A 72089-nucleotide genomic window follows, 5' to 3' on the forward strand; every position below is an offset into this window, starting at 1 on the left:
TGTGCAACTGGGTACTGGACTTCCTGACGGGCCGCCCCCAGGTGGTGAGGGTAGGCAACAACATCTCCTCCCCGCTGATCCTCAACACTGGGGCCCCACAAGGTTGCGTTCTGAGCCCTCTCCTGTACTCCCTGTTCACCCACGACTGCGTGGCCACGCACGCCTCCAACTCAATCATCAAGTTTGCGGACGACACAACAGTGGTAGGCTTGATTACCAACAACGATGAGACGGCCTACAGGGAGGAGGTGAGGGCCCTCGGAGTGTGGTGTCAGGAAAACAACCTCACACTCAACGTCAACAAAACTAAGGAGATGATTGTGGACTTCAGGAAACAGCAGAGGGAACACCCCCCTATCCACATCGATGGAACAGTAGTGGAGAGGGTAGCAAGTTTTAAGTTCCTCGGCATACACATCACAGACAAACTGAATTGGTCCACTCACACAGACAGCATCGTGAAGAAGGCGCAGCAGCGCCTCTTCAACCTCAGGAGGCTGAAGAAATTCGGCTTGTCACCAAAAGCACTCACAAACTTCTACAGATGCACAATCGAGAACATCCTGGCGGGCTGTATCACCGCCTGGTATGGCAACTGCACCGCCCTCAACCGTAAGGCTCTCCAGAGGGTAGTGAGGTCTGCACAACGCATCACCGGGGGCAAACTACCTGCCCTCCAGGACACCTACACCACCCGATGTCACAGGAAGGCCATAAAGATCATCAAGGACATCAACCACCCGAGCCACTGCCTGTTCACCCCGCTATCATCCAGAAGGCGAGGTCAGTACAGGTGCATCAAAGCTGGGACCGAGAGACTGAAAAACAGCTTCTATCTCAAGGCCATCAGACTGTTAAACAGCCACCACTAACACTGAGTGGCTGCTGCCAACACACTGACACTGACTCAACTCCAGCCACTTTAATAATGGGAATTGATGGGAAATGATGTAAATATATCACTAGCCACTTTAAACAATGCTACCTTATATAAATGTTACTTACCCTACATTATTCATCTCATATGCATACGTATATACTGTACTCTATATCATCGACGGTATCCTTATGTAATACATGTATCACTAGCCACTTTATACTATACTATGCCACTTTGTTTACATACTCATCTCATTTGTACATACTGTACCCGATACCATCTACTGTATCTTGCCTATGCTGCTCTGTACCATCACTCATTCATATATCCTTATGTACATATATATATTCTTTATCCCCTTACACTGTGTACAAGACAGTAGTTTTGGAATTGTTAGTTAGATTACTTGTTATTACTGCATTGTCGGAACTAGAAGCACAAGCATTTCGCTACACTCGCATTAACATCTGCTAACCATGTGTATGTGACAAATAAAATTTGATTTGATTTGATTTGTTACTGGTCAAGCACCGTGTTATGCGGTAGAGCGCAAGGTGTCTCCAGTGCGCTATTCTAGCCCGGTGCGCTCTATTCCAACTCCTCGCATTTGCTGGGCTAGAATGGGCATCCAGCCAGGACGTATTGAGCCAGCTCTATGTTCTGGATCTCCAATGCGTCTCCATGGTCCAGTGTATCCTGTGACTCCTCCCGCACTCGCCCTCAGTACCACCAGTGCCAACACCACGCACCAGGCTTCCTGTGCGCCTCCAGAGCCCAGTATGCCCTGTTCCTCCTCCCCGCACTCGCCCTGAGGTGCGTGTCCCCAGCCCGGTTATCACCAGTTCCGGTACCACGCACCAGGCCTCCAGTGCACCTCCAGGGTCCAGTACGCCCTGTTCCTCCTCCCCGCACTCGCCCTGGGGTGCGTGTCACCAGCCTGGTACCACCAGTTCTGGCACCACGCACCAGGCCTCCAGTGCACCTCCAGGGTCCAGTACGCCCTGTTCCTGCTCCTCGCACTCGCCCTGAGGTGCATGTCCCCAGCCCGGTACCACCAGTGCCGGTACCATGCACCAGACCTATAGTGCGCCTCGGCAGTCCAGTACGCCCTGTTCCTGCTCCTCGCACTCACCCTGAGGTGCGTGTCCCCAGCCCGGTACCACCAGTGCCGGCACCAGGCCTACAGTGCGCCTTGGCAGTCCAGAGCGTCTGGCGACAGTACCCAGTCCAGAGCGTCTGGCGACAGTACCCCATCCAGAGCATCTGGCGACAGTACCCCGTCCAGAGCATCCGGCGACAGTACCCAGTCCAGAGCGTCCGGCGACAGTTCACTGACTGGAAACTCCAACGACTGGCCACAGTCCGGAACCTCTAACGACGGGCCACAGTCCGGAACCTCTAACGACGGGCCACAGTCCGGAACCTCCAACGACGGGCCACAGTCCGGGGCCTCCAACGACGGTCCCCAGCCCAGTCCGGGGTCTCCAGCGACGGTCCCCAGTCCGGAACATCCGCCGATGATCCACGCAGCGAGGGTCCCCAGCCCGGGGCCTACGGCAAGGACTCAGTATAAAGAAGGGGGGCGGCGTCCAGAACCAGAGCCGCCACCGAGGTTAGATGCCCACCCAGATTCGTTTTGTTATTTTGTTAGTTTAAGTGTTCTTTGTTTAATTAAAAGAATAATGTATTTTTTTCACGCTGCGCCTTGGTCTCCTCCATACAACGAACGTGACACCCATGGTGTTTATACTTGCATACTATTGTTTGTACAGATGAATGTGGTACCTTCAGGCGTTTGGAAATTGCTCCCAAGGATGAACCAGACTTGTGGAGGTCTCCAACTTTTCTTCTGAGGTCTTGATTTTCCCATGATGTGAAGCAGAGATGCACTGAGTTTGAAGGTAGGCCTTGAAATGCATCCACAGGCACACCTCCAATTGACTCAAATGGTGTCAATTAGCCTATCAGAAGCTTCTAAAGCCATGACATCATTTTCTGACATTTTCCAAGCTGTTTAAAGGCATAGTCAACTTAGTGTATGTAAACTTCTGACCCACTGAAATTGTGATACAGTGAATTATAAGTGAAATAATCTGTCTGTAAACAATTGTTGGAAAAAGTACTTGTGTCATGCACAAAGTAGATGTCCTATCCGACTTTCCAAAACTATAGTTTGTTAACAAGAAATTTGTGGAGTGGTTGAAACACTTAGGTTGGAGTCATTAAAACTTGTTTATGTAAACTTCCGACTGTATGCTGTTGACTGAACATTATACATGACAGCTACCACAGCAAGTGAAATCACTGCAACACTTATTAAAGAGCTGCAGTCAGTTTGAGAATGAGTGGCTAGTAATAAGCTAGAACTAAATATTTTAAAAACTGAAAGCTGTCATGGAAATTACCGCAGGGACACCTGAAGTCAATCTGAAATGAATCATTCTTTATTAACAGCAAGCTGGAGAGGTCACAGTCAAACTTAGATAAATAAAGTTCTGGTCTGAAGTGAGCTCTACCGGTGCAGTCTTGTTAGTTATCTTATATACTGCTTACACAAACAAGCTACATAAGGTTGGTTCCTGCATGTGACTGGCACCGTCTCCTATCTTAACTTATAGAACTTATTCTGGGCATTCTGCCAAGATATCTCCCCCTCATATCTCTATCCAGCATCTTCAGTAACCAATGATTGTGTGAGACAAGATGTAACATTCAAGGCTGTCCCTCCAGACCATATATTTCCCCTCCACATTACCAACTTTTATTACTTCTATGATAATAATTGTTAAAAATGTAATGAGATAGACACTTTCAAACCTTTCATTCTGTGTTATACAATCAAATTAGTATAGTAATAATATAATCATAATAAAGGTTATACCTTTATACACACATACAGTACACAGAATGTTAATAACACAATTAGGCCAACTAAGCAAAAGACACACGCTGCAGCCCATTTGGCAATTTGGGATCCCCAACTTCCAAACAGGGATTCCAACCAAGTTGCAAGCGACCACTCTGGTTGTGGAGAATTATTCTTAGCAACAGTGGCTATGTCTTTGGCGAGATTAGTCATATTAGAAGAGTGATCTGGGACAAAAGTACAACATTCGTCGCCAATGATTGCACGAGTGCACATACATAATTGCAATAATTTGCACATAAATCATTCCATCTAACCCATAACACATTAACTGCCCCACTTATACAGTTATAAACATACTAAAAACTTGCTCAAATCAGTTACAAAACACATGTCCGTTTCCACAATCCCTCATCTGGAACAATAATCTCTCACGTGTTCCACCCCACCTAGAAACCATATTGACTTTCACAGGAAGGTAGAGAACACATTTTATAACAGTTTCACACCAACCTTGATAAGAATGAGATTGGGGCAAGGTTAGCCAAGCTACAATCTAGTGGCTCTCCTCACATTTTGGGGGCATCACTCTTGTCTCTAGAAGCCTCACCTTTCCAAATTAGAACTATTGATAATTTATCCAACCCAAATTTAGAATGACATTTCTTAGTGCTTCACGTTGGTTCTATCACTCAAATTGAAGACCCTCAACTTAGCACACACCGACACTGGCAGAATGTACATTTATATAGACATACAGTGCCTTGCGAAAGTATTCGGCCCCCTTGAACTTTGCGACCTTTTGCCACATTTCAGGCTTCAAACATAAAGATATAAAACTGTATTTTTTTGTGAAGAATCAACAACAAGTGGGACACAATCATGAAGTGGAACGACATTTATTGGATATTTCAAACTTTTTTAACAAATCATAAACTGAAAAATTGGGCGTGCAAAATTATTCAGCCCCTTTACTTTCAGTGCAGCAAACTCTCTCCAGAAGTTCAGTGAGGATCTCTGAATGATCTAATGTTGACCTAAATGACTAATGATGATAAATACAATCCTCCAGCCTTTATGGAAGAGTGGCAAGAAGAAAGCCATTTCTTAAAGATATCCATAAAAAGTGTCGTTTAAAGTTTGCCACAAGCCACCTGGGAGACACACCAAACATGTGGAAGAAGGTGCTCTGGTCAGATGAAACCAAAATTGAACTTTTGGCAACAATGCAAAACGTTATCTTTGGCGTAAAAGCAACACAGCTGAACACACCATCCCCACTGTCAAACATGGTGGTGGCAGCATCATGGTTTGGGCCTGCTTTTCTTCAGCAGGGACAGGGAAGATGGTTAAAATTGATGGGAAGATGAATGGAGCCAAATACAGGACCATTCTGGAAGAAAACCTGATGGAGTCTGCAAAAGACCTGAGACTGGGACGGAGATTTGTCTTCCAACAAGACAATGATCCAAAACATAAAGCAAAATGTACAATGGAATGGTTCAAAAATAAACATATCCAGGTGTTAGAATGGCCAAGTCAAAGTCCAGACCTGAATCCAATCGAGAATCTGTGGAAAGAACTGAAAACTGCTGTTCACAAATGCTCTCCATCCAACCTCACTGAGCTCGAGCTGTTTTGCAAGGAGGAATGGGAAGAAATGTCAGTCTCTCGATGTGCAAAACTGATAGAGACATACCCCAAGCGACTTACAGCTGTAATCGCAGCAAAAGGTGGCGCTACAAAGTATTAACTTAAGGGGGCTGGATAATTTTGCACGCCCAATTTTTCAGTTTTTGATTTGTTAAAAAGGTTTGAAATATCCAATAAATGTCGTTCCACTTCATGATTGTGTCCCACTTGTTGTTGATTCTTCACAAAAAAAATACAGTTTTATATCTTTATGTTTGAAGCCTGAAATGTGGCAAAAGGTCGCAAAGTTCAAGGGTTGCCGAATACTTTCGCAAGGCACTGTATGTTCCGGGATTCATCCAATGGCATTGAGAGGTATACCACCTCAGTCACCGGCTTCATCAATAAGTGCATTGACGGTGTCGTCCCCACAGTGACCGCACGTACAAATCTCAACCAGAATCCATGAATTACAGGGAACATCCGCACCGAGCTAAGGGTAGGAGCTGCCACTTTCAAGGAGCGGGACACTAATCCGGACTCTTATTAGAAATCCTGCAATGCACTCAGACGAACCATAATACAGGCAAAGATTTTAATACAGGACTAAAATTGAATCGTACTACACTGGCTCCGATGCTAGTCGGATGTGGCAGGGCTTGCAAACTATTACGGACTACCAAGGGAAACCCAGCCTCTGCCCAGTGACGCAAGCTTATCAGATGAGCTAAATGCCTTTTTATGCTCGCTTCGAGGCAAGCAACACTGAAGCATGCATGAGAGCACCAGCTGTTCCGGATGAATGTGTGATCAAGCTCTCCGTAGCCGATGTGAGCAAGACCTTCAAACAGGTCAACATTAACAAGGCTGCGGGGCCAGATGGATTACCAGGACATGCACTCAGAGCAGGCATGGACCAACTTGTATGTGTCCTCATTGACATTTTCAACCTTTCCCTGAGTCTGTAATACCTACATGTTTCAAGCAGACCACCATAGTCTCTGTGCCAAAGAAAGTGAAGGTAACTTGCCTAAATGACTACCGCCCCGTAGCACTCACCTCAGTAGCCATGAAGTGCTTTGAAAAACTGGTCATGGCTAGCATCAACACCGTCATCCCGTAAACCCTAGACCCACTCCAATTCACATACCACCCCAACATATCCCCAGATTATGCAATCTCAATCACACTCCACACTGCCCTTTCCCACCTGGACAAAAGGAACACCTATGTGAGAATGCTGTTCATTGACTACAGCTCAGCGTTCACACCATAGTGCCCTCAAAGCTCGTCACTAAGCTAAGGATCCTGGGACTAATCCTGGACTTTCTGACGGGCCGCCCCCAGTGGGTAAGGGTAGGCACCCTCAATGTGAGCAATACAAAGGAGCTGATCGTGGACTACAGGAAAAGGAGGGCCGAACAGGCCCCCATTAAAATTGACGGGGCTGGCCTCCCGGGTGGCGCAGTGGTTAAGGGCGCTGTACTGCAGCGCCAGCTGTGCCATCAGAGTCCCTGGGTTCGCGCCCAGGCTCTGTCGTAACCGGCCGCGACCGAGAGGTCCGTGGGGCGACGCACAATTGGCCTAGCGTCGTCCGGGTTAGGGAGGGATTGGTCGGTAGGGATCTCCTTGTCTCATCGCGCACCAGCGACTCCTGTGGCGGGCCGGGCGCAGTGCGCGCTAGCCAAGGTTGCCAGGTGGACGGTGTAGCCTCCGACACATTGGTGCGGCTGGCTTCCAGGGTTGGATGCGCGCTGTGTTAAGAAGCAGTACGGCTGGTTGGGTTGTGTATCGGAGGACGCATGACATTCAGCCTTCGTCTCTCCCGAGCCCGTACGGGAGTTGTAGCAATGAGACAAGATAGTAGCTACTACAACAATTGGATACCACAAAATTGGGGAGAAAAAGGGGTAAAATTCAAAAAAATTAAAAATACATTTGACGGGGCTGTAGTGGAACGGGTTGAGTTTCAAGTTCCTTGGTGTCCACATCACCTACAAACTATCATAATCCAAACACACCAAGACAGTCGTGAAGAGGGCAAGACAACAACTTTCCCCCCTCAGGAGACTATTTACATTGACACATCCCCTATTTGTTTTTACACTGCTACAACTCGCTGTTTATTTTCTATGCATGGTCACTTTACCCCTACCTACATGTACAAATTACCCCAACTAACCTGTATATAGCCTCGTTATTATTATTTTATTGTGTGGCTTGTTATTTATTTTTTTACTTTGGTTTATTTAGTAAATATTTTCTTAACTCTATTTCTTGAACTGCATTTTTGGTAAAGGGCTTGTAAGTAAGCGTTTCAGAGTAAGGTGTTGTATTCAGCGCATGTGACAAATAAAATAGGATTTGGACTTACCTCCAATGAACTCTCACATCCCAGCCAGCTTAGCCAGTTACATGCCAACTGCTCCTGCTGTGGTTTGGCACCTGGTCTTACCAGCTGAGACCCTCTCCTAGATCGGTGAGCCAACTGCCTCTGTTCAAGCCTTAAACTGCCGGGCCACAGCTCAGCCTCACCCAAGGCCGCCCCACACCCCTCGTCGCCAACCCATCACCATTGACATCCTGTCTTCCTGCATCCAGATGCTGAGACTAGGTTACGTCTCCATCGCAGTCTCTCTGCTGGTGTTCTTTCGCTCCCTGTGATGTTACGAGTTTACGTTTTCATCTTCTAACTACATCGTTTCTGATCATCTCTGCATGTCAGACACATCACCATCCTAGACAAAGATACCTTCAAACACCATAAACTGATCAGTTTGGAAGAACCACACCAGTCTACATGTTCCCTCTACCATCTACCCTCCGCCCTTACGAACCACTCACCTACTTCCTACAGCTCAGATAATCTCTACATGCTTTTCCATCCAATTCACTATTCATCACCGAATATGGTTCCATTGCCAAGCCAATGGTTCCCATCTGAGACATATACTATCCCTGTACAGCTATCCAGCTAGCCAATTCTCCGGACACTCCTTCCACATCGGAGCTGATTCCATGTCATCTCGACAGGAAATCCCAGCCCACAACATACAACTCTTCAGATACTTGTACTCTGAAGCCTATCATTCCTACATCCGCTTTGACATCAACAGCCCACAACATTCTCACACACTCCGAATCCTATCCCCCCAGCCAAAAGAGCTGAGCCTGGTTCCACAAGATTTTCTTCCTTGCCACCGTCGCTTATGCTTGCTCTCCTGGGGTCTAAGGTTGGGTCACTCCTTTGGCATCTCGTCAGTAAGCCTGTACTACCTCAACTATATCGGCAACCATTCAGCACCTGCTGTCCAGAATAGCTCACTTCCTCTCCAGGGTCCGGCTAACTTGGAGTGCACTTTTTGGGGATTGCCATCACCACAACAGTCTAACTATGACAGCCTGACGATGATGTGTACCTGAGATTCCAAGCCACAGAGTCCACCCCTCCGGAACCTTCATCTGCAGCCCTCTGCTTCATCCGGTCCATTCTCATTCCCCTCAGGAATCCTAATTTGTCATACCCATTCCATTTCCTCAATAAATATAATACAATATTGCACACTCTTGGCATTCTCTCAACCTGCTTCACCTGTAATGCTTTTCCAACTGTCTTGAAGGAGTTCCCACATTATGCTGAGCACTTGTTGGCTGCTTTTCCTTCACTCTGCGGTCCAACTTATCCCAAACCATCTCAATTGGGTTGAGGTCGGGTGATTGTGGAGGCCAGGTTACCTGATGCAGCACTCCATCACTCTCCTTCTTAGTCAAATAGCCCTTACACAGCCTGGAGATGTGTTGTGTCATTGTCCTGTTGAAAAACAAATGTCAAATAGTCCCACTAAGGGCAAACCAGATGGGATGGCGTATGCAGAATGCTGTGGTAGCCAGGCTGGTTTAGTGTGCCTTGAATTCTAGACAATGAACAGGGATTGCAGCATAATAGTCTCAATTAGCTAGCTTCTTTACAACAATTTGATGCAGTCAAGACAGGCACTGCTAGATGTAAGTATCCTTGCACGAGCCAGAATGGCTCATAGGGCAGGAACCTATCTCCTGTTTCTATAGTACGAGGCAGTTTGATGTACAAGTACACCCCCTGGACAGGACACAAGCCTATCAAAGGGCCTTTACCCAAAAATCTATCTCCTTATTGCTGAGAGCCAAGCAGACTCATCAGGTCCCGTTTTGACAGTCTTTGGTACGACTAGGCCAGGGATCGAACTCACTACCTTCCAATCTCAGGGTGGACACACTAGCCAGAAGGCCACTGAGTTGGCACTACTAGGTGGTATGATAGAAAAACTTGTTGCTGCCATAGATTGTCTAACTAGCATGAGTCAGTTTGGCTACTTTCTCTCTCCATGCCACACACAGCCTGTCAGAGCGCAGCGCACAATTCTCTTTCTCGAGTCTCAATTGAAGTAAAAAATATATATCTTTAAAACACATGTATTTCAACTATCCGGATATCCGAAGAAATATCATGATATTATTTGAATACAAAAGTCATTTCAAATACCCATTTCTACGTTCCAGCATCTACGCCCTGTTTCTCCCCCTCTTTCCCTATTTCCTCCCCCTCTTTCTCTCTTCTCCCCTTGTCCCCTTTTCCCCCATTTAACACATTTTCAATCCTCCTCTCTCTATAGCTAGCGCCCTCTCTCTCCCCCCCTCTCTCTCTCTCTCTCTCTCTCTCAATTCTCTCACTCTCTCTCTTTCTCTGGTAAGTCATGTGACTTCTCTGAAGTGGAGACCTATAAACCAGCTGTACTGGGGGCTCAGTCTCCATACTGCTCCCTGATTGGCTCTCAGAGGGTCAGGTGATGTTCTCTCCTCTGCTGGAAACAGACCCTGTGTTTCTCGTCCTGGGAGCAAATGACATCCCACAGTAATGTGTGTGCGTGTGTGTGCGTGCGTGCGTGTGTTAGGGGGAGAGGGAAATGAATGACATCCCTCACAGTAAAGAGGAGGGTGTGGGGGAACAGGCCATTTACCCTTATAGGAAGGTTAATACACACACACACATTCCACAGTGATAAACCAACATACTGGTGGATAAACTAATTTCAGTACCAGTAGTTAGATTGTCTCATTTGATAATGACACTAAACTGAACAAACATATAAACACAACATGTAACGCATTGGTTCCATGTTTCATGAGCTGAAACAAAAGATCCCAGTAATTTTCCACAAGCACAAAAAAACGTATTTCTAGCAAATTTGGTGCACGTATTTGTTTACATCCCTATTAGTGGGCATTTCTTCTTTGCCAAGATAATCCATCCACCTGACAGGTCTGGCATATCAAGAAGCTGATTAAACAGCATGATAATTGCACAGGTGCACCTTGTGCTGGTGACAATAAAAGGCCACTCTAAAATGTGCAGTTTTGTCACAAAACACAATGCCACAGATGTCTCAAGTTTTGAGGAAGCGTGCAATTGGCATGCTGACTGCAGGAATGTCCACCAAAGCTGCTGCCAGAGACAGCTGATGAAATTGAGGAGTATTTCTGTCTGTGTTAAAGCCTTTTTGTGAGGGAAAACTCATTCTGATTGGCTGGGCCTGGCTCCCCAGTGGGTGGGCCTATGCCCTGCGCCCCTATCAAGTCAATTGAAATCCATAGATTAGGGCCTAATGAATTTTTGTCAATTGACTGATTTCCTTATATGAACTGTAACTGGAAATTGTTGCATGTTGCGTTTATATTTTTGTTCACTATATATGGAAATGCTGTACAGTCCTCTACATGTCTGTTGGAGTATACCAAAGCATGCACATGACCAACTGAATATGCTTCCCATTTGGTCTACCTGGATCTGTCTCTTTGTACACCCCTCTCTCTCTCCTCACTCTCTCTATCCCCTCTCTCTCTCCATCCCCCTTCCACTCCCCTCTCCCTCCCTCTCTCTGCTGATGTTGTGCTGTGAGTGATGGAATGTTGCGGACGGTAAGTCCAGATTCCTGGAATCCCTCTCCAACTTTCTCAGAACCGGCTGTAACTGAGAGACTGATTATTGGCAAATCAAACGGCTTTCCCGTAACGGCTTTCCCGTCAGAACTGATCGGCTAACTAAGACTCTTTACTGGAACCCCATAGTGAGGTCCAGATTCATAGTTAAATGGGGGATTCATCCTACCGGCCCCCATATTCCTGGGCATGCCAGCATAGAAACACGGTTGATGTGTTTTGAATTTGGGTTTGAGTCCCTGGTCAGCTGAATAAGGACTATGTTACATACTACAGTATAGGCATGTAAAGGATTCAGCCATGTATTGATATTGTAGGAAGGACACAAGATGTTAGCAGTAGTTGACTTTGGTACCGGCACCTCAAATTTTCTACTGCTTTAGCTCCTGTTCCTCTTATAGAATATTGCTTCAAAAGTATTGAGGAGCTCCTGCACCTAAATATAAACAGTACAGGCACCCAAATGAAGTACCAGCACCTATTTCAGTCCAAGTCAAGCACCGGATGTTAGGGATACATTACTGTATATATCCATGCAGCTGCATGGTGGAATGTGTAAAATGGTAGGGTGTCCAAACCCTCCTCCTGGAGTGCTAACCTCCTGCAGGGTTTTGTTCCAGTCCAGTAGTTGTGAGGGGAAGAGAGAAGTAGAAATTCTTTCAGCTATAGACTATAACCTAGATTCCATCACCATTATCCAGATACTTTAGGGAAATATGAAGTTAGTCACTATTAACCGGCCTGTGTAGAGAGCGTGAGATTGTTTGTGCGTGCCTGCGTGCATGTGTGTGTGTATTCTCGCTTCAGGGTTATTTTGGTGTGTTTTAGGAAGGAAGGCTGATTGTTCTTGTTTGGTAGTCTGTGTGCGTCAGTAGTGCCTGTGTTGCTCATCAGACACACACATTCCTCATCATCGGTTACTGGGAAGAAGACAGGAAATGGAGGAACCGAAACTAGAAAAAAGAGAAGACAGAATGACACATAAATTACACGGGCACAGTGTGTTGTTGTTGTTTCTGCTCTCTCATCTTTCCTCTCTCTCTGTCTCTCTCTCACAAACACAGGCACACATACACACACACAGTCACGTCATAAAAATTCTACTAAATTAAAGCACCTCTTTCCTGGAATCGAGCCCCAGACTAAACATAAGGCGTATAGGGAATGGGAACCTTGTGTGTGTTTGGTTTTACTATCCTTGTGGGGACCAGAAGTCCTCACAAGGATAGTAAAACGAGGAAAATTCTGACAAGTTGGGACATTTAGCTGGTCACCACAAGGAAAAAATATATTTTAGGCTTAGGGGTTAGGTTAATGGTTACAATTAGGGTTAGGGGTTAGGTATGGGAGGTTTAGGGTTAAGGTTAGGGTTAGGGGTTAGGTAAAAAAAATACTTTGAATGGGAATAAATTGTTTGGTCCACATAAGGATAGTAAAACAAACCTAGGCCAGATAGACTGTGTGTACGTGCTTGTGCGCATGTGCGTGCGTGTGAAAGAAAGAGAGGGGGATGTGGGGAGGGTGAAGAAATTCTCCCCCAGGTTGATACCAATGCCAGCAATCCACCCAGATCCTCACGCACACACACACTCTATACACTGTTAATCACAGCTCATCATGAATCTCTCCCACATGGAACCTTTCACCTCTCTGATCTCACATACACAAATTCTCTCTGACCCCCCCCCCCCTCTTTCTCTCTCTCTCTCTCCCAGACCTTCACATACACACACACACACACACACTACGGTACAGTTCAGCTCAGTACAGTACACATTACCATCCCCTCAGGCCGGATGTGTAAAAGCTCACTGCATTCCATTGCTGTTAGGTACACCCCAGAGCAGGCCTATAGCATACTGATATGTGTGTGTGTTTTGTGGGAGGGGTTGCCTGAAACAACTGAATGCATCTGGGAACCCGTCTTTGTTTCTTTGTATCGTGACACTAGGCAAGACCCAAATGCAGACACAGGAGACAGATAGTTAGAGTTTAAGATGTTTAATAAATCCAAAGGGAATAGGCAAGAGAATGGTCATGGACAGGCAAAAGGTCATAACCAGATCAGAGTCCAGGAGATACAGAGTAGCAGGCAGGCTCGAGGTCAGGGCAGGCAGAATGGACAGGCAGCTGGGTAATGAGTCCAGAACAGGCAAGGGTCAAAACCGGGAGGACTAGAAAAAGGAGAAAAGGCAAAGCAGGAAAACGGGAAAAACCGCTGTTGGGCTTGGACATACAAGACGAACTGGCACAGAGAGACAGGAAACACAGGGATAAATACACTGGAGAAAACAAGCGACACCTGGAGGGGGTGGAGACAATAACGAGGACAGGTGAAACAGATCAGGGTGTGACACTTTGACCTTCCTGTTTTGGTGCTAGGGTATGTGTGTGTGCATTATAACCAATTATAACTCTCTCTCCCTCTGAATGTCCCTAATGAGTATTGAATGCAATGCAAGAAAATGAAAACAAGAGTGCATTTACTGTCAGACTGGACCTCACTTACATGCAGCTGTGTGCTTGTTATACATATGAGTTGTGTTATTCTAAATATCCCCTGGGCAACAACACATTTCTTTATATCTCATCTTTGAAGTTAGGGTCCAGAGGTTTAACTAGTCATGTGGTCATTAAAAACTTTTGGTCTCAGGCATAATGCATCAGCTACTGTAGATGAAGGCTGTTGCCATCATCTACAGTAGTGCTCTGGATACTGTTATCATGCAGGCTTCTGGGAATTGCCTAAACCAGTGGGGTCTTTGTATTTGTTGGAACCAGGAAGTGGAGTCCTCCTGATGGGCGCCAGATACTAAACATTACTGTAATAGTGTATTACCCTATTCCCATCAATGTTGCTGACTCTGTCACTCTATTATGTAATCAGGATTCCAAGTATGGTGACTGGGAGGTAGTCAGGTGAAGGTGATCCGTTTGGCATTCCCTTTCTTTATGTAAACATGCCTCTGAAATAGGAAATAACTTGACTGAACAAATACACAGTACCAGTAAAAAGTTTGGGCACATCTAGTCATTCAAGGGTTTTTCTTTATTCTTACTACGTATTTTCTACATTGTAGAATAATAGTGAAGACATCAATACTATGTAATAGCACATATGGAATCATGTAGTAACAAAAAAGTGTGAAACAAATTAAAATAGATTTTAGATTTTAGATTCTTCAAAGTAGCCATCCTTCGCCTTGATGACAGCCACTGCCAAGCTGGAGAAGTGTACTCTTCATTGATCCCGGTTTAAACCGTATCGGGCAGATGTCAGGCAGCGTGTATGGCGTTGTGTGGGCGAGTGTTTTGCTGTTTTGCTGATGTCAACATTGTGAACAGAGTGCCCCATGGTGGCGTTATGGTGTGGGCAGGAGTAAGCTATGGATAACTAACACAATTACATTTTATCGATGGCAATTTGAATCCACAGAGATACAATGGTGAGATCCTAAGTTCCATTGCCGTGCCATACATCCGCCCCCATCACACCTCATGTTTCTGCATGATAATGCACGGCCCAATGTCGCAAGGATCTTCACACAATTCCTGGAACCTGAAAATGTCCCAGTTCTTTTATGGCCTGCATCCTCTCCAGACATGTCACCCATTGAGCATATTCGGGATGCTCTGGATCGATGTGTACGACAGTGTGTTCCAGTTCCCACCAATATCCAGCAACTTCGGGCTAGCCATTGAAGAGGAGTGAGACAACATTCCACAGGCCACAATCAACAGCCTGATCCAATCTATGCGAAGGAAATGTGTCGTGCTGTATGACGCAAATGGTGGTCACATCAGATACTGACTGGTTTTCTGATTCACACCCCTACCTTTTTTTTTAGGTACTATATCTATGACCAACAGACCCATATTAGTATTCCCAGTCGTGAAATCCATATCTTTAGGGCCTAATGAATTGATTTCATTTGACTGATTTCCGTATACAAATTGTTACTCAGTCAAATCTTTCAAATTGTCACATGTTGCGTTTATATTTTGGTTCAGTGTACATACTATGGCAAATACTAGATCTAGAAATAGGGACAAACAAACACAGCGAAACAATGTGACCATGGACCAAGTAGTTGACAAATCATCTAAAGTGAGTTTAGAGACACCACAAAAAGAAATTTGCAATGATAATGAGAAACTGTCTAAGCAGATGAAGAAAATATAAAAGCTAATATGACTGAACTGGACAAACGTTTGAGGGCTGAAAATGGGTTAACTCTGTGTCACGTCCTGACCTTAGTTCCTTTTTTAGGTCTCTGTTTTAGGTTGGTCAGGGCGTGAGTTGGGGTGGGCATTCTATGTTTTTGTTCTATGTTTTGTATTTCTGCTTTTGGCCTGGTATGGTTCCCAATCAGAGGCAGCTGTCAATCGTTGTCTCTGATTGAGAACCATACTTAGCCAGCCTGTTTTCCCACTATGATTTGTGGGTAGTTGTTTTCTGTTTAGTGTGTTGTTTCACCTGACAGGACTGTTTCGTTTCTTTCATTCACTTTGTTATTTTGTTTTGTGTGTTCTAATAAATTAACATGGACACTTACCACGCTGCATATAGGTCCGATCCTTCCTACTCCCCCTCAGACGAAGAGGAGAAGCGTTACACTCTGGAGGAAATCACACAAGAAAAGCCTTAGAAAATACATAATCGAAAATTCTGAGATTTCCATACCCAACTATAACATTTTCCATCAAGATAGAACTGCCAAAGGGGGAGGAGTTGCCGTCTACTGCAGAGATAGCCTGCAAAGTAATGTCATACATTCCAGGTCCATACCCAAACAGTTCGAACTTCTAATTTTTTTAATGAATCTCTCCAGAAATAAGTCTCTCACTGTTGCCGCCTGCTACCGACCCCCCTCAGCTCCCAGCTGTGCCCTGGACATCATTTGTGAATTGATCGCCCCCATCTAGCTTCAGAGTTTGTTCTGTTAGGTGAACTAAACTGGGATATGCTTAACACCCTGGCAGTCCTACAATCTAAGTTAGATGCTCTCAATCTCACACAAATCATCAAGGAATCCACCAGGTACAACCCTAAATCTGTAAACAAGGGCACCCTCATAGACGTTATCCTGACCAACTGGCCCTCCAAATACACCTCCGCTGTCTTCAATCAGGATCTCAGCGATCACTGCCTCATTGTCTGTCTCCGCTACGGGTCCGCAGTCAAACGACCACCCCTCATCACTGTCAAACACTTCTGCAAGCAGGCCTTTCTAATCGACCTGGCCCAGGTATCCTGGAAGGATATTGACCTCATCCCATCAGTTGAGGTTGCCTGGTCATTCTTTAAAAGTAACTTCCTCACCATCTTAGATAAGCATGCTCCGTCAAAAAATGCAGAACTAAGAACAGATATAGCCCTTGGTTCACTCCAAACCTGACTGCCCTCGACCAGCACAAAAACATCCTATGGCGGACTGCAATAGCATCGAATAGTCCCCGCGATGTGCAACTGTTCAGGGAAGTCAGGAACCAATACACGCAGTCAGTCAGGAAAGCAAAGGCCAGCTTTTTCAAGCAGAAATTTGCATCCTGTAGCTCTAACTCCAAAAAGTTCTGGGACACTGTAAAGTCCATGGAGAACAAGAGCACCTCCTCCCAGCTGCCCACTGCACTGAGGCTAGGTAACACCACCGATAAATCCATGATAATCGAAAACTTCAACAAGCATTTCTCAACGGCTGGCCATGCCTTCCTCCTGGCTACTCCAACCTCGGCCAACAGCTCCACCCCCCCCCCCCCCCACCACCCCACCCCCCAGTTTATCACAGTGCCATCCGTTTTGTTACTAAAGCACCTTATACCACCCACCACTGCGACCTGTATGCTCTAGTCGCCTGGCCCTCGCTACATATTCGTTGCCAGACCCACTGGCTCCAGGTCATATACAAGTCCATGCTAGGTAAAGCTCCGCCTTATCTCAGTTCACTGGTCACAATGGCAACACCCACCCGTAGCACACGCTCCAGCAGGTGTATCTCACTGATCATCCCTAAAGCCAACACCTCATTTGGCTGCCTTTCCTTCCAGTTCTCTGCTGCCCGTGACTGGAACAAATTGCAAAAAATTGTTGAAGTTGGAGACTTTTATCTCCCTCACCAACTTTAAACATCTGCTATCTGAGCAGCTAACCGATCGCTGCAGCTGTACATAGTCCATCAGTAAATAGCCCACCCAATTTACCTACCTCATCCCCATACTGTTTTTATTTATTTACTTTTCTGCTCTTTTGCACACAAGTATCTCTACCTGCACATGACCATCTGATAATTTATCACTCCAGTATTAATCTGCTAAATTGGAATTATTCGCCTACCTCCTCATGCCTTTTGCACACAATGTATATAGACTTTATTTTTTTTCTACTGTTATTGACTTGTTTATTGTTTACTCCATGTGTAACTCTGTGTTGTTGTCTGTTCATACTGATATGCTTTATCTTGGCCAGGTCGCAGTTGTAAATGAGAACTTGTTCTCAACTAGCCTACCTTGTTAAATAAAGGTGAAAATAAAAAATAAATAAAACAATTATAAGGCTTATTGAAACATTTTATGGGATGGAGGACTTCAGTTGCCTGTCAAATCTTATTTTCGTAGTTTTCCAAAACATTTCCCCGAAATAAGAATTTCTGGAAAGGGTAATGCCACAACTACTAGGGCAGGATGACTTCACATAGGCTCCTGGTTCACCAAATACTTCTCAGATAGGGTTCAGTGTGTCAAATCGGAGGGCTTGTTGTCCGGACCTCTTGCAGTCTCTATGTGGGTGCCAGAGGGTTCAATTCTCAGGCCGACTCTCTTCTCTGTATACATCAATGATGTCGCTGTTGCTGCTGGTGATTCTCTGATCCACCTCTATGCAGACGACACCATTCTGTATACTTCTGGCACTTCTTTGGACACTGTTAACTAACCTCCAGACAAACTTCAATGCCATACAACTCTCCTTCCGTGGCCTCCAACTGCTCTTAAATGCAAGTAAATCTAAATGCATGCTCTTCAACCAATCGCTGCCCACACCTTCCCGCCCATCCAGCATCACTACTCTGGATGGTCCTGACTTAGAATATGTGGACAACTACAAATACCTAGGTGTCTGGTTAGACTGTAAACTCTCCTTCCAGACTCACATTAAGCATCTCCAATCCAAAATTACATCTAGAAATCGGCTTCCTATTTTGCAACAAAGCATCCTTCACTGATGCTGCCAAACATACCCTCGTAAAACTGACTATCCTACCGATCCTTGACTTCGGTGATGTCATTTACAAAATAGCCCCCAACACTCTACTCAGCAAACTGAATGTAGTCTATCACAGTGCAATCCGTTTTATCACCAAAGCCCCATGTACTACCGTCGCCAAACCCACTGGCTCCAGGTCATCTATAAGTCTTTGCTAGGTAAAGCCCCGCCTTATTTCAGCTCACTGGTCACCATAGCAGCACCCACCCGTAGCATGCGCTCCAGCAGGTATATTGCACTGGTCATCCCCAAAGCCAACACTTCCTTTGGCCGCTTTTCCTTCCAGTTCTCTGCTGCCAATGACTGGATCGAATTGCAAAAATCTCTGAAGCCTCATATCTCCCTCCCTAACTTTAAGCATCAGCTGTATGAGCAGCTTACCGATCACTGCACCTGTACACAGCCAATCTGTAAATAGCACACCCGACTACCTCATCCCTATATTATTACTTACCCTCTTGCTCTTTTGCAACCCAGTATCTCTACTTGCACATTCATCATATGCACATCTATCACTCCAGTATTAATGCTAAATTGTAACTATTTTCACAACTATGGCCTATTTATTGCCTACATCCCTACTCTTCTACATTTGCACACACTACATAGATTTGTATATTTTTCGTTTATTTTCTTTTGTGTTATTGACTGTATGTTTTGTTGGTATAACTCTGTGCTGTTGGTTTTGTCGCACTGCTTTGCTTTATCTTGGCCAGGTCGCAGTTGTAAATGAGAACTTTTTCTCAACTGCTCTACCTGGTTTTAAATAAAGGTGAAATTAAAAATTAAAAAAGATAAACAGCACAGCTTTCAAGACCAGAGAACACCCTATTCAGAAGACGCTAAAACGTAGCAGAAGCATTGCGTAGGCCAAAACTCATGACCGTAAAGGAGATCTGAATGAGTAATAAAAGCAGATATTTCACAAGCTCTTGATGACAAAGGCACCTGCCATTAACTTCAGCAAATCAAACCTGGCAGCATCAACCTGGTCAACACAATCTTCCATCCGTGTGAGTGGGTAACAGTCAGGTTGTCACACTATTAACCTTCCGGTAGTCAGTGCAAAATCTAAGAACCATCTGGCTTGCTCATCAAGAGACACAGGGAGGCCAAACTGGAGAATGATGGTACAGCGATATCATTAACTAGCATGTACTTAATCGCTGAATCCAAGTGACGTAGCTTCTCCAATGAGACAATAAAAACGTTTAATGGGGACAGCGTCCCCTATATCTCTTGACACAATGATGAAAATAATCATGGCCTCTAAACCTTCAAGCTGCATACTGGACCCTATTCCAACTAAACTACTGAAAGAGCTGCCTCCTGTGCTTGGCCCTCCTATGTTGAACATAATAAACGGCTCTCTATCCACCGGATGTGTACCAAACTCACTAAAAGGTGCAGTAATAAAGCCTCTCTTGAAAAAGCCAAACCAAATCAGCATGGCAGATGTGTTGTTGCCTACCCTTACCACCAGGGGGCAGCCCTTCAGAAAGTCCAAGATCCAATTGTAGAGGGTCGGTGTTTAGTCCCAGGGTCCTTAGCTTAGTGATGAGCTTTGAGGGCACTATGGTGTTGAACGCTGAGCAAAAATCAATGAACTGCTGGTTCATGATGGTGTTGATGTGAGCCATGACTAGCACTTCATGGCTACCGACATGAGTGTTACGGGTGATAATCATTTAGGCAGGTTACCTTCGCTTTCTTGGGCACAGAGACAATGGAGGTCTGTTTGAAACATGTAGGTATTACAGACTCGGTCAAGGAGAGGATGAAAATGTCAGTGAAAACACTTGCCAGTTGATGTGAGCATGACTTGAGTACACGTCCTGGTAATCCGTCTGGCCCAGCGGTTTTGTGAAGGTTAACCTGTTTAAAGGTTTTTCTCACATCAGCTATGGCGTGATGAGTCGTTCGGAACAGCTGGTGCTCTCATGCATGCTTCAGTGTTGCTTGCCTCAAAGCGAGCATAAAAAGCATTTAGCTCGTCTGGTAGGCTCGCGTCACTGGGCATCTCGACGCTGGGTTTCCCTTTGTAGTCCGTAATAGTTTGCAAGCCCTGCCACATCCGAAGAGTGTCATAGCCAGTGAAGTAGGATTCAGTCTTAGTCTTGCATTGAAACATTACCTCTTTGATGTTTTGTCTGAGGACATAGCGGGGGTTCTTCTAAATGTCCCGATTATTGTCCTACTCCTTGAAAGCGGCAGCTCTAGCCTTGAGCTCGGTGCAGATGTTGCCAGTGTTCCATAGTTTCTGGTTCAGTTATGTACTTACGGTCACTGTGGGGATGACGTTGTCGATGCACTTATTTTTTTATTATTTTTAAAATGTATTTTACCCCCTTTTCTCCCCAATTTCGTGGAATCCAATTGTTTTTAGTAGCTACTATCTTGTCTCATCGCTACAACTCCCGTACGGGCTCGGGAGAGACGAAGGTTGAAAGCCATGCGTCCTCCGATACACAACCCAACCAAGCCGCACTGCTTCTTAACACAGCGTGCATCCAACCCGGAAGCCAGCCGCACCAATGTGTCGGAGGAAACACCGTAAACCTGGCAACCTTGGTTAGCGCGCAGTGCGCCCGGCACGCCACAGGAGTCGCTGGTGCGCGATGAGACAAGGACATCCCTACCGGCCAAGCCCTCCCTAACCCGGACGACACTAGACCAATTGTGCATCGCCCCACGGACCTCCCGGTCGCGGCCGGTTACAACAGAGCCTGGGCGCAAACCCAGAGTCTCTGATGGCACAGCTGGCGCTGCAGCTGGCGCCCTTAACCACTGTGCCACCCGGGAGGCTGTCGATGCACTTATTGATGAAGCTGGTGACTGTGGTGGTATACTCCTTAATGCCATTGGATGATTCCCGGAACATTTTCCAGTCTGTGCTAGCAAAACAGTCCTGCAGCGTAGCATCCGTGTCATCTGATCACTTCTGTATTGAGCGAGTCACTGGTACTTCCTGCTTTAGTTTTTGCTTGGAATCAGGAATATAGAATTATGGTCAGATTTGCCAAATGGAGGGCGAGGGAGAGCTTTGTATACGTCTCTGTGTGTGGAGTAATGGTGGTCTAGAGTTTCTTTCCCCTCTGGTTGCACATTTGACATGTCGGTCTTCGCGTCGGACTCATTAAAGAAAAAACCTTCCTCCAGTTTGAGGTGAGTAATTGCTGTTCTGATGTCCAGAAGCTCTTTTCCGTCATAAGAGAGTTAGCAGCAACATTATATACAAAATGAGTAACAAACAATGCGAAAAAACGAACAAAATAGCACAGTTGGTTTGGAGCCCATAAAATGGTGGCTATGCCCTCCGTAGGCATTCTAATCTTACCAAGTATAAGTGAACCAGAGATAATGATTATTAATAGAAACATTAGCCCATCAATCATTTACAAAATGGGTAATCTCTTGGTAATGATGGATTCTCAGTGTAATTTTATAGACACTTGCACCCCAAACTTCTAAAGCCTATGTTACATACAGTATGCTCACAGCAGCTCTAAGAAATTATCTTCTCCAGTCACTATGTTTGGCTACAGTCACTTTACTTAAAAAGAAAGATAAGGATACATTGTCGTGCGGATCCTTTCGCCCAGTATCACTCTTGAAAGTGGATTCTAAAATCATTGCTAAGGCATTAGCTTTTCACATAGAAACAGTAATACAAACGTTGATTTGCTCAAACAGGTTTTATATGGAACAGGATGTCTTCAGACAATCTGACTTTTTTCAATATATACCAAGAATGCTCCAAAAGTGCTGACAAAGCATTTGATAGAGGGGATTGGAGACATTTGGTGGCTGTTTAAAAAAATACATGTTTTGGTCCGATATTTATTTCCTGGATTGAGCTATAGTACAAATCCCCCATTGTAAGTAAAAATGTGTTCTTAATCTACTTGCCTGGTTAAATATTTTTTTTAAATCTATATGAACAAATGGACAGATCTCTGAATCATTCAAGTTATCAAGAGAGACTTGGATGCCCTCTGTCTAGCTATTTATTTTCTTTAGCCACAGAACCCCTAGCATCAATAATTGGAACCCATGGCTCAATCCAGGCATAGAGATTGGTGGAGATGAACATGTGACATTTATTTTACTTACCAGGATTCAAAGTGAATTGGGATTTTTTTTTTTACAATGCCCTATTTTAATTATGACTTTTCAAGCTTAAAGTAAATTTAAGTGGAAATAGACACATGAAATACCTGAGTGTTCTGATACCATGCAATCTGGAGGAGGCGTATAAAATCAATTACTTTCCTTTTAATAGATAATATTGAATCCGATGTTCAGAGATGGAGATCTCTCCCTATTTCTAGTTAGGTAGGCTCAACATAATCAAAATTAAAATCTTACCAAGGTTGATGTATTTATTCTTGGCCCTGCCAGTTGAAATTCCATCCAACTTTTAAAATAAAATACAGTGGGGCAAAAAAGTATTTAGTCAGCCACCAATTGTGCAAGTTCTCCCCCTTAAAAAGATGAGAGAGGCCTGTAATTTTCATCATAGGTACACTTCAACTATGACAAAATGAGAAAAGAAATCCAGAAAGTCACATTGTAGGATTTTTAATGAATTTATTTGCAAATTATGGTGGAAAATAAGTATTTGGTCAATAACAAAAGTTGATCTCAATACTTTGTTATGTACCCTTTGTTGGCAATGACAGAGGTCAAACGTTTTCTGTAAGTCTTCACAAGGTTTCCACACACTGTTACTGGTATTTTGGCCCATTCCTCCATGCAGATCTCCTCTAGAGCAGTGATGTTTTGGGGCTGTTGCTGGGCAACACGTACTTTCAACTCCCTCCAAAGATTTTCTATGGGGTTGAGATCTGGAGACTGGCTAGGCCACTCCAGGACCTTGAAATGCTTCTTACGAAGCCACTCCTTCGTTGCCCGGGCGGTGTGTTTGGGATTATTGTCATGCTGAAAGACCCAGCCATTTCATTAAAAATCCTACAATGTGATTTTCTGGATTTTTTTTTCTCATTTTGTCTGTCATAGTTGAAGTGTACATATGATGAAAATTACAGGCCTCTCTCATCTTTTTAAGTGGGAGAACTTGCACAATTGGTGGCTGACTAAATACTTTTTTGCCCCACTGTAAATGGCCTGCTCTCCAACTTGTTTTGGAATGGAAAGACCTCAAGTCAAATTTATTGTTTTACACTTACCCTATGAAGCTGGAGGTCTTGGACTACGTCATATTAAGATATATTAATGGGCTGCACAACTGAACGGAGGAATATCTGAAAGAAACCGATTGCCAAGTTATATCAAGAAGTTGATTGCCAAGTTTTATCAAGGGTTGATTGATGGTTCAGAACCATTAGGAAAAAAATGGGAAATCTAAAGGACATTTTTTTATGAGCATGGCCTTATTCTATTACAGCATATTGAATGACTGTCATTCATATTCCATTCACCTTGCTCAGTAAGTTTAGGCTACTACATGATTCTCATGTTTTCCCTACATCAGTCATGAGGTTTCTTCAAGGGTGTAATCATTAGTCCAACAGTTGCAAACGTTGGACTAAAAAAGTATGTTTATCCCTGTTTTTTTCCATTGTCTTCTGTTTTAGAAGTGTTTTTTCAACAGAATCGGCGGAATGAATACACCCCTGATCACACGTAAACACAGTTCACTTTAATAGCAGCCTTTGATCGGTGTAGAATTCCTTCTCGCATCTACGCGCTCTCCACCTCTCACTTTTTCCCTTCGCTTGTGAACTTCAGTTAGCCATCAAGCTAACAAAGTTATTCCCAGATGAGTTTTGCAATGGAGCCCTCTTTGTCTGGAGAAATAGGAGCTGTAGGAGTTGTATGTACTACACTTTGTTTCGGGACAAACTGGAGTTCCAATATGGAAATTGTTTGCTTGCTGAGGATTATAGGCTTGAGGTGGCATCCTTTTATTTTTATTTTTTTACATTTCACATAGCTGACATCCAAGGATATCTAACCAAATTATGAAAAACAAGCATTGTAATTTTGAAAAGTGAGTTTGGAAGAGGTGAATTTTTTTTTTGTCTATCAACAATGACAAGCCACTGGGGTCTGACAACTTGGATGGAAAATGAATTATAGCAGATGATATTGCCACTCCTATTTGACATATTTTCAAATTAGCCTAATAGAACGTGTGTGCCCCCAGGCCTGAAGGGAAGCAAAAGTAATTCCGCTACCTAGGTATAGTAAAGCCCCCTTAACTGACTCAAATAACTGAGTCTTGTTACCAACCATTAGTACACTTTTGGAAAAAAGGGTGTTTGACCAGATACAATGCTATTTTACAATAAACAAATTGACAACAGCTGTTCAGCACACTTATAGGGTAGGACATTCAACAAGCACAGCATTTACACAAATGACTGATGATTGGCTGGGAGAAATTGATGATAAAAAGATTGTGGGGTCTCTTTTGTTAGACTTCAGTGCAGCTTTTTACATTATCAATCATAATCTGCTGCTGAAAAAACGTATGTTATGGTTTTACACCCCTACTATATTGTGTATAAAGAGTTACATGTCTAACAGAACACAAAGGGTGTTCTTTAATGGAAGCCATCCAACATAATCCAAGTAAAATCAGGAATTCCCCAGGGCAACTGTCTAGGCCCCTTACCTTTTTCAATCTTTGAGTAAAGCCAGTGTGTCTAAGTATGCGGATGATTCAACACTATACACGTCAGCTACTACAGTGACTGAATGTCCAGTCTGACACCTTCAAGTTCAGCGTTGTCATCCAAGACCCTCACCAGAAGAGGGATCCATCGTGAGCTTGATCTACAATCCATTTGGGGATCATGGCTCCAGTGGTTCTGCCAGTGAAGAAGATCCTGCAAGAGCTGTGCAGACTGAACCTAGGCTGTGATGACTTCGTGCCAGATCAGCTTGCTCACGAATGGTTGACCGGATGAAGGTGCTCCATCAATAGAAAGACTTGAGTTGGTCAGTGCTTTAAACCCTCAGGCTTTGGAGAGTCACCGTTCGTTCAGCTGTATCACTTCTCAGATGCAAGTGAAGAAGGCTACGGTACAGTGAGCTACCTGCTGCAACGGAACAGGCACGATGAAGTACATTGTGCCTTCATCATTGTGAAGGCTAGAGTTGCTCTGCTCAAACATTCCATAATTCCCCTTATGGAGCTCACAGCAGCCACCATGGCAGGACGCATGGACAAGATTCTGAAAAGAGAGCTGCAGCTTGAAGATTCCGTTTTGTGTACGGATAGTACAGCCGTAATGAAGAACATCACAAACATGGCTCTGTATGTAGTTTTGAGTAATTGTTTCATGTTTAAGATATCAATTAGATGCCGGTAATGTGGGAGCCAATTTAGGATTGTCAACATTAGTATAAAATACATTTCTTGGTTTACTTCATGTTAAATTGTTTAAGACCAGCGCCAGCTGTGCCACCAGAGACTCTGGGTTCGCGCCCAGGCTCTGTCGTAACCGGCTGCAACCGGGAGGTCCGTGGGGCGACGCACAATTGGCCTAGTGTCGTCCGGGTTAGGGAGGGGTTGGCCGGTAGGGATATCCTTGTCTCATCGCGCACCAGTGACTCCTGTGGTGGGCTGGGTGCAGTGCGCGCTAACCAAGGTTGCCAGGTTTACGGTGTTTCCTCCGACACATTGGTACGGGTGGCTTCCGGGTTGGATGCGCGCTGTGTTAAGAAGCAGTGCGGCTTGGTTGGGTTGTGTATCGGAGGACGCATGACTTTCAACCTTCATCTCTCCCGAGCCCGTACGGGAGTGGTAGCGATGACACAAGATAGTAGCTACTAAACAATTGGATACCACTAAATTGGGGAGAAAAAGGGGAAAAAATAAAAATAAAAAATAAAAAATAAAAAAAATGTTTGAGACGTCTCATTGTTTTTTGTTATGGGATACTGTCTTAAGAGACCATGCAGTGGCTCATGTCCACTCTATTTGGGCTTGTGGGTTAATTTACATTTTAGATCTCTAGTTGTAACAGACACTTTTCAGCTGTTGTCATACGGTTTTCTTACCACATCCTAATTGTTATCTCTGTGGAAATAATTGTGCGTACCTGAAGATACTTACCATTGGTATTGTTACTTACTTGAAGATCTGTGGATACCTGTACACACTGGAAACCTGTGGAATAAAGTAATTTGGTTTTGGAATCTGTGTTTGTTAGAGTGATGCGCGTCTACCATACAGCCTAAAGCTAAGCAATCGCTGCCCCTACATGGCATTTTGTTTTGTGTTACGTTTGTGAAGTAGAAAAACATAAACAAATGGTCAATTATGTAATCTAATCGGTTCATGGAGAAGGGGAGGCAGTATCGGTAAAGGTGTGTGTGAGGGTTTGTTTGTGTGTGTGTGTGCATGCATGCGTGTGGTTGTGAGTTTGGCTAGTTGCATGAGAGCGCTAAAGCAGCTGTACCTTCGAGTTAAAAAACTTGAGGTAGAAACCACAATGTAGAAATGAAACTGTGTAGGTGTGTTTTTTCCTTTATGGTGTGAGAAAGCTGCAAGATGTTCTGTGTAAGTGTGATTGTGTTTATTCATCTGTGTGCATTCTCAGTACAGGAAACCTCATTGTATGTGTTTAAACCATAGCACTTGTTTTCTGATTACACCGTCTAAGTGTGATACTCAAAAAGCAGAGAGACAGAAATGTGTGTATCCAACAGACAAATGAGGCACAAGGAGAATCAGTTAAATTTTGTAAAAATAGTGCTCTTTAATATACATTGTTGAAATATCTTAGAAATATAAATATGTGCAAAGTTCAATCTTTAATTTCTCTTCTGAAATGCTTTTCGTTTTTTGTTGTTCCAGATAGTTGGGCTTGCACTGTCTGCCAGTCTAGTGGCGAGGTTATGAGCAGTCTTTATAAAAGACAAATACTTCTGACACACACATGTAGCTGAGCTGGTGCTACACATTAGGTTGATATGACGATAATAGATGTTAAAAATGACAACCGTTGCGCTTCTACTAACTAGGCTCCTATCAGGAAGACATATTTAGCTAAACACAACATCATCATCATCATCTTCAAATTAAGGATTTGTTGTCTCTGTGGCCCAGTGTGAAAACAATCTTGCCTATTCATCCTCCTCATCCCTCACTCACTCTTACCGCTTCTCCCCCAATCATCCTTGCATGTCCCCCCCTCATCCAGCCTCAGCCATACTCGTCTTCAGCACTCTTCCCTCACCCTTCAACCCCCCCCCCCCCCCCGGACTACTGACTATGTTCGGCTTCAGTTTTTGTTTCTGAATGTGTCCCAAATGGCACCCAATTTCATATACAGTGCACAACTTTTGACCAGGGCTAGTGCACTTTAAAGGGAATAAGGTGGCATTTGGGACACATGTTGTTCCTGCCTGCCAGGAACTAAAATAATATCCACTGTTAGCTTTGGGGTTGAGTGAGGGAGAGATCTATCTATTTATATAAATAAGCGAGCAAGCGGTGTTAGTGTTATCATACATCCGAGTAGATGGATGGAGAGATGGGAAGAAAGACAAAGACACAGAGGCATCTCCATCACATTCTAACAGAAGAGCTACCAAAGTTGCAGTTACAGTGCTGTGAAAAATAATTTGCCCCATTTTGGATTCTCTATTTTTGCATATTTTTTCCAACATCGCTGTGGAGGAATTTAGGCCCACTCTTGCATGGAGAACTGATTTAACTCAGCCACATTTGTGGGTTTTCATGCATAAACTGCTTGTTTCAAGTCCTCCAACAACATCTCAATTTGGATTAGGTCTGGACTTTGAGGCCATTCCAAAACTTAAAATGTGTTGCTTTTTAAACATTTTCATGTAGACATGATTGTGTGTTTTGGATCATTGTCTTGCTGCATGACTCAGCTGCCTCAGGACCTGGACCACTTGCCTTAATAGACAGAACCATGAAGTCGACTCTGTATCGGAGAAATCTACAGGAGAATGTCAGGCCATCCGTCTGTGAGCTGAAGCGCAGCTGGGTCACGCAGCTAGACAATGATGCAAAACAAACAAAGTCTACATGGAAATGTCTAAAAAGAAACAAATTTGAAGCCTTGTCAAAGTACGGACCTATTCCCAATTGAAATGTTGTGACAGGACTTGAAACGAACAGTTCATGCTTGAAAACCCACAAATGTCGCTGACTTAAAAGCAGTTCTGCATGAGTGGGCCAAAATTCCTCCACAGCGACGTGAGAGACGGATCAACAACTACAGGAAGCATTTGGTTGCAGTCATTGTAGCTAAAGATGGCACAACCAGTTATTGAGTGTAAGGGGGCAATTACTTTCACACACAGGGGCATTGGGTTTTGCCTAACTGTGTTTATGAAATAAGTATATAACTGTTATTTGTTCACTCAGGTTCCCTGTATTTAATATTAGGTTTGGGTTGAAGATCTGATAATTCAGTATCAAAAATATGCAAAAGTAGGCCTCCCGGGTGTCGCAGTGGTTAAGGGCCAGCTGTGCCACCAGAGACTCTGAGTACGCGCCCAGGCTCTGTCATAACCGACCGCGACCAGGAGGTCCGTGGGGCGACGCACAATTGGCCTAGCGTCGTCCGGGTTAGGGAGGGCTTGGCCGGTAGGGATATCCTTTTCTCATCACGCACCAGCGACTCCTGTGGCGGGCCGGGCGCAGTGCGCGCTAACCAAGGTTGCCAGGTGCACAGTGTCTCCTCCGACACATTGGTACGGGTGGCTTCCGGATTGGATGCGCTGTATTAAGAAGCAGTGCGGCTTGGTTGGGTTGTGTATCGGAGGACGCATGACTTTCAACCTTCGTCTCTCCCGAGCCCGTACGGGAGTGGTAGCGATGAGACAAGATAGTAGCTACTAAAAAACAATTGGATACCATGAAATTGGGGAGAAAAAAATACAAAAATATGCAAAAGTAGAGAAAATTTGAAATACTTTTTCACAGCACTGTAAGCTGTATGTAAGTGGTGTCTTGTGTATGTTTGTGAGGCTCGTGGCTGTCTTCAGCCATGATCCCCCACACCCTCCTATGAGGCTATGCTAGTTGGCATACAGCAGTGGAAATGTGTACGACACCACAAACACTTTCACTCTGCTTTTGGCCCCTTCGTTTGACACACTGCTGTTCTCCACACACTCTCATTACACCTCTCTCCTTGTCTCTCGCTTCCTTTTCCTCCCTCTCACAGTCCATTGAGCCCATTCTACATGTCAAACAGGAGAAAAAAGGGAGGGAGGAGATGAAAGCCTCTATTGATCAATAGAAGGAGCTATACCTCAGCCACAGCAGCACAACAAACCCCAAACAACCTTCTGGCTATACTCCTAAAGCCACACACGTCACTGTGTGTGGCGTGTCCACGGTCTGCATTATCGACCTATCAATCTTTTTGACTACCCAATCACAGCACCCGCTGGGAGATTGGGTCACTGGCTGAGAGGGCAACGACTTTTAACCTCCCCCCAGTCTCATCTTAACTCCCATTAACAGTCTGTCCAGGAGTGGAGGAGTATCAATGGTTACCTATGTTAGGCTCCCCTTGGTAAGAAAGCAGTGGCATCGATTTGGAACAGCTTACCCTTTCCAAATCCTATCCTCAACCGTTAGAGGGGAAAACCCCAAACCTGAACTGTGTGAGGGTGTGTGTTTTTGTGTGTATGTGTGTGTTAGATAGGGGCATCGTATTCCTCCAAGAAGTTCCTGAGTGTGTGAGGGAGCTGGTGTGTGTCGGGGCTGGCAGAGCTCCCGAGGTGTCCGTTCAGGGTCCTCCTACACAGGTGTTGGAGGGAGGAGAGGGAGGAGGGGAGGGGTCGACGCAGCTCCAACGGAACCTTCTCTCCCCCTGAGTGTATCAGATACACACTCCCAGTCCCCGACCCCACAGTCTCCCCTGCCGCCGCAGCCGTGCCTCCCCCCGCCCTTACCCCAGCCTCCCCTCCCCCTGCTGCTTCTCCACCTCGCCCCATGTAGTGTCCAATCAGTTTGAGCACACAGTCGAAGCGCGGGGGCATGTGTGTGCAGCACGAGTCGGGTTGCAGGTAAAAGCTTCCCCCCTGGCTGTGGATACGGAGGTTCTTGGTCCCGCGGGCCGTCTGGACCGACAGTGTGAAGAAGTAGTGGTGGTCGGATGAGTCTCGAACCAGGAAGGTCCCGGGGGGCTGGGAGCGGAGCAGAGAGCTAGCCTCACGACCCCCCACCGCACCCCAGTAGAACCCACTCTCTTGTAGCTTACGCACCGCACACAGCACCTGGAGCAAGGAGAAGAATAGGTTACTTACTGTATATTATAAACTGGGTGGTTCGAGCTCTGAATGCTGATTGGCTGAAAGCCATGGTATATCAGACTGTATACCACAGGTATACCACGGGACAAAACCTTTCTTTTTACTGCTCTAATTACATTGGTAAGCAATTTATAATAGCAATAAGGCACCTCGGGGGTTTGTGGTATATGGCCAATATACCATGGCTAAGGGCTGTATCCAGGCACTCCACATTGCCTCGTGCATAAGAACAGCCCTAAGCTACGGTATATTGGCCATATACCCCACCCACTCGTGCTTTATTGCTTAAAAATAGTTGATGACAATAACTACGATACATACACTGTCGTATATTCAATCTCTTCCTATCTGCTGTCCCCACTTGCTTCAAGATGTCCACCATTGTTCCTGTACCCAATAAACTAAATTAGTGTCCTGGGCTTCATGGCGGGCTGCCCCCAGTAGGTGAAGGTAGGCAACAACACCACTACGCTGATCCTCAACACGGGGGCTCCACAAGGGTGTGTGCGCAACCCTCACTGCACTCCCGGTTCACCCATGACAGAGTGGCCACGGACGTCTCCAACTCAATCATCAAGTTTGAACACAACAACAGTGGTCGTCCTGATTACCAACAATGTCGAGACAGCCGGCAGAGAGGTGGTGAGGCATCTGGCTGAGTGGTGCCAGAAAATAACCTCTTCCTCAACGTTAAAAAGACAAAGGAGCTGATCGTGGACTTCAGGAGACACCATAGGGAGCACGCTCCCATCCACATTGACAGGTCCACTGTGGAGAAGGTGAAAAGCTTCAAGTTTCCTCAGAGTACACATCACTGACAAACTGAAATGGTCCACCCACACAGACAGTGTGGTGAAGAAGTGCAACAGCCCCTCTTCAACCTCAGGTGGCTGAAGAAATTCATCTTGGCCCCTAAGACCCTCACAAACTTTAACAGATGCACCATTGAGAGCATCCTGTCGAGCTGTATCACTGTCTGGGATGGCAACTGCACAGTCCAGAGGTTGGTGAGGTCTGCCCAATGTTGGCATCACCAGGGGCACACTGCCTGCCCTCTAGGACATCTACAGCATCCGGTGTCACAGGAAGGCCACGAAGATCGTCAAGGACCTCAGCCACTCATTCACCCCGCTACCATCCAGAAGGTGAGGTCAGTATAGGTGCATCAAAGCTGGTACAGAGAGACTGAAAAACAGCTTCTCACTCAAGGCCATCAGATCGCTAAATAGTCACTACTAGCCGGCCTCTGCCCAGTACCCTGCCCTGAACTTTAGTCACTGTCACTAGCCGGCTACCCTCCGGTTTCTCAAACCTGCACCTTAGAGACTGCTGCCCTATAGGCATAGAACACTGGTCACTTTAATAATGTTTACATACAATTTTTTACCCTATAATGTTGTTTAGTCAAGGCCTATCCTATTTAACTATTGCTGTACATATACTATTCTTCAGATATACTACATACTCTAACCATACTCTCTCCATAATGTCTGTACATCCCATCATACACACACACAGTACATTCAGAAAGTATTCAGACTCCTTGACTTTTTCCACAGGTTCAGACATTTTTGCAAATAAAAAAAAACTGAAATAACATTTACATAAGTATTACGACCCTTTACTCAGTACTTTGTTGAAGCACATTTGGCACCAATTACAGCTTAGATTCTTCTTGGGTATGACCCTACAAGCTTAGCACACCTGTGTGTGGAGAGTTTCTCCCATTCTTCGCTGCAGATCCATCTTTGGAGAGACCTGAACAACTATTTTCAGGTCTCTCCAGAGATGTTTGATCGGGTACAAGTCCAGGCTCTGGCTGGGCCACTCAAGGACATTGAGACTTGTACAAAGCCACTCCTGCGTTGTCTTGGCTTTGTGCTTAGGGTCATTGTCCTATTGGAAGGTGAACCTTAGCACCCCAGTCTGAGTGCTCTGGAGCATGTTTTCATCAAGGATCTCTCTGTACTTTGCTCCGCTCATCTTTCCCTCCATCCTGACCAGTCTCCCAATTCCTGCCGCTGAAAAACGTAACCACAGCATGATGCTGCCACCACCATGCTTCACCGTAGGGATGGTGCCAGGGTTCCTCCAGACATTCCGCTTGGCATTCAGGCCAAAGAGTTCAATCTTGGTTTCATCAAACCAGAGAATCTTGTTTCTTAGAAGCCTTTTGGCAAACTCAAAGCATGCTGTCATGTGCCTTTCACTATGCTGTGCCTTGATTGTATTACTGTTGATGATATCTGGAAATGTGCATGTACATCCTGGCCCATCTACTGTTGCTAGTCCCAATTCTGACTTGTGCTCAGATATCTGCTTCACTGATTTCTGCTCTCGTAAAAGCCTGTGTTTTCTGCATGTTAACACTAGAAGCTTATTACCTAAAATGGATCAATTGAAAGTGTGGGTTCACAGCTCCAATCCAGATGTGTTTGTCATTACTGAGACGTGGTTAATTAAGGAAGTGTGTTTTGAATACTGATGTTAACTTTTCTGGTAATAACCTTTTTCGGCAAGACAGATCTTCCAAAGGTGGAGAAATGGAAATCTTTACCAAGAATCACCTTCAGTGCTTGGTTGTCTCCACCAAGTCTGTCCCCAAACAATTTGATTTGCTAGTTTTAAGCATTAAACTTTCAAATAGCTCTTTGTTGACTGTTGCTGGGTGCTATCGTCCTCCATCAGCACCGGCCTGTACCCTACCTGCCCTAAGCACTCTCCTGGCCCCTTATTCTAAGTTTGAATTAGGCCTGCTTGGTGACCTAAACTGGGACATGCTTAAACCACCTGACCCAAGTCCTAAAGCAATGGGACTCCCTACATCTTTCTCAGATTATTACCAATCCACAAGGTATGACTACCATTAGGCCATCAGATTTGTCACCAATGCTCCTTATAGGACACATCACTGCACTCAACACTGCTCTGTAAACTGGTCCTCTCTGTATACCCATTGCAAGGCCCACTAGTTGATGCTTATTTGAAAGACCCTCTTAGGCCTCACTCCCCTTTATCTGCAATATCTACTGCAACCCTCATCCTCCACATACAACACCCGTTCCGCCAGTCACATTCTGTTAAAGGTCCCCAAAGCACACACATTTCTGGGTCGCTCCTCTTTTCAGTTCGCTGCAGCTAGCGACTGGAACAAGCTCCAACAAACACTCAAACTGGACCATTGTCTCCATCTCTTCATTCAAACACTCAATCATGGACACTCTTACTGACAGTTGTGGCTGCTTTGTGTGATGTATTGTTGTCTCTACCTTCTTTCCCTTTGTGCTGTTGTCTGTGCCCAATAATGTTTGTACCATGTTTTGTGCTGGTACCATGTTGTTATGTTGTGTTGCTACAATGCTGGGTTGTCATGTGTTGCTGCCTTGCTATGTTGTCGTCTTAGGTCTCTCTTTATGTAGTGTTGTCTCTCTTGTTGTGATGTGTGTTTTGTCATATATTTTTAATCCCAGGTCCCCGTCCCCACAGGAGGCCTTTTGGTAGGCCGTCACTGTAAACAAGAATTTGTTCTTAACTGACTAGCCTAGTTAAATAAAGGTTAAATAATAAAATACTGAGGCGTGGCTTCCATCTGGCCACTCTACCATAAACGTCTAATTGGTGGAGTGCTGCAGAGAAAGGTTGTCCTTCTGGAAGGTTCTCCCATCTCCACAGAGGAACTCTAGAGCTCTGTCAGAGTGACCATTGGGTTGGTGGTCACCTCCCTGACCAAGGCCCCTTTCCCCCAATTGTTCAGTTTGGCTGGGAGGCAAGCTCTAGGAAGTGTCTTGGTGGTTCCAAACTTCTTCCATTTAAGAATGATGAAGGTCACTGTTCTTAGGGACCTTTATTGCTGCAGAAATGTTTTGGTACCCTTCCCCAGATCTGTGCTTCAACATAATCCTGTCTCAGAGCTCTATGGACAATTCCTTCGATCTCATGGCTTGGTTTTTGCTCCGACATGCAACTGTGGGACCTTATATGTACAGGTGTGCGCCTTTCCAAATCATGTCCAACCAATTTAATTTACCACAGGTGGACTCCAATGAAGTTGTAGAAGCATCTCAAGGATGATCAATAGAAACAGTATGCACCTGAGCTCAATTTCGAGTCTCATAGCAAAGTAATTTCTGTTTTTCTAAAGATTCTAAAAACGTGTTTTTGCTTTTTCATTATGGGGTGTTGTGTGTAGATTGCTGAGGAAATTGTTTTTTAGAAAAAGTCTGTAACATAACAAAATGTGGAATAAGTCAAGGGGTCTGAATACTTTCCGAGGACAATGTATATGTATCCTAATGTTTCTATATTTATTAATTATATTTTAAACTTTTTAGATGTCTGTATTGTTAGATATTACTTCACTGCTGGAGCTAGCAACACAAGCATTTCGCTACACCCACAATAACATCTGCTAAATATGTGTATGCGACCAATAAAAGTGGATTGATTTATCAACAATAGGAACCATATTATACTATGTTGTAAAGACAACAATTGGACAAACCAAGAGACTAGGGAGGAATAATGGGTTTGCATTCAGTAAAAGGCTAGCTAGTTTACCTCGAGTACATGTGGAGCTGACTGACACAGTCATGACGTATTTAACTGACCTGTTGGTAGTGTGCATGTGAGCTGAAGGGTTTATAGCGCAGGGGGTGCACACGAGACCCCTGACCTCTGGGATCTGGGGGGGTCATGCTGCTCATGGTGGGGGGGGTCGCGCCTGCTGTTGGTTACCATGGCGCCCTGACCCCCACGCTCGGCTCGTTGACCGAGGGGTGGGGGGTCCAGAGCAGGGAGGGGCGAGGGAGAGTAGGGGGCAGGAGGGAGAGAGAGAAGAAGGTATGAAGAGGGTTTGCGATGTGGGGAAAGGGTGAGGGCGTGAGGAAGGAGGGGGGAGAGGGGTGCACACACGTTTCCCAGAGCGATGACACTGAGGAGCAGTCCAAAGAGGACTTCAGAGAGACCACCCACTGCAGACAGCTGCAGAGAGAAAGGCGAGAGAGAGAGCAGGGGGCAGAAATGTGTTATCATACATTTTCTCGTGAACACTTCAAAGGTGTGAAGTAGTCTTTTTCCACTGATTCTATATGGAGGCCAACACATGGTGGAGTAAATCGTCTGTATATAAAACACATTCACAAAAACACACATAGCTACACACCGACAAACATTCAGCTAGAGGTTTGAACCTTGATCCCTGTTGTCAGTCAGGTCATTATCATCTCTGACGTTAAGGTCCAAATAACTGTGTTCACACACACACAGGTTATTATGAATGAGTCCAGGTTCATTCTGAATAAATAACCTCATTCCCATGCAGCCTGCTGCTTTCACCAGCAGAGCTCTATGGTTCTCCGGTTTCATGGTAAATAGGCTACCCCCGGGTGGGTGGGTCTGGCCGTCTCACTGTGCTGCTGATCAGTGCTTTTGGGTTTCATGGTAAATAGGCTACCCCCGGGTGGGTGGGTCTGGCCGTCTCACTGTGCTGCTGATCAGTGCTTTTGGGTTTCATGGTAAATAGGCTACCCCCGGGTGGGTGGGTCTGGCCGTCTCACTGTGCTGCTGATCAGTGCTTTTGGGTTTCATGGTAAATAGGCTACCCCCGGGTGGGTGGGTCTGGCCGTCTCACTGTGCTGCTGATCAGTGCATTTGGAGCAAGACGTAATGGGCCCAGCTCCATATTGAATAGATCTCCATTCACCAAGTACCGATGCTAGTTGTTACTTGAATCGGCAAGAGAAGCCATAACTGCCCGCTCTGCAGCTGCTAAACATGGTGTCTGTCTGAGCTGAGCTGGGGCCCCTACCAGCCACAAAATAGAAATGTGACTTACCCCCTAATTCTAAGAGTGTAGGCTGACTCGAGGAAACCTGGAGTTCCTCAAGGAGCCATTGCAGTCAATGGGTTCATATTTGCACCTTCGGTTTGTAGAGGGGTTCTTGGAACAACCTTTAATGTTTCAATATAGCAAAGGGTTAACATGATGAACATGAATAACATTTACTCTTACAGGGGGGACAAGAATAACTAAAAGTCATGCCTCCAATATTCTGATAGGCTATTGCCACTACAATATATTATTGAATAGGTTCAAAATTGAACCCCTTGCATCACAAAAAGGTTACTGTTATATGCTTTACACAGGGGTTCCTTGAATAACTTTTTCAGAGAGGTTCCTCAAGGAACAGTTTTGACCTGGAAAAAAGGTATGTGGCAATCTGTTGAACACCAAAAGGTTATTTGAGGCATATTTCCTTCCAAGAGTGTACAACATAGCACTGTCTATCTGGACTAAAGAGAATGAGTAGAATACATCCCAAAAGCAAAGTCCTGTTCTGCATTGCGCCATTAAGCTGCCTGTAGTAGAGCTGGTTCCCTGTGATATTTTTGGAGGCACAAATGGCTTCCCATATCGCCGTTATGATAATCATGTTTTTGCGCAATTGCAACGTCTTGCTTAACATGTGCACTGTTACACACATATGCAGTATGCTATTTTATGCACCATGTACAGCAACAGCAGCACTCTATGCCCCGGGTATGCAGCCAGTTTATTTACCTTGGAGATTGTTCCTGTCCCGGGCTCCAGCGTTCCTCTCCAGGGAGAAAATATCCAAAGTCCCCGAATGTCTATGTGTTAAATCATTTATTAACTTTGTCATTAACTCTGAATAGACGGCCTCTTCTAACCGACAGAGGAATGTATCGGTAAAGACGTCGGTGTCCTCTCTCTCTCTCTCTCTCTCGCTCTCTCTCTCTCTCTCTAGCAAACGGAGGTAGCTGTGTTACCGCGGTCAACGAGTAGAGCGAAGGCTCCACCTCCTTAGCTCTGAGGTTCTTCCAGTAAACACACACACATGCGCGCGCTTTGGCAGATTGCCAATAAATAATCAGTGCGTGACCTTTTACGGGAAGATTCCCGTAGTTATTGGCTGGTGAGTCCTCCCTTCCCATCCACTCCTCTGACAAGGTGAAACAGTTGAAGCCGTTTGCTTAGACTACCCTTGATAAAAACCACAATTCAAGCATGACTGACGACTAGCCTACTGCACTTATAAACAAAGTGTTACACAACATACTGTAGGCCCCTCAAACTCAACTCTGGAATCGACGCCAGTCACACTGCGTTTTTTCATTGTTACCGTCTAAGGTACTGATTTATATATGGGACACCAGGTGGGTGCAACTAATTATCATGTAGAACAGAAAAACAGCAGGCTCCGGACCTCGTATGGTAAGTTGTATAGACTGTCCCTTCTGTAGGGTATAATGTACTCCAAAAATAAAATCCAGATCAATACAACCGGTGTATACCTTTTATTTATTTAACTAGGCAAGTCAGTTAAGAACAAATTCTTATTTACAATGACGGCCGACACCGGTCAAACTCCGGACGACGCTGAGCCAATTGTGAGCCCTCCCAATCACGGCCGGTTGTGATACAGCCTGGACCTTACCGTGAAATGCTTACTTATAATGCAGTTTAAAAAATGTAGTTAAGAAATTATTTACTAAATACACGAAAGTAAACAAATAAAAGTAACACAAAATAATACCGAGGCTATATACAGGTACTCAATGCGTGAGGGTACAGGTTAGAAAGTAGGGTTTTCCAAACTCAGTCATGGGCACCCCTGGGTGCACGTTTTGTTTTTTGCCCTAGAACATCACAGCTAATTCAAATAACCAAAGCATGATGATGAGTTGGTTATTTGAATCAGCAGTGTAGTGCTAGGGCAACAAAACAAAAAACTTGCACCCAGAGGAGCCCATGACCGAGTTTGGGAAACACTGCTATAAGGAACCCGAGTTGGGGTAGTTTATCTTTGCAATTTCCAAAGCCTTCTGCCTGTAAGGCCACTTGAATTATGTAGGCTATCATGCAAGTAAATATTTGTCGCCTTAGAATATTGATCTACCCCTGATAGCTAAATGTGTAGCCGATAGAGGTGCGATTTCAAGGTGCCCATAAAGTACCCTCAAAGTCAGGTCCCGGACAGAACCACCTGGCTCTGTAGTTCAGAACTCGACCGCTAGAGGTCCCACTAGAACTGGAATTGTATTTATTAATACAGACAAATAAGTAATGTACTGTGTGTGTGTGTGGCGCATTCGGTTACACTGAAATAATGTGGATACATAGATTTCTTTAATCCAGATTCTGCCCTCAACTAAATTTGGATTTATAATCCAGCTGTACCCCGATGCACAGACGTTGAACGTTGTGTGCAGAACATTTTGTGCATGTGAGGTGCGGATGTCCTTGTTTCGTTTCAATTTGCTGATAAAGTTGGGTTGATTGAAACGGCTGTCATGATGGCGGCTCCCATGTCGTGGAGGAAGCTTGTGTACTCACCGGTCCTCACCGGGGTTTTCACCCGAATATCAGACCGATTGTTCCGCACACGGGATCGGAGGAGAGGGTAATATACGACTGTTGTAGACATGGATAAAAAAAGACAGACACTTTTCCTTCGTCAGACGTAATGACAGAGCTCTCATGTCTTGCCAGCGACGTGTGCGTACTGCCTGTCTTTACGTGCACAGTGTTTCCTGATGTTTTTTTTTCGCAATGTCAATTTGATATCTTGCGTCAAATATTATTGAAACATTTTTTTATGTTGCATTCGTTGATCTGATTGTCATTACTGTTGTGTGCAAATAGTTTACATCTTACAACATAGCTACATGCTCAAGTCAAGGTTACATAATAAACGCACGAGCAAGTCAAGTTCAGCCAGTAGATATAAACTTTGCAAAATATTCTCTGTAGGCTAGATATGGCGCGATATGAGACTTCCTTTCCAGTTTCTTTAGCCCTTATCTGTGAATTCGCCTCTTCCTCCTTGTGTTGTCAAGTCTTTGCGTGTAGAGTAAGAGTGACTCAGATATGTCCTTATTCGAAGAATTTCTAAGGTCTCTTTGTGGTTTCCTGAAAACCTAAAGTAACAACGACTGTTAGATGTCTGTCCACAACCTCATATAGTATGTGTCAGTTTTACATCATCTTAAGTAGCTAATACCATAATGTCTCACAGACAGTCTGTCTGGCCTAGGCATAGCTGTGAGTACCAAGGTCAGGGTTGTAGACTGTCATGCAGGAGTGAGATCAACCCTGGGCGGTCAAAACGACTCCTCATCCAGCCTAGGGTTGCATCCCAAAGGGCACCAAATTCCCTATTTAGTGTACTACTTTTGACCAGGGCAAGTAGTGCATAGAGTGCGATTTGGGACATAACTGAGCTTTATCGTCATTCCTATAACCTGAGGTGGCTATCATGGCACCTAGACTAGCTAGGCTACATGTGACTCTTAATAATAATAATATGTGGTATTTATATAGTTTTCAAGGACCAATATAGCACGCTTATGGCCATAGACAGAACAGTTTTATCTCAATATTCATGGCACCCTAGAGGCTTGATTTGGCTACACACTAACACATCTCTCTCTATTCACTGCAGCTGAGCGACAGATGATGGAGGCACTTGCATGTCCAGTTGAAGTTGGAAGTGTACATACACTTCGGTTGGAGTCCATTAAAACTTGTTTTTAAACCACTCCACAAATGTCTTGTTAACAAACCATAGTTTTGGCAAGTCGGTTAGGACATCTACTTTGTGCATGGCATAATATTTTTTCCAACAACTGTTTATAGACATATTATTTCACTTATAATTCACTGTATCACAATTCCAGTGGGTCAGAAGTTTACATACACTAAAGTTGACTGTGCCTTTTAAACAGCTTGGAAAATTCTGGAAAATTATGTCAATTGCAGGTGTACCTGTGGATGTATTTCAAGGCCTACCTTCAAACTCAGTGCCTCTTTGCTTGGCATCATGGGAAAATCAAAAGAAATCAGCCAAGACTTCAGAAAAAATATAGTAGACCTCCACAAGTCTGGTTCATCCTTGGGAGCAATTTCCAAATGCCTGAAGGTACCACGTTTATCTGTACAAACAATAGAACGCAAGTATAAACACCAGGGAACCACGCAGCCGTCATAACGCACAGGAAGGAGACACGTTCTGTCTCCTAGAGATTAACGTACTTTGGTGTGAAAAGTGCTCATCAATCCTAGAACAACAGCAAAGGACCTTGTGAAGATGCTGGAGGGAACTGGTACAAAAGTATCTATATCCACAGTAAAAACCTGAATGGCCACTCAGCAAGGAAGAAGCCACTGCTCCAAAACCGCCATTAAAAAAGCCAGACGACGGTTTGCAACTGCACATGGGGACAAAGATTGTACTTTTTGGAGAAATGTCCTCTGGTCTGATGAAATAAAAATAGAACTGTTTGGCCATAATGACCATCGTTATGTTTGGAGGAAAAAGGGGGAGGCTTGCAAGCCGAAGAACACCATCCCAACCGTGAAGCACGGGGGTGGCAGCATCATGTTGTAGGGGTGTGTTACTGCAGGAGGGACTGGTGCACTACACAAAATAGATGGCTCATGAGGAAGAAGAAATGTTGTGGATATGTTGAAGCAACATCTCAAGACATCAGTCGGGAAGTTAAAGCTTGGTCGCAAATGGCTCTTCCAAATGAACAATGACCCCAAGCATACTTTCGAAGTTGTGGCAAAATGGCTTAAGGACAACAAAGTCCGGGTATTGGAGTGGCTGTCACAAAGCCCTGACCTCAATCCTGTAGAAATGTTGTGGACAGAACTGAAAAAGTGTGTGCGAGCAAGGAGGTCGACAAACCTGACTTGGTTACACCAGCTCTGTCAGGAGGAATGGGCCAAAATTCACCTAACTTATTGTAGGAAGCTTGTGGAAGGCTACCTGACACGTTTGACCCAAGTTAAACAATTTAAAGGCAATGCTACCAACTACTAATTGAGTGTATGTAAACTTCTGACCCACTGAGAATGTGATGAAAGAAATAAAAGCTGAAATCATTCTCTCTACTAAACTCAGCAAAAAAAGAAATGTCCCTTTTTCAGGACCCTGTCATTCAACGATAATTCGTAAAAATCCAAATAACTTCACAGATCTTCATTGTAAAGGGTTTAAACACTGTTTCCTATGCTTGTTCAATGAACCATAAACAATTAATTAACATGCACCTGTGGAACTGTCGTTAAGACACTAACAGCTTACAGACGGTAGGCAATTAGGTTATGAATACTTAGGACACCTAAGAGGCCTTTCTACTGACTCTGAAAAACACCAAAAGAAAGATGCCCAGGGTCCCTGCTCATCTGTGTGAATGTGCCTTCGGCATGCTGCAAGGAGGCATGAGGACTGCAGATGTGACCAGAGCAATAAATTGCAATGTCCCGTATTGTGAGACGCCTAAGACAGCGCTACAGGATGGACAGCTGATCGTCCTCGCAGTGGCAGACCACGTGTAACAACACCTTCACAGGATCGGTACATCCGAACATCACAACTGGGGGACAGGCACAGGATGGCAACAACAACAACTGCCTGAGTTACACCAGGAGCGCACAATCCCTCCATCAGTGCTCAGACTGTCCACAATAGGCTGAGAGAGGCTGGGCTGAGGGCTTGTAGGCCTGTTGTAAGGCAGGTCCTCACCAGACATCACCAGCAACAACGTCGCCTATGGGCACAAACCCACCGTCGCTAAGACAGGCAAAAAGTGCTCTTGACTTTTTTTTGTTTTGTCTCTCACCAGGGGTGATGATCGGATTTGCGTTCATTGTCGAAGGAATGGGCATTACACCGAGGCCTGTACTCTGGAGTGGGATGGAGGTGGATGGTCCGTCATGGTCTGGGGCGGTGCGTTACAGCATCATCGGACTGAGCTTGTTGTCATTGCAGGCAATCTCAATGCTGTGCGTTACAGGGAAGACACCCTCCTCCCTCATGTGGTACCCTTCCTGCAGGCTCATCCTGACATGACCCTCCAGCATGACAATGCCATTAGCCATACTGCTCGTTCTGTGCGTGATTTCCTGCAAGACAGGAATGTCAGTCTTCTGCCATGGCCAGTGACGAGCCCGGATCTCAATCCCATTGAGCACGTCTGGGACCTGTTGGATCGAAGGGTGAGGGCTAGGGCCAGAAATGTCGTCGCCCCCCCCCCCCCCCCCCAGAAATGTCCAGGAACTTGCAGGTACCTTGGTGGAAGAGTGGGGTAACATCTCACAGCAAGAACTGACAAATCTGGTGCAGTCCATGAGGAGGAGGTACACTGCAGTACTTAATGCAGCTGGTGGCCACACCTGATACTGACCCCCCCCCCCCCCCCTGTTCAGGGACACTTTATTCCATATATGTCTGTGGAACTTGTTCAGTTTATCTCAGTTGTTGAATCTTGTTATATTCGTACAGATGTTAACACATTAAGTTTGCTGAAAATAAATGCAGCTGACAGTGAGAGGACTTTTCTTTTTTTGCTGACTTTATTATTCTTACAAAGTGGCAATCCTAACTGACTAAAGACAGGGAATTTTTACTAGGATTAAGTGTCAGGAATTGTGAAACTGAGTTTAAATGTATTTGGCTATGGTGTATGTGAACTTCCGACTTCAACTGTGTTATTATTCATGGTCGTATTAATTTGGGCACACGTAGCAAAACGTTTAGAAGAGAAAAACAAAAATGAGCATTATTGTTCAAGTGGTCACTCCATGTTTTAGTCCGTTTTCTTCCTTTTGATGGGAATGAATGACACATTTGTCTGCCAATGCCCTCCTGACTGTGGGGTAAAGGAGGGAAGAGAGGAGGATTGTGTTGCCTGTTAGCAGTAATATGAAACTGTTTGGATGGAAGACACATGATCTAAATGAACCCCCGGGACAAACGCATACAATGGCAGCCACACGTACTCACAACTAAACTGGCTTTCTTCTAGCTGTCACCGGTGTACCCCTATTGCACTAACTTTTTTTTCTCATACATTTCCCCAGCACATATCTCAGCTCTCTAAGATCTTTCCTCATGATATTCCCACTGTTCTACGAAGAGTGAATCTAGTGTGTTCTCTCTATAGACACTGTACTTACACCCATCCAACCTTTGTCTAGTGGTAAAACAGGGGTCTAGTATTCTATACTTAGCCTATATGGATAGGACACCGAGTTGTTGGACCACCATAATAAAGATAGTACTTCATAAGGAACCCCCCCCCCCCCCCCCTCCCTTGCTTTTCCATAAAAGGATGTTTCAACCCGTAGGCTTTATTGGTTCAGAACAACAGTGGAGCCACATCTGTGTGACTCGACTGTTTTGGTGTTTATGTTGATTGTTTTGTCTCCTATGGGTTTGTGGGTTGAACCCACACTGTAATTTCCCCCCCTGCTATTGTTCCTGCCCAACTCTTGGCCTGCATCCCAAATGGAACTATATTCCCTTAATAGTGCACTACTTTTGACCATGACCCATAGGGTAAAGGGTGACACTGCGTAGGGTTGGGCAATATTACGATAGCATCAACAATGGTTGTCAGCTATTATTGATGTGACAGACTATGGTTAAGCCTATTTGAACTTGACTGGTGCAGCGCAGTAAAAAAAGTATTGCAGTACACAAGTGACATTCAACATAATTTGCCTATTCTTATTTGCTCTAGCTTATTTGAAGAGATACCTTTTAAATAGCCTACAGAATGCAAGAGTGGAATCTAGGCCAGACGGAATTCCACCAAAGGAATGTAAAATGTCCTGTCAGAAAAATTGATCTATCAGGTATTAGGCAATAGCCTAAACTTATTTTTATAATGGACACTAAATAGCTTGTTTACCTGTTTTTTTTTTTTAATTTTAAAGAAGCCTATATTCCCTTGTCTCTCCATTTGATAGGCTATGAATATGACGGAAGGCATCGTTTTTATGCATGGCTTTTTCCCGATCAAACAATGAATGTTTTACCTCAGGTATTTGAGTAGCCTAAAATCTTAAGGTAGCCAGAGGACTAATTTATAAGCAAACCATATCCATAGCTGGAAAAATCCCTCAATGCGAGTTTGAAAACCAAATTATCAATCTATCCTCCTAGGCCTATCATGAAAGACAAGTTAAAGTTATATTCTAGCCTATGAAGGTGTCCTAGTTGTTGTGGCTTTCAAAATGAACAAATAGCTTAAGCCTAGACTATTCTCAATCACAGCTTTATGAGGGATAGTACGAACAATATTATACATTTTTCTACAAAAAAAATGCAATTATTATCCGGTTCTGAAGACGGTAGACTGCTTCTATCCAGCCCATGATGTAGGCCTATAACCTAGCTCACTTCAGTAAGATGGCCCATTCCTCTTCACTGCTCCATCATGTGCGTGCGCACACACACCTGCTCTGCTTCTCCACCAGAAAGGAGTATTGGAGAAGATTTGCCATCGCCTGCAGTTAGCCTCTGCCAAGGCTTTCAACAATATCTTTCATCATGATTTGTCTAGTTGCGTTTGAATTCGCACTATAGCCCAACGGTCATTTTTAGCTGATTTTAAATATATATATATATATATATATATATATTTGGGGGAGTGGCCTCATAGGGCCGACATCATTGTATTGTTAGGTTCTAAATAATCAGATTAAAAACTCACGTATGACTAGTAAAGCTCGAACCAAGTTTATTCACCAACAGGGTGTCACAGCTGCATAAGACAAAGACTTACAGTTGAAGTCGGAAGTTTACATACACCTTTGCCAAATGCATTTAAACTCAGTTTTTCACAATTCCTGACATTTAATCCAAGTAAAAATGCCCTGTCTTATGTTAGTTAAGATCACCACTTTATTTTTAAGAATGTGAAATGTCAGAATAATAGAGTGATTTAATTCAGCTTTCATCACATTCCCAATGGGTCAGAAGTTTACATACACTAGATTAGTATTTGGTAGCATTGCCTTTAAATTGTTCAACTTAGGTCAAATGTTTCAGGTAGCCTTCCACAAGCTTCCCACAATAAGTTGGGTGAATTTTGGCCCATTCATCCTGACAGAGCTGCTGTAACTGAGTCAGGTTTGTTGGCCTCCTTGCTTACACACGCTTTTTCAGTTCTGCCAACACATTTTCTATAGGATTGAGGTCAGGGCTTTGATGGCCACTGCAATACCTTGACTGAGTTGTCCTTAAGCCATTTTGCCACAACTTTGGAAGTGTGCTTGGGGTCATTGTCCATTTGGAAGACCCATTTGCAACCAAGCTTTAACTTCCTGACTGATTTCTTGAGATGTTGCTTCAATATATACACAATTTTCCCTCCTCATGATGCCATCTATTTTGTGAAGTGCACCAGTCCCTCCTGCAGCAAAGCACCCCCACAACATGATGCTGCCACCCCCTGTGCTTCATGGTTGGGATGGTGTTCTTCGGCTTGCAAGACTCCCCCTTTTTCCTACAAACATAATGATGGTCATTATGGCCAAACAGTTCTATTTTTGTTTCATCAGACCTGGGGACATTTCTCCAAAAAGTACGATCTTTGTCCCCATGTGCAGTTGTTAACCGTAGTTTGGCTTTTTTATGGCGGTTTCAGAGCAGTGGCTTCTTCCTTGCTGAGTGGCCTTTCAGGTTATATCGATATAGGACTCGTTTTACTGTGGATAAAGATAATTTTGTACCGGTTTCCTCCAGCATCTTCACAAGGTCCTTTGCTGTTGTTCCGGGATTGATTTGCACTTTTCACACCAAAGTACGTTCATAGAGACAGAACGTGTCTCCTTATTGAGCGGTATGACGGCTGCGTGGTCCCATGGTGTTTATACTTGCTTACTATTGTTTGTACAGATGAACGTGGTACCTTCAGGCATTTGGAAATTGCTCCCAAGGATGAACCAGACTTGTGGAGGTCTACTATTTTTTTTCTTCTGAGGTCTTGGCTGATTTCTTTTGATTTCCCCATGATGTCAAGCAAAGAGGCACAGAGTTTGAAGGTAGGCCTTGAAATACATCCATAGGTACACCTCCAATTGACTCAAATTTTGTCAGTTAGCCTATCAGATGCTTCTAAAGCCATGACATCATTTTCTGGAATTTTCCAAGCTGTTTAAAGGCACAGTCATCTTAGTGTATGTGAACTTCTGACCCACTGGAATTGTGTTATAGTGAAATAATCTGTCTGTAAACAACAATAACATGTTCTGCTTTCCCCTCTCTCAGTGAGTTGATTTTAAGGATATTTCAAGTTTATAAGTCAGAACCCATCAGTATATCACAATGTTTTATGGGTACATCATCAATCATGATAGGACAAAGGTTGACATCGCCCAACCCTAGTATAGGGTGTCATTTGGGATGCACTTAGTGAATGCTGGGATGAGATCTTTCAGGAATTAAATATAGGGATATTACTACATGTGAAATGACCTCTGAGGGTCACAACCTTTACAGTAGATTGGGTCCTCCATCCTTTTATCTGTCAGTTGCGTTTTGAAGACAGTCACAGACCGAGCAACAACAGCCATACTGGTATGAATCAAAGCACCCTAGTGCCTGGTTGAGAATCACATGACGTGTATGTTACTGAACATTAGGCCTAGGGATGGGGTTAGACACGCGTACACACATCAGCAATATGACTGAGCCCTCTGTTGTAAAAGATTTCAGTAAGTGTGATAAGTCACAGTGATAATGGAGGTGGGGGGGTTGGATTTGTTTTTTAACAATGGGAGGCAATCACCACTCCAGCTATAGACTAATTTCTCTCGTTCTCTTTCCCTCCATGTCTCCCCACCCCCCTACCTCTCTCTCTTCCAGGTCATCCGTGTTGCTCTTAGCCCCTCTCCTAGCGGAGGCAGACCCCTCTCCCCTTCCTGTCGTCAGGTCCCCTGGGTCGGTTGAAGTTCAGGGCACCGATGGCCTCCGTGCCCGCTTCCGCTGGATGGCAGAACACGTGCCTGCCTTCAGGGTGCCCGGCACACACATCCACATCCTCACATCCCCTGACCAATTCTACCACACCATGAAGGTAAGGTGTGTGTGTGTGGTGGAAGCTTTCTCTAAATCATGTGATGTACTAAAAAAGAGGGTGTAATAAACAAAAAATGAGGAAAGGAAATAATTGATTGTTCCCTCCAACACAGTGTGCTCTTTATACCACAGTGGCGCTCAACCGTGTGTGTGTTTGTTTCTTTCCGTGGTTGACTTATTTGTTTGAATTGCGTACAGGATGTGTGAGTTTGATAATGCTTGAGTCACCGGCATCAACTCTTTCGGGCACAGCAACAAACAAAAAAAGCTGTTTATTTGGCTGTGTGGGAACATTAGGAAACAGTGCATGTGACTCACCTGATTGAGAAATAATGACTAGGCTGGAAGAATATCAGGTTCTGTGTGTTTGACGTCTGTGAATTTTATTTGGAGGGAGTTCAAGCCCCCTTATGAAGCACTCTAGTTTTTTTCCTGTAATGCTTGAATTTCCTGTAATGTATTGTTTTTTTCTGTTCAGGCCCGTATCAAGACTGCTAAGAGGCGGGTGGTGATGGCCTCCCTGTATCTGGGTACAGGGCCGCTGGAACAGGAGCTGGTAGACTGTATGCAGGAAGCTCTGGAGCGTTCACAGGAGGGTGACAACCCCGACCTGCAGGTCTCCATTCTACTTGACTACACGCGTGGCTCACGAGGTAGGAGTGTGTGCGAGGGAGAATGCCATATTACTCTTACAAAGTTGTCTGTCTGTAACCCTTCTCTCTGTCGGTCTAGGTAAGACTAACTCTAGGACCATGTTGCTGCCGTTGCTGAAGCAGTACAGCAGTCAGATGCGTGTATCTTTGTACCATACCCCTGACCTGAGAGGGCTGCTCCGGCTCCTGGTCCCACAGCGCTTCAACGAGACCATCGGGGTACAGCACATCAAAGCTTACCTGTTTGATGACGACCTCATCATCAGCGGGTACACGCTCACAAAAAACAGTTGTTTTTTTTCCCATACAGTAGCTGATGTTTTTTTGGCGTCTCTCGTTCAACCTTGTCTCTCTGTCCTTCACTCTCCGTCTCCTCCCTCCTTCCGCAGGGCCAACCTGAGTGACTCGTACTTCACCAACAGACAGGACCGCTACGTGCTCCTTGAGAACTGTGGGGAGGTGGCCGACTTCTTCTCTGATCTGGTGGGCGCCGTGGGTGACGTGTCGTTACAGCTACAGACCGACAACTCTGTGAGCATGATGTACGGCATGGTGCACCCCTACAGAGGTATAAAACGCACACATAACACAGAAGTAACACACACACACACACAGACCCTAAGTGCGTAACTCCTTGCTCAGTTCTGCCCGCACACTCTCATAATATAGTGTAATGTGGTGGTGTTGGAAAGGTTAATGGAATCAGATTGGCTGCAAATGTAGTCTGGTTCCAGTTCAGACACACGGTGAAATCGGCAAACTGGCATGTGTGTGAATGAGAGTGGGAGGCAGGCGAGAGAGCTGAATGACATGTCTGCAGAACTGGACCGCAGTTGGCACGGAGACCAGAAATAGAGCAGTGATGTCAGAGTTGCTGGTAAGCAATACGGAGTGGGAAGACACACACACTCTAATCATTAGTGAATGAAGTTCCCCAGCTGAAAGGGAGATTTAACTTTACAGTAAGAGCACGTCTTTAGAATGAACTCAAATGCTGAACTTACAGGTACCCTTCTCCCCTCCCTCACTCTCTGAGTCATGTCTGTGCGTGGCCCCAGCCGCCAGGCGTAGTCCAGATATTGACCCACAGCTGTCATGCCCAGAACTAAAGGACCTACTGTACTTTATGCACTCACCTGCTCTACTGTACACTGTGTGTGAAAGATGTTTAACGTTTACGCTGTATGGTTAAAGCTAGAATCCTTCATCGAAACAGTAATAAAGGGGTCACTCCTCATGTGTTTTGGTAAAAAGCTTAGGGATGGGCCTGGAGAAAGTTGACACCCTTAAATTCATAGACGACATCGCTATGGTTGCAAGGACTGACCATGATATTTTCACCATGTTTTTTGTTCAACTAAGGTCATGAGGCATTTATAAGTCATGTTCTTTATGAATTAATTGATGTGTGTGTATATATATCATTAATTTAGAAGTCCTAGAATGGATTCTAGCTTTAACCAGGTCGGTCTGTTTCCTCTTCTATTACATCACTGCATTCTTTTGTCATTAGGCAACAGGGATGATTTTTCGGCGTCTGCTCGGCAACACATCATGGAGGTGGTCAACACTGCTCACGTGCGGCAACACATCGCCGAATCAGAACGTTTAGTGCGGGAGAGCAAGGGGGAGGAAGGAGGGAAGGAGGATACTTGGGTTTTTCCTCTGGTTCAGATGAAACCTCTGGGAATACAGGTGGATGAGCAGGTCACGCAGGTGGGTACACAGACATGCACCTGGATACCACTACCCTCACCAACTAATATCGGACAAATTACTCCTATTGCACATGTTATCTTGGAATGTTTTTGTCTTTTTTGTTCATTTGTGACTTAAAAATGTAAATGTGGCCACTACATCTGAACTTCACCGATTTTCCTTGCAGCGTTTGCTGACTGATGCAGGTCCCGGTGTGACGGTGTTTCTAACGTCAGGGTATTTCAACCTGACCAGGGCCTACATGTCGCTGGTTCTCGGGCTGGGCGCCAACTACCGGATCCTCACCGCCTCCCCGGAGGTCAATGGGTTTTTCGGCGCCAAGGGCATTGCCGGAGAGATCCCAGCCGCCTACATCCACATTGCCAGACAGTTCTACAGCAAAGTGTGTCAGCTGGGACAGCAGGAGAGGGTTCACCTCCACGAGTACCACAGAGCACAATGGACCTTCCACGCCAAGGGTGGGTGACACGCACACAGTGCAGAGAAAGTAGACTACACACACAATATAACCCTTGGCCTGAGAGCCTAGATTGATTCTACTCCAATGTGATTAGTTCTGTTTGGCTGTGAGTTATGCCAGGTACTGATGTGATTGTTGTTGCTATGATGTGCCACGGTCAGACAGTGAGCTGCTGGGAAGCCGAGGGTGCGTCCCAATGGCACCCTATTTCCTATATAGCTCTATGGGCCCTGGTCAAAAGTAGTACACAATTTAGGGAATAGGGTGCCCTTAGGGACTTGCACAAAGTGTCTATTCCAGCCTAACAGACAGATTAGCTGGACCACGTTCTACTCTCTGGCTCTGCTGTTCTGTCCCTGTGGTAAGCTAGACATGTTGTGGGAGTGCTTGTCAAGTCGTTCACCCTTAGCCCTGGGCCAAAGAAACACACACAGTCATTTCTGGGTTTGATGGACTTCGGGGGTTTCTGTGCTTTAGTGTGTTCTTTATATTTGTGGGCATGGCAAACAGGAACCAAAATCCCCATTTGAAACAGCTTATAAACAATGCTCTGACAAATGATATCTAAACTACTGCCAACATGCACTTCTCTTTTGCTGATACTTATAGAATAAAAAGGCAATGTGTCCAAAATAAATAATATTCGACTTAACTGAAATGTTTGTGATGCATTAGTAGCTAGGTAAGTTGTTTTTTATTCTTCAAAAGACCTGTCTTTGAAAAATTGTAGGGGAGAGGGAGAGCGGGAAATGAACACACACAGTGAAGAGAAGTCCCTTTTATTAGATGAAGCAGGGCGGGCCGGCGGTTTCCCGTAAGCACAGCAAGCACTGCAGGAGCGAGAACAGTGGGGGAGAACACACACAGCACCCAGCTGGGAGAGAATCAATGACCATTAGAGTAGAGCAGACCCTGACCCTCAGCTGCAGAACAAATCACTGATGTGGGGAAACTACTCCCCTCTTTCCTTCCTCCACCAATATCTCTCTCTCTCTCTCGTGTGTGTGTGTGTGCACGCAGGGTTGTGGTACTACCTACGGGGGCAAGTGCGGCCATGCCTGACACTGATTGGGTCTCCTAACTTTGGCTATCGCTCTGTGCACCGGGACCTGGAGGCCCAGATCGCCATAGTAACAGAGAACCAGGTACTACAGGCCCAGCTGCAGGAGGTAGGCCGTTCAAACTGAGAACTTTATTTAAACGGACTTGATGGCTCGATACTGTGGCTCTGCTTTATACAGCTCTCAACGAAAGGCCTGTCTACAAAATTAAACTGGTCTGATAGTTCCTGGTATAATAAGCTATGCTGAGCTGGCATATGCAATGCAGACTGAGATCGAGCTTGGAGGGAAACTTGTTCAGCAACTTGTGCTTAATGCCTGTATGTGAGACAGTGGGAGCTGATGTATGACTATACTATGGCCTTCAATTTGAATGTGCTGGGTTTACCTGCCACTCCCCTTCATACACACATTATTTATTTATCTTTCTGCTTCTCTACATCTCGATCGCTGTCTCTCTATCACCCACACAGGAGCAGGAGATGTTGTACCAGAGGTCTACAGAGGTGTCCAGCTCTACGTTCCAGCAGCCAGACCGCCATGTGAAACTGTGGGTCAAACTGCTTACTCCCCTCATCAAGAACTTCTTCTGAGAGACACCGCCTAACACAGGTAACACACGCAGACAAGAGCGCACAGGCACACAGTGTACTAACCACACAGTGAACACTCCCACTGAATGATCATCTCTTAGTCACGCACAGAAGTAGACGCTGTCTAGAATGGCAGAATGTCCTCAGTTACTGCTTTGTGTACCAGCCCTCAACCCAAACTCCAATCCTAGCTTCCAATCTAGCCCTGCCCTAAGCCACATCAACCTCAGAAACTAAACCGAGCTACCCCTGCTTGAATCCTACCCCCACTGCCCATACCACACAGACCTTTATCCATTGTACATCTAGAGCACACTCCCTCCTCAATGTCCCGGCTCTGAGAAACTCTCTGGCCTCTGATCCCTCCGCTGAGTGCATCAACATTCTGCAGTTAGCATCTGGACCCATTCAGCTGTGCGAGAGTGAGTGAGAAAGGAATGTGGCAGCGTGTTTCCCTCCTCCCACTAGTTAAATCCCCTCTCATTGTGGTGATGATTTGACAAATGGCGTATGCAGTGTACGAGAGAGTGGGGTCAGAGGGAGGATAAGAGGGTGGCCTGATTTGTGTAGATTTGCCTTATGTCACAGCCACATGGCTTTGAGCAAAAAAATTGACTGTCAGGATTTACATGGACTTGACATGGAAAGAGTCATTGTGGGAGGTTTTGGAAACTAAGGTAAGGAACACATTTTTCATTCACAAACTTCTTTACTGGGAAGTTATTCTGAATATGCATTTCATATTATCCCGGTGAAGGACTATATATTCTCATGTGTTTTTTTAGCTGTAGCCTACATTGATTTATTTTAAGTTATATTTCAATATTGTGATATCTGGTCTACTGCTACATTGGTATCTTAAATTACACTTAACAAAAATATAAACGTGAAATTGTTGGTCCTATGTTTCATTAGCTGAAATAAAAGATCCCAGGAATGTTCCATATGCACATATGTACAGGCCACTTAAAGCCATTCCAGCCCAGGACCTCCACATCCGGCTTCTTCACCTGCAGAATTGTCTGAGACCAGCTGATGAAACTGTGGGTTTGCACAACCGAAGAATTTCTGCACAAACTGTCAGATGTCTCAGGGAAGCTCATCTGCATACTCGTCATCCTCACCAGGGTCTTGAACTGACTGCAGTTTGGCATTTTGTTACTTTACAGCCTTATTCTAAGATTAAACATCTATCTACACACAATACCCCATAATGACAAAGTGAAAACCGTATTTTTACAAATGTATTAAAAATAAAAAACAAATCACATTTACTTAAGAATTCAGACCCTTTGCTATGAGACTCAAAATTGAGCTCCGGTGCATCGTGTTTCCATTGATCATCCTTGATGTCTCTACAACTTGATTGAACATGTTTTGGAAAGGTGCGTGCGTGCGTGCGTGCGTATGTATGTACATACTGTTTACATACTCATCTCATATGTATATACTGTACTCGATACCATCTACTGCATCTTGCCTATGCCGTTCTGTACCATCACTCATTCATATATCTGTATGTACATATTCTTTATCCCTTTACACTTGTGTGTATAAGGTAGTAGTTTTGGAATTGTTAGTTAGATTACTCGTTGGTTATTACTGCATTGTCGGAACTAGAAGCACAAGCATTTCGCTACACTCACATTAACATCTGCTAACCATGTGTATGTGACAAATAAAATTTGATTTTATGTATGTATGCACGCACACGCACGCGCGGTCCCACAGTTGACATTGCATGTCTGAGCGAAAACCAAGCCATAAGGTCGAAGAAATTGTACTTAGCTCCGAGACAGGATTGTGTGAAGGTACAGATCTGGGGAAGGGTACCAAAACATTTCTGCAGCATTGAAAGTCACCAAGAACAGTGGCCTCCATTATTCTTAAATGGAAGAAGTTTGGAACCACCAAGACTTTTCCTAGAGCTTGCCTCCCAGCCAAACTGAGCAATTGGGGGAAACGGGCCTTGGTCAGGTAGGTGACCAAAAACATGATCGTCACTCTGTCAGTACTCCAGAGTTCCTCTGTGGAGATGGTTGTCCTTCTGGAAGATTCTCCCATCTCTGCAGCACGCCACCAATCAGGCCTTTATGGTCGTGGCCAGACGGAAGCTATTCCTCAGCAAAAGGCACATGACTGCCAGCTTGGAGTTTGCCAAAAGGTACCTAAAGGACTCTCAGACCATGAGAAACAAGGTTCTCTGGTCTGATGAAGCCAAGATTGAACTCTTTGGCCTGAATGCCAAGCTTCACGTCTGGAGGAAACCTGGCATCATCCTGACAATGAAGCATGGTGGTGGCAGCATGCTGTGGGTGGTGTTTTTCAGCGGCAGGGACTGGGAGACTAGTCCGGATCGAGGGAAAGATGAATGGACAGATCTTTTGATTAAAAACCTGCTCCAGAGCACTCCTCAGACTGGGGTGAAGGTTCACCTTCCAAAAGGACAACGACACCCAGCCATAGCCCGGACTTGAACCCAATCGAACATCCTCAGACCTGAAAATGGCTGTGCAGCGAGGCTCCACATCCAACCTGACAGACCCTGAGAGGATCTGCAGAAAAGAATGGGACAAACTTCCCAAATACAGGTGTGCCAAGCTTGTAGCATTATATCCAAGAAGACTCGAGGCTGTAGTTGCTGCCAAAGGTGCTTCATCAAAGTATTGAGTAAAGATCCTGTATACATATGTAAATGTGATATTCCTGAATTTTATTGTTACTGTAGTACATTTGCAAAAATGTTTCTGTTTTTGCTGTGTCTGGGGTATTGTGTGTAGATTGGGGTGGGGGGGCTATTTAATTCCTTTTAGAATAAGGCTGTAACGTAACAAAATGTGGGGAAAAGTGAAGGGGTCTGAATAGTTTCCGAATGCACTGTATGCATATGGCAGGTGTTCTGTATGCATTGCCCAGTGTCTGTGACATCAAAATATTGATGTCTTCAAATAATACATTCGGACTTGACTATTGCAGTGGGGCTTACACAAGTATGTGGGCAAACTATAGGCTATGGGTCAGTTTCAAGATGGAGCCAATTGAGATGGCCACCCTGTTTTCCTAAGCAACATTTTTTTATTATTATTATTATATATTATTTTTGTATTGGTTATTTCTCACATTATTAGCCCAAAACATTTTTGCGATATCAGAGCGGCGGTAACTCAACCAGATACAAGCATTTCGCTACATCTGCTGAATATGTGAATGCGACCAATTAAAATAGTATTTTATGCAAATGGTGGGTGTTCTGCAGTGATGTCTACAATGCTTTGAATTAATCCCCACCTTGTAGCTCGCTGTCAATTTCACCACCATAGATAGTCCTCTACTTGGCTGTTTACGCTGTCTGCTGTTCTGCTACGTGTGTGTTTGTCACGTCTCCTCATGAGCCACCTGGATAACAGCGCCCGTTTTGCACTCACTATGTGACCCGGGACCTCCAGATGTACAAATTAGCACTGATCGTATCGTTTTGACATCACAATATTTTTGCATTACTGACTGTACTTGCACCAAAACGCCAGTATTTTTCCTTCATAGCTTGTTTCCCACCTTTGTTAATTGGTGCCAATTTTGTATACAGCACTTAAAAAAAAAAAAAATTGTTTTCTTAACTGATCGAAACTTTAGTTTTCTCATGGCTCTCTCCTGTCCAGCTGCAGCGGACATATGGTTTGGAACATCGCATCGCAGTAAAATCACAGTATGGGCTTGCAATGCATATAAAATCATGACAATCGCGATACATATCGTGTCGGCACAAGTATTGTGAGGTCCCTGGCAATCCCAACCCCACTGTGGTATCTGGTAACAGTGTCTTTAGGAAGTATTCATTACCCTAGACTTATTCCACTTTTTTGTGTTACAGATGGAATTCAAAAATTGAATAAATCATTTGTTTCCGGTCTTGCCATAGATTTTCAAGTAGATTTAAGTCAACTAACTCAGCCACTCGCTGTCGTGTAAGCAACTCCAATGTAGATTTGGCCTTGTTTTAGGTTATTGTCCTGCATAAAGGTATTGTATTGGATTTGCTGCAAACATGTCTGTTTGTCCTGAATATTAAGTGTTAATTGCTTTGCCACATTTTTTAGAGTCTTACTTTAGTGCCTTGTTGCAAACAGGATGAATATTTTGGAATATTTTTATTCTGTACAGGCTTCCTTCATTTCACTCTGTCAATTAGGTTAGTATTGTGAAGTAACTACGTTTTTTGATCTATCGTCAGTTTTATCACAGCCATTAAACTCTGTTTTTAAAGTCACCATTGGCTTCATGGTGAAATCCCTGAACGGTTTCTCCAAAGTGTAATTAATAACTTCACCATGCTCAAAGGGATATTCGAAGTCTTCTTTTTTTACCCATTTACCAATGGTTGCCCTTTGCGAGGCATTCAAATCAAATCAAATCAAATTTATTTATATAGCCCTTCGTACATCAGCTGATATCTCAAAGTGCTGTACAGAAACCTAGCCTAAAACCCCAAACAGCAAGCAATGCAGGTGTAGAAGCACGGTGGCTAGGAAAAACTCCCTAAAAAGGCCAAAACCTAGGAAGAAACCTAGAGAGGAACCAGGCTATGTGGGGTGGCCAGTCCTCTTCTGGTTGTGCCGGGTGGAGATTATAACAGAACATGGCCAAGATGTTCAAATGTTCATAATTGACCAGCATGGTCGAATAATAATAAGGCAGAACAGTTGAAACTGGAGCAACAGCACGGTCAGGTGGACTGGGGACAGCAAGGAGTCATCATGTCAGGTAGTCCTGGGGCATGGTCCTAGGGCTCAGGTCAGTTGAAACTGGAGCATTGGAAAATCTCCCTGGTTGTTTGAAGCTGTGTTCAAAATGCCCTGCTCGACTGAGGGACCTTACAATTAGCTGAATGTGTGGGATACAGAGATGAGATAGTAATTCAAAAATCCTGTTGAACACGTATTGCACACACAAGTTCCGTGAACTCACTGTGACTTGTTAAGCAAATGTTTACTCCTGAACTTATTTAGGCTTGACATAACAAAGGGGTTGAAAACTTATTGACTCAAGACATTTCAGCTTTTCATTGTTAATTAATTTGTAAAACGACAAACAATAATTATAATTCGATATTAGGGGAGGGGGGGGGGTGTAGACCAGTGACAAAAAAATAATCAATTTTAAATTCAGTATGTAACACAACATAATGTGGAAAAAGTCCAGGTGTGAACTTTCTGAAGGCACTGTAAGTCTGTGGTTGAAGTATTTAACTGCTATCTGGTGATCTGGCAGAGGAAAAAACAAGCCTCGCTCTAACAATAGCTGAGGCGTTAAAGATAGAACTCCTGAAGATAAGAAAATCTATTGTTACACTGTGCTAACAGTAGGCTGGAAGCTCGCCAATAAACAAACCTCACTTTCCCATTCAAAGGGTTATCACTGAGGTGTGTGTGCTAGCCATAATGTTACAGGTTGCCCTCTGAGCTTCCTAAATCAACATCAAATCACATTTTATTTGTCACATACACATGGTTAGCAGATGTTAATGCGAGTGTAGCGAAATGCTTGTGCTTCTACTTCCGACAATGCAGTAATAACCAACAAGTAATCTAACCTAAGAATTCCACAACTACTACCTTATACACACAAGTGTAAAGGGATAAAGAATATGTACATAAATATATATGAATGAGTGATGGTACAGAACGACATAGGCAAGTAGATGCAGTAGATTATATAGAGTACAGTATATACATATGAGATGAGTAATGTAGGGTATGTAAACATTATTAAGTGGCATTGTTTAAAGTGGCTAGTGATACATTTTTTACATCAATTTCCATTATTAAAGTGAGCTGGAGTTGAGTCAGTATGTTGGCAGCAGCCACTCAATGTTAGTGGTGGCTGTTTAACAGTCTGATGGCCTTGAGATAGAAGCTGTTTTTCAGTCTCTCGGTCCCTGCTTTGATGCACCAGTACTGACCTCGCCTTCTGGATGATCGCAGGGTGAACAGGCAGTGGCTCGGGTGGTTGTTGTCCTTGATGATCTTTATGGCCTTCCTGTGACATCGGGTGATGTAGGTGTCCTGGAGGGCAGGTAGTTTGCCCCCGGTGATGCGTTGTGCAGACCTCACTACCCTCTGGAGAGCCTTACGGTTGTGGGCGGAGCAGTTGCCGTACCAGGCGGGGATACAGCCCGACAGGATGCTCTCGATTGTGCATCTGTAGAAGTTTGTGAATGCTTTTGGTGACAAGCCAAATTTCTTCAGCCTCCTGAGGTTGAAGAGACGCTGCTGCGCCTTCTTCACAACGCTGTCTGTGTTGGTGGACCATTTTCAGTTTGTCCGTGATGTGTTCGCTGAGGAACTTAACTTACTACCCTCTCCACTACTGTCCCGTCGATGTGGATAGGGGGGTGCTCCCTCTGCTGTTTCCCTAAGTCCACAATAATCTCCTTTTGTTTTGTTGACGTTGAGTGTAAGGTTATTTTCCTGACACCACACTTCGAGGGCCCTCACCTCCTCCCTGTAGGCCGTCTCGTCGTTGTTGGTAATCAAGCCTACCACTGTAGTGTCGTCCGCAAACTTGATGATTGAGTAGGAACCGTGGGACCGTGAATAAGATGTACTGTGACACATCCTTCTCCCACACACATCGACTTACCTCACTGTAATCAGCATCACATCCCTCCAATAGACATGGATGACAAGGGTTTTTTAATGTTTTTTTTAGAAACATTGTTTTTGTTATTTTAAAGTATTTCAGATAAAAGTACTTTAGTCATTTTTTTTCTTTTTTTTTCTCTCTCTCAGGAAGCAGACTGCGGCCAATACCCACTTGGCAGGCTTCTCCTTGGTCTTGAGGTTGAAGGTCCAGATGGTGGGGCCCCTCATACAGGTCTTGTTGATGGGACACTCCTCGTACACATTCTTGGTCTCCTGATGTTTTGACCGGTACCGCCTTGATGAAGATCGGCATGTTGGGTGTCAGCTCCTTCAGACGAGCATCCACTATCATCCCCGTCTGGGTGTCCCAGCGCGCCCCTGCACACACACTACCACACACACACACACTGTATAAAGGGTTGAACTCTAAACATAGAAACATTTGTCATCACTCCATCCCCTGTGACATCGCCACATTGTGTGTGTGTGTGTATCTACAGTGCTGTACAAACAGATCCCTTAGTTTACCAATGCCTGAGATATAGTACTGAGTTTTTACTACTATGTGTTTTAATTGAACTATAAACATTCGCTACATATAGACCAACAGGAGGAACTGTAGCACAGGATGTTTTGTACATTCAATAAACTCATTAGTTCTGTATTGACAGAGTGGAATCTGGTACATGAGTCTGTGCCTGTGACTGTAAATAGCCAGGTGTGTCTGAAATTGAATACACAAGTGTGTGTGTGGAGTGTTGCGATCCCTGGAGGAGCCTTAAAGTGAAAATCCACTTAAATATATTTTTCTTCATGATGTGGCTGGTGACACTTTGCTTCTTGAAATCTTGACTGCTCACATGCAAAACATTTTGGGACCATATCAACAGTGGAGTAATGAAAAAATACCTAAAGATAGTTTTTAAGTGGATTTTCCCTTGAAGGACAATTGAGAGGCGAACTGAAGTTTTAGTGTTTACTACTCTAACCAGCTCATACACTGAGTCACCCCATAAACTGAACTGGACCATGTGTGGGTGTATGACTATCTTTGTAACCTAAAAGTGAATGTGTTTTGAGCTGTGGCGGCCCATCGGAAAAAGGGGAGGACCATCCTCTGAATTTCATAAATTGTAAAACATTGCATTTTTTTATCTTTTTAGGTAACTATACTAATATATTCATGCCACCAAATATTTGATTAAAACACACTGTTTTGCAATGGTCTACAGTAGCCTCAACAGCACTCTGTAGAGTAGCTCCATGGTGTAGCCAGAGGACAGCTAGCTTCCGTCCGTTGGTTCTCACCCCCTTTCCATAGATTTACCCAGTAATTATGACATCTACCATGTAGGAGGACGTCCTCTATCAGAGCTCTTGCAGCATGAACTGACATGTCCACCCAGTCAAAGGATCAGAGAATGAATCTAGTATTGAAAGCATAAGCTACAGCTACCTAGCACTGCAGTGCATAAAATGTGAGTAGTTGACTCAAAGACCATAGTTGAACAGTTAACAACAAATTAATTTCAAAAATGGAGAAGCAAGAGTGTGTAAAATTTATTTCACTTACCTTAGCTAGCAAATGCAGCTGGCTTAAACAGAAAGGGGAAACCTAGTCAGTTGTACAACTGAATGCCTTCAACTGAAATGTGTGTAATGCATTTAACCCAACTCCTCAGAATCTTAGAGGTGCGGGGGACTGCCTTAATCGACATCCAGAGGGATGCTATGACTATCCAACACAATACTGGAACTCTTCCAAGTCAAGGTAAACTTTTGGTTTTATTAATGTACTGCCACCAGGTCTCAAGTGTAACTGCTTACTGACTATACACTGTAACGTTACTGCATGATTGTTGTGGGTTTACTAACACATTAGTTATATTAGCTATGTTAACCAGGACGTTACTTTAGCTAATATGGGGACAATTATGTAGGCTGTGTGTAGTGGTTATGACTTGACTTGCAAAGGTTTTTTCGCCTGGTCACATACAGCTGATGTGTTAATTGAAGTCAACAAACAAATGGAAAAGGTGAGGGGAGGAGAGGAGAGGGCATAGAGGTGAGAAGGAATACAACGTGGCTACTATGAAAGTGAACGGTTTATTCGTGATCATTCAGCCGATTCTTTTTGAAAAGCGTTTCTTAAACGGAAAATACCTGAATTTGTCCAATAGAAACTCTCATTTGCAACTGTTGGACAATTGATTACATCCTAGATAAGATACAGTTGAAGTCAGAAGTTTACATACACCTTAGCCAAATACATAAGTTTTTCACAATTCCTGACATTTCATCCTAGTAAAGATTCCCTGTTTTAGGTCAGTTAGGATCACCACTTTATTTTAAGAATGTGAAATGTCAGAATAATAGTAGAGTGATTTATTTCAGCCTTTATTTCTTTCATCACATTCCCAGTGGGTCAGAAGTTTACATGCACTCAATTAGTATTTGGTAGCATTGCCTTTAAATTGTTTAACTTAGGTCAAATGTTTTGTGTAGCCTTCCACAAGCTTCCCACAATAAGTTGGGTGAATTTTGGCCCATTCCTCCTGACAGAGCTGGTGAAACTGAGTCAGGTTTGTAAGCCTCCTTGCTTGCACAAGCTTTTTCAGTTCTGCCCATAAATGTTCTATAGGATTGAGGTCAGGGCTTTGTGAAGGCCACTCTAAGACCTTGACTTTGTTGTCCTTAAGCCCTTTTGCCACAACTTCGGAAGTGTGCTTGGGGTCATTGTCCATTTGGAAGACCCATTTTTCAGCCAAGTTTTAACTTCCTGACCGATGTCTTGAGATGTTGCTTCAATATATCCACATAATTTTCTTTCCTCGTGATGCCATCTATTTTGTGAAGTGCACCAGTCCTTCCTGCAGCAAAGCACCCCCACAACATAATGCTGCCACCCCTGCACTTCACGGTTGGGGTGGTGTTCTTCGGCTTGCAAGCCTCCCCCTTTTTCCTCCAAACATAACTGTGGTCATTATGGCCAAACAGTCACTAGAACCAAAAATATTACTCCAGTGCTAGACTCCCTACACTGGCTCCCTGTTAAGGAAATGGCTCATTTCAAGGTTTTACTGCTAACCTACAAAGCGTTACATGGGCTTGCTCCTACCTATCTTTCCGATTTGGTCCTGCCGTACATACCTACACGTACGCTACGGTAACAAGACGCAGGCCTCCTAATTGTCCCTAGAATTTCTAGGCAGACAGCTGGAGGCAGGGCTTTCTCCTATAGACCTCCATATTTTATGGAATGGTCTGCCTACCCATGTGAGAGACGCAGACTCGGTCTCAACCTTTAAGTCTTTACTGAAGACTCATCTCTTCAGTAGGTCCTACGATTGAGTGTAGTCTGGCCCAGGAGTGTGAAGGTGAACGGAAAGGCACTGGTGCAACGAACCGCCCGTGCTGTCACTGCCTGGCTGGTTCCCCTCTTTCCACTGGGATTCTCTGCCTCTAACCCTATTACAGGGGCTGAGTCACTGGCTTACTGGTGCTCTTCCATGCCGTCCCTAGGAGGGGTGCGTCACTTGAGCGGGTTGAGTCACTGACGTGGTCTTCCTGTCTGGGTTGGCACCCCCTCCCCATTGGGTTGTGCCGTGGCGGAGAGCTTTGTGGGCTATACTTGGCCTTGTCTCAGGATGGTAAATTGGTGGTTGAAGATATCCCTCTAGTGTTGTGGGGGCTGTGCTTTGGCAAAGTGGGTGAGGTTATATCCTGCCTGTTTGGCCCTTTCCGGGGGTATCATAGGATGGGGCCACTTTCTCCTGACCCCTCCTGTCTCAGCCTCCAGTATTTATGCTGCAGTAGTTTGTGTCGGGCCCTAGGATCATGCCTCAGGACTACCTGGCATGATGACTACTTGTTGTCCTCATTCCACCTGGCCGTGCTGCTGATCCAGTTTCAACTGTTCTGCCTGCAGCTATGGCAACCGTACCTGTTCACTGTGATTACTGTTATTAGACCATGCTGGTCATTTATGAACATTTTAACATCTTGGCCATGTTCTGTTATAATCTCCACCCAGCACAGCCAGATGAGGACTGGCCACCCCTCATAGCCTGGTTCCTCTCTAGGTTTCTTCCTAGGTTTTGGCCTTTCTAGGGAGTTTTTCCTAGCCACTGAGCTTCTACACCTGCATTGCTTGCTGTTTGGGGTTTTAGGCTTGGTTTCTGTACAGCACTTTGATATATCAGCTGATGTAAGAAGGGCTATATAAATACATTTGATTTGATTATCTGTTGTCTTACCTGTTGTCTTAACTAGCTCTCCCAATCAACACCTGTGATTGCTTTATGCCTCGCTTTATGTCTCTCTCAAATGTCAAAATGCCTTGTACACTGTTGTTTAGGATAGTTATCATTGTTTTAGTTTACTGCGGAGCCCCTAGTCCCACTCAACTAGCCTCAGATACCTCCTTTGTCCCACCTCCCACACATGCGGTGACTTCACCCAGCAAAACTAGCCCATCCCAGAGATGCAACCTCTCTTATCATCACTCGGTGCCTGGGCTTACCTCCACAGTACCCGCACCCCACCATACCCCTGTCTGTGCATCATGCGTTGAGTCTATTCTACTAGACCCAGAAATCTGCTCAATTTATGTCCCCAACACACTAGACGTCCAGTTCTCTGTTCCGCAGGTGATGTGGAGGTTAACCCACACCCTGCGTGTCCCCAGGCACTCTCATTTGTTGACTTCTGTAACCGAAAAAGACTTGGTTTCATGCATGTTAACCTCTCTGTGAGTAATGCTAGTTTCCTGAATTTCCGCCTGTCTGACGTGCCTAAAGTAAACTGCCTGTCACTCAGGCCAGAAGCTAGGATATGCATATAATTGGTATAATTGGATAGAAAACACTATAAAGTTTCTAAAACTGTTAAAATAATGTCTGACTATAACAGAACTGATATAGCAGGCGAAAACCAGAGGAAAATCGATCCTGAATTTATGTTTTTGAGCTCAGTATGACTTCCAATGCAATGCTATTGAAAGATCTCATTTCCACCTCCCAGATTGCAGTTCCTATGGCTTCCACTAGATGTCAACAGCCTTTAAACAAGGTTTTAGGCTTCTTGTTTTTTTTTTATGAAGAAGTATTTGTAGTCGTTCCAAGTTGAGCGCCAGGGCAAAGTAGTCTTTTTGCACAAATGAACGTGGGCACACTCTTCATTCTTTTCCTTAGCTATTGAATTTAGTAATTTACGTCTGAAATATTAGGGTTATTTTGGATATTAGACCGCCTGACGATTTACAACAAATATCGTTTTACTCTTTTGGATGAACTTTGCTGGTAACTTTTTGGAATCCTTTGTATGCATGTTGAAGGACTGGATTATTGAATTCAATGGCGCCGACTAAACAGTATTTTTTTTGTGATATAAAGAATGACTTTATCAATCAAAACAACCATTCATTGTGTAGCTGGAACCCTTGGGATTGCAAACAGAGGAAGATCTTCAAAAGTAATGGATTTATTTTATTGCTAGTTTGTGATTTTGTGTCCCCTGTGCTAGTTTGAAAAGGATGTTGTTGTGGGGTGCTGTCCTCAGACAATCAAATGCTATACTTTCGCCGTAAAGCCTTTTTGAAATCTAACAACGCAGTTTGATTACCAAGATTCTAAGCTAAAGAATCATCTATGACACTTGTATTTTCATTTTTAATGAATGTTTAATATTACGATTTTGAATTTGGCGCGTCAGAAGCCTCCTCCCTAAGTTTGTTTTACTCACTTTGTTTTACTCCACCAACCCTGATGCCCTTGCCGTATCTGAATCCTGGCTTAGGAAGGCCACCCAAAATTCTGAGATTTCCAACCCCAACGACAACATTTTCCGTCAAGATAGAAATGCCAAAGGAGGAGGAGTTAGCTTGCAAAACTCTGTCATACTTTCCAGGTCTATGCCACAACAGTTCGAGCTTCTAATTTCCTTCTAAAAAGGAATCTCTCCAGAAATAAGTCTCTCACTGTTGCTGCCTGTTATTGGCCTCCCTCAGCTCCCAGCTGTCCCCTGGACACCATACAGTGGGGCAAAAAAGTATTTAGTCAGCTACCAATTGTGCAAGTTCTCCCACTTAAAAAGATGAGAGAGGCCTGTAATTTTCATCATAGGTAGTTTCAACTATGACAGACAAAATTAGAAAAAAAATCCAGAAAATCACATTGTAGGATTTTTTATGAATTTATTTGCAAATTATGGTGGAAAATGAGTATTTGGTCACCTACAAACAAGCAAGATTTCTGGCTCTCACAGACCTGTAACTTCTTCTTTAAGAGGCTCCTCTGTCCTCCACTCGTTACCTGTATTAATGGCACCTGTTTTAACTTGTTATCAGTATAAAAGACACCTGTCCACAACCTCAAACAGTCACACTCCAAACTCCACTATGGCCAAGACCAAAGAGCTGTCAAAGGACACCAGAAACTAAATTGTAGACCTGCACCAGGCTGGGAAGACTGAATCTGCAATAGGTAAGCAGCTTGGTTTGAAGAAATCAACTGTGGGAGCAATTATTAGGAAATGGAATACATACAAGACCACTGATAATCTCCCTCGATCTGGGGCTCCACGCAAGATCTCACCCTGTGGGGTCAAAATGATCACAAGAACGGTGAGCAAAAATCCCAGAACCACACCCCCCCCCGACCTAGTGAATGACCTGCAGAGAGCTGGGACCAAAGTAACAAAGCCTACCATCAGTAACACACTACGCCGCCAGGGACTCAAATCCTACAGTGCCAGATGTGTACCCCTGCTTAAGCCAGTACATGTCCAGGCCCGTCTGAAGTTTTCTAGAGAGCATTTGGATGATCCAGAAGAAGATTGAGAGAATCTCATATGATCAGATAAAACCAAAATATAACTTTTTGGTAAACTCAACTCGTCATGTTTGGAGGACAAAGAATGCTGAGTTGCATCCAAAAAACACCATACCTACTGTGAAGCATGGGGGTGGAAACATCATGCTTTGGGGCTGTTTTTCTGCAAAGGGGCCAGGACGACTGATCCGTGTGAAGGAAAGAATGAATGGGGCCATGTATCGTGAGATTTTGAGTGAAAACCTCCTTCCACCAGCAAGGGCATTGAAGATGAAATGTGGCTGGGTCTTTCAGCATGACAATAATCCCAAACACACCGCCCGGGCAGCGAAGGAGTGGCTTCGTAAGAAGCATTTCCAGGTCCTGGAGTGGCCTAGCCAGTCTCCAGATCTCAACCCCATAGAAAATCTTTGGAGGGTGTTGAAAGTCCGTGTTGCCCAGCAACAGCCCCAAAACATCACTGCTCTAGAGGAGATCTGCATGGAGGAATGGGCCAAAATACCAGCAACAGTGTGTGAAAACCTTGTGAAGACTTACAGAAAACATTTTACCTCTGTCATTGCCAACAAAGGGTATATAACAAAGTATTGAGAAACTTTTGTTATTGACCAAATACTTATTTTCCACCATAATTTGCAAATAAATTCATTAAAAATCCTACAATGTGATTTTCTGGAGAAAAAAATTCTCATTTTGTCTGTCATAGTTGAAGTGTACCTATGATGATAAATTACAGGCCTCGCTCATCTTTTTAAGTGGGAGAACTTGCACAATTGGTGGCTGACTAAATACTTTTTTGCCCCACTGTATGTGAATTGATTTCCCCCCATCTAGCTTCAGAGTTCGTTCTGTTAGGTGACCGAAACTGGGATATGCTTAACACCCCGGCAGTCCTACAATCTAAGCTAGATGCCCTCAATTTCACACAAATTATCAAGGAACCCACCAGGTACAACCCTAAATCCGTAAACATGGGCACCCTCATAGATATTATCCTGACCAACTTGCCCTCCAAATATACCTCTGCTGTTTTCTATCAGGATCTCAGCGATCACTGCCTCATTCCCTGCATCCGCTATGGGTCCGCGGTCAAACGACCACCCCTAATCACTGTCAAACGCTCCCTAAAACACTTCAGCGAGCAGGCCTTTCTAATCGACCTGGCCCGGGTATCCTGGAAGGATATTGACCTCATCCCGTCAGTCGAGGCTGCCTGGTCGTTCTTTAAAAGTAATTTCCTCACCATCTTAAATAAGCATGCCCCTTTCAAAAAATGTAGAACTAAGAACAGATTCTTTCACTCCAGACCTGACTGCCCTTGACCAACACATAAACATCCTGTGGTGGACTGCACTAGCATCGAATAGTCCCCGCGATATGCAACTTTTCAGGGAAGTCAGGAACCAATACACGGTCAGTCAGGAAAACAAAGGCTAGCTTTTTCAAACCGAAATTTGCATTCTGTAGCTCTAACTCCAAAAAGTTTTCGGACACTGTAAAGTCCATGGAGAATAAAAGCACCTCCTCCCAGCTGCCCACTACACTGAGGCTAGGTAACCCTGTCACCAGCGATAAATCCACAATAATAGAGAATTTCAATAAGCATTTCTTTACGGTTGGCCATGCTTTCCTCCTGGCTACCCCAACCCCAGCCAACAGCTCCGCATCCCACGCAGCTACTTGCCCAAGCCTTCCCAGCTTCTCCTTCACCCAATTCCAGATAGCAGATGTTCTGAAAGAGCTGCAAAACCTGGACCCGTACAAATCAGCTGGGCTCGACAATCTAGACCCTCTCTTTCTAAAATGATCCGCCGCCATTGTTGCAACCCCTATTGCCAGTCTGTTCAACCTCTTTCGTATCGTCCGAGATCCCTAAAGATTGGAAAGCTTCCGCGGTCATCCCCCTCTTCAAAGGGGGTGACACTCTAGACCCAAACTTTTATAGACCTATATCCATCCTTCCCTGCCCTTCTAAAGTCTTTGAAAGCCAAGTTAATAAACCGATCACTGACCATTTCGAATCCCACCGTACCTTCTCCGCGGTGTAATCTGGTTTTCGAGCTGGTCACGGGTGCACCTCAGCCACGCTCAAGGTACTAAACGATATCATAACCGCCATCAATTAAAGACAGCACTGTGCAGCCGTCTTCATCGACCTGGCCAAGGCTTTCGACTTTGTCAATCATTGCATTCTTATCGGCAGACTCAACAGCCTTGGTTTCTCAAATGACCGCCTCGCCTGGTTCACCAACTACTTCTCAGACAGAGTTCAGTGTGTCAAAATTCCGGCGGGCCTGTTGTCCGGACCTCTGGCAGTCTCTTTGGGGGTACCACAGGGTTTACTTCTTGGGCCGACTCTCTATATCAACGATGTCGCTCTTGCTGTGGGTGATTCCCTGATCCACCTCTACGCAGACAACACCATTCTGTATACATCTGGCCCTTCTTTGGACACTGTGTTAACTAACCTCCAAATGAGCTTCAATGCCATACAACACTCCTTCCATCCTCCAACTGCTCTTAAACGCTTGTAAAACCAAATGCATGCTTTTCAACCGTTCGCTGCCCGCACCCGCCCGCCCGACTCCTCTGGACTTAGAAAATGTGGACAACTACAAATACCTAGGTGTCTGGCTAGACTGTAAACTCTCCTTCCAGACTCATATGAAACATTTCAAATCCAAAATCAAATCTAGAATCGTCTTCCTATTTCGACAACAAAGCCTCCTTCACTCATGCCACCAAACATACACTCATAAAACTGACTATCCTACCGATCCTCGACTTCGGTGATGTCATCTATACAATAGCCTCCAACACTACTCAGCAAATTGGATGCAGTCTATCACAGTGCTATCCGTTTTGTCACTAAAGCCCCTTATACCACCCACCACTGCGACCTGTATGCTCTAGTCGGCTGGGCCTCGCTACATATTCGTCGCCAGACCCACTGGCTCTAGGTCATCTATACGTCTATGCTAGGTAAAGCTCTGCCTTATCTCAGCTCACTGAACACGATAACAACACCCACCCGTAGCACTCGCTCCAGAAGGTATATCTCACTGGTCATCTCCAAAGCCAACACCTCCTTTGGCCGCCTTTCCTTCCAGTTCTCTGCTGCCAATGACTGGAACGAATTGCAAAAATCGCTGAAGCTGGAGACTTATATTTCCTTCACCATCTTTAAACATCAACTATCCGAGCAGCTAACCGATCGCTGCAGCTCTACATAGCCCATCTGTAAATAGCCCACCCAATCTACCAACCTCATCCACATATTGTTTTTATTTACTTTTCTGCTCTTTTGCACACCAGCATTTCTACTTGCACATCACCATCTGCTCATCTATCACTCTAGTGTTAATTTGCTAAATTGTAATTACTTCGCTTCTATGGCCTATTTATTGCCTTTCCTCCTCATGCCATTTGCAAACACTGTATATAAACATTCTTTTTTTTCTATTGTGTTATTGACTGTACGCTTGTTTATTCCATATGTAACTCTGTGTTGTTGTTTGTGTCGCACTGCTTTTCTTTATCTTGGCCAGGTCGCAGTTGTAAATGAGAACTTGTTCTCAACTAGCCTACCTGGTTAAATAGAGGTGAAGTAAGAAAATACAATTATGTAGCGAAATTTGAAATTGTGTTTCGTACATTGGATAAAAGGTAAGACACAGAGCTATATTATACACTGTATTTGAGGAACAATGGTAAGTAATAGTGCTTTGAAGGTTGATAAACTTGTAAACTAACTTTTTAGGAAATGGCCTTTTGAACGTTTTAATACCTACTGGAAAGCTCTTCTTTCTCTACGCCCATTCAGCATCGTTCACACCCTCTAAATCTTTATACCCACCCATCTCTTTAAGGGTTGATCTGAGTGTTCTGTCCTAACAACAAGAACAGTCAAGCACCCAAGCTAACTGGCTAATGTTGGCTAGCTTGCTCGCTACTTCCAGACACAAATGAGAGAACAGCTAACTGACCATTTTACTCACCCTAGCAGAGCTGGTTAGGCTGTTTTATGTTATCCAGAGTGTTGGTGACTGCAACTGTCCTGCTGGCCACAATTTACGCTTTTTCCAACGGGTGTTGAGCGTTAGTAAATTTGTCAGTTATTCTGCGCTCTGGCACACTGACGAAAGTGCTCTGAAATCAGAGTAGATGGCGAATTGACCAGCTACATCTTTCAACAGTTGTTGCAGTGATGTTCAATTGAAATGGTTTCTTGCGTAGTGAAGTATTTTGTTAAGACATGTAGCTAGCTAGCTAGGTAAACAATGAACCATAATCCCAACTCATGACGTTACTACCCTGCATGAATCTGCAGGTAGCTAACCACCCAGGCTCAATGTTAGCTAGCTAACATTAGCCTATAACTAGCAAAGCAAATTGGTCTGAGATGAGATGAATAATAACATCATAAACATAATGTTAGCTAGCGAGCCAGCCAGTTAACGTTAGCTAGCTAACAGTATACTTTAACTTGAAATTAAAATAACTTTGTCAAAATTAGAAATGTGTAATATCTGAATGTAGCTAGCCAGACTCTCTTACATCATGGATGGATGCCTCTCCCTGTCATAGATTCCATGGTTGCCCTTAGTATGAAGATGTAATTCGGAGACACGTGTTTTCTCCATGTCCTTAGCTATCATACTCAACTCCACTGGTTTCAAAACTCCAGACACTCAAAAACTGAGTTTTAAGCTCAAATAGACAGAAGCTTGCTATATGGCAGACCAATCTGAACTCCTCTCTCGGCATGTCCAGCCCACTCATTATCTCAGCCAATCATGGCTAGCGGGAAAGTTGCTGACCTTTTCTGTGGCTAAACCAACTAGGCTTGTCATTTACACATTTTATTCATATTTACAGATGTCATACAAGTCTGTTATTAATGGGCTAGGTGGGACGCTAGCACCCCACCTCGACAACATCTGGTGAAATTGCAGAGCGCGAAATTCAAAATACAAAAATCATAGTATTAAACATTCATGAAAATACAAGTGTCAAAGCTTAACTTCTTGTTAATCCAGCCGCTTTGTCAGATTTCAAAAAGGCTTTACAGCGATTATCTGACAGCTCCCCGCATACACCAGCATTAAAAACATTTTTCAAACCAGCAGAGGCTTCACAAAAATCAGAAATGGCGATTAAAATAAATCACTTACCTTTGAAGATCTTCCTCTGTTTGCAATCCCAAGGGTCCCAGCTACACAACACATGGTTGTTTTGTTTGATAAAGTCCTTCTTTATATCCCAAAAAAGTCAGTTTAGTTGGTGTGTTTGATTTAGTAATCCACCCTTTCCACTCATTCAACTTGCAGACAAAGGAATCCCAAAAGTTACTGGTAAACTTTGTCCAAACTAGTCAAACAACGTTTCTAATCAATCCTCAGGTACCCTAATCTGTAAATAAACGATACAATTTAAAACCGGAACGTAGTATGTTCAATACCAGAGATAAATATCGAAGTGCACGCCCTCATCCACGTGCGCCACAAGACTACAGTCCTAACGAGAGACACCTTGAAAAACTACAACTACCAGCTCATTTAAAAAAAAACAAGAATGAAACCCTTTCTAAATACTGAATACTGATCTAGTGTAAGCCATAGGAACTCCAATCTGGGAGGAATTCCTTTGAATATCTCATAGACAAGCATTAGAATGGCCTGTGACCTCAAAATAAAAATTACGGATGGATTCTCCTCGGATTTTCGCCTGCCATATCAGTTCTGTTATACTCACAGACATTATTTTAACAGTTTTAGGAACTTCAGAGTGTTTTCTATCCAATGCTACCAATTATATTATACTTATATCATATCCTAGCTTCTGGGCCTGAGTAACAGGCAGTTTACTTTGGGCACGTCAGTCATCCGAACTTCAGAATACTGCCCCCTAGCCTTAAGAAGTTATTAAGGCACATGAAAGTTTACATGTTCCAGAAGGCATTTCTGACAAAAAAACGTTTACGTTCAAATGGCTCTCCTGTGAAGTAGTGACCCACGACATACGCCTAGTTTCCTGAAACGAGTGACAAATAAGCAATGAGAAACGGCAGTCCATCATTACTTTAAGACATGAATGTCAGTAAATTTGGAACATTTTGAGAACTTTGAAAGTTTCTTCAAGTGCAGTTGCAAAAACCATCAAGCGCTTTGATGAAACTGGCTCTCATGAGGACCGCCACAGGAAAGGAAGATCCAGAGTTACATCAGCTACAGAGGATAAGTTCATTAGAGTTATCAGCCTCAGAAATTGCAACCCAAATAAATGCGTCAGAGTTCAAGTAACAGACACATCTCAACATCAACTGTCCAGAGGAGACTGTGTGAATCAG

General features: G+C 44.3%; 2 protein-coding genes across 6 annotated transcripts; one reads left to right on the forward strand and one right to left on the reverse strand.

Moving 5' to 3' along the window:
* Nucleotides 1-27322: 27322 nt before the first annotated feature.
* LOC110502743 (suppressor of cytokine signaling 3) lies at nucleotides 27323-37936 on the reverse strand. 3 transcript variants are annotated; one of them, XM_021581001.2, is made up of 4 exons: nucleotides 37448-37936; nucleotides 36722-36837; nucleotides 35496-35868; nucleotides 27323-30852 (listed from the first exon to the last, which is right to left on the reverse strand). In XM_021581001.2, the coding sequence occupies exons 3-4, from the start codon at nucleotides 35589-35591 to the stop codon at nucleotides 30271-30273; spliced, it is 678 nt and encodes a 225-aa protein (XP_021436676.2). In that variant the 5' UTR covers nucleotides 35592-35868; nucleotides 36722-36837; nucleotides 37448-37936; the 3' UTR covers nucleotides 27323-30270. The 3 variants fall into 3 exon arrangements, with proteins under 3 accessions (XP_021436676.2, XP_021436677.2, XP_021436675.2); XM_021581002.2 differs by lacking the exon at nucleotides 36722-36837; XM_021581000.2 differs by having other exon boundaries at nucleotides 35496-37936.
* Nucleotides 37937-39003: 1067 nt separating this feature from the next.
* LOC110502741 (CDP-diacylglycerol--glycerol-3-phosphate 3-phosphatidyltransferase, mitochondrial) lies at nucleotides 39004-59593 on the forward strand. Of its 3 annotated transcripts, none has more exons than XM_021580998.2 (10): nucleotides 39004-39311; nucleotides 47571-47781; nucleotides 48262-48436; nucleotides 48516-48705; nucleotides 48826-49004; nucleotides 49950-50152; nucleotides 50322-50613; nucleotides 51636-51760; nucleotides 52150-52288; nucleotides 59058-59593. In XM_021580998.2, exons 1-9 carry the CDS (start codon nucleotides 39202-39204, stop codon nucleotides 52267-52269), a joined length of 1605 nt encoding a protein of 534 aa, XP_021436673.2. In that variant the 5' UTR covers nucleotides 39004-39201; the 3' UTR covers nucleotides 52270-52288; nucleotides 59058-59593. The 3 variants fall into 3 exon arrangements, with proteins under 3 accessions (XP_021436673.2, XP_021436672.2, XP_021436671.2); XM_021580997.2 differs by lacking the exon at nucleotides 59058-59593 and adding an exon at nucleotides 53231-53324 and having other exon boundaries at nucleotides 39005-39311; nucleotides 51636-51784; XM_021580996.2 differs by having other exon boundaries at nucleotides 39006-39311; nucleotides 51636-51784.
* The last annotated feature ends 12496 nt before the right edge of the window (nucleotides 59594-72089 follow it).

The sequence above is a fragment of the Oncorhynchus mykiss genome, chromosome 23, assembly GCF_013265735.2.
Source record: "Oncorhynchus mykiss isolate Arlee chromosome 23, USDA_OmykA_1.1, whole genome shotgun sequence".
Lineage (NCBI taxonomy): Eukaryota > Metazoa > Chordata > Actinopteri > Salmoniformes > Salmonidae > Oncorhynchus > Oncorhynchus mykiss.

Bases quoted from the DNA above. Each gene is read 5' to 3' on its own strand.
- LOC110502741 (XM_021580997.2), top strand. From the start codon at position 39,202: ATGATGGCGGCTCCCATGTCGTGGAGGAAGCTTGTGTACTCACCGGTC. The intron at 50,153-50,321 runs GTGGGTACACAG...TTTTCCTTGCAG, and splicing joins TGGATGAGCAGGTCACGCAG to CGTTTGCTGACTGATGCAGG. The intron at 51,785-52,149 runs GTAGGCCGTTCA...TCACCCACACAG, and splicing joins TACAGGCCCAGCTGCAGGAG to GAGCAGGAGATGTTGTACCA.
- LOC110502743 (XM_021581002.2), bottom strand. From the start codon at position 35,591: ATGAGCAGCATGACCCCCCCAGATCCCAGAGGTCAGGGGTCTCGTGTG. The intron at 30,853-35,495 runs GTCAGTTAAATA...TCCTTGCTCCAG, and splicing joins CACATGCACACTACCAACAG to GTGCTGTGTGCGGTGCGTAA.